At 35.4% G+C, this 72,089-nt stretch overlaps 2 protein-coding genes across 3 annotated transcripts; one reads left to right on the top strand and one right to left on the bottom strand.

Moving 5' to 3' along the window:
• The first annotated feature begins 14,328 nt into the window (after positions 1 to 14,328).
• Positions 14,329 to 15,683, top strand: LOC145640061 (uncharacterized). Its single transcript, XM_081691370.1, has 5 exons — positions 14,329 to 14,865; positions 14,969 to 15,157; positions 15,262 to 15,327; positions 15,426 to 15,491; positions 15,585 to 15,683. The coding sequence occupies exons 1-5, from the start codon at positions 14,329 to 14,331 to the stop codon at positions 15,681 to 15,683; spliced, it is 957 nt and encodes a 318-aa protein (XP_081547496.1).
• A 31,795-nt stretch (positions 15,684 to 47,478) lies between these two features.
• On the bottom strand, positions 47,479 to 61,382 carry LOC145638946 (uncharacterized). 2 transcript variants are annotated; one of them, XM_081690024.1, is made up of 8 exons: positions 60,990 to 61,382; positions 56,097 to 56,845; positions 53,821 to 55,163; positions 53,046 to 53,218; positions 52,217 to 52,868; positions 52,031 to 52,112; positions 51,252 to 51,299; positions 47,479 to 48,116 (listed from the first exon to the last, which is right to left on the bottom strand). In XM_081690024.1, exons 1-8 carry the CDS (start codon positions 61,297 to 61,299, stop codon positions 47,913 to 47,915), a joined length of 3,561 nt encoding a protein of 1,186 aa, XP_081546150.1. In that variant the 5' UTR covers positions 61,300 to 61,382; the 3' UTR covers positions 47,479 to 47,912. The 2 variants fall into 2 exon arrangements, with proteins under 2 accessions (XP_081546150.1, XP_081546151.1); XM_081690025.1 differs by having other exon boundaries at positions 51,252 to 51,296.
• Positions 61,383 to 72,089: the final 10,707 nt, after the last annotated feature.

The following is a 72,089-nucleotide window of genomic DNA, read 5'->3' as shown; positions in this document are numbered from 1 at the left end:
CCCTGCAGATGTATTCTTAAAGCTGTCTGGAAAGCTTGAAGTAGAAGCTGACTCTAACAATTGTTGATTCCTCTTACGGGTGATGATCTCCCGGGCATCAACAGTTGATTTTTTGTTTCCCACCGGCTGTTCACTCTAGCGAGTATTGTTGGTATTCCTCTTAGGTAAAAGAATCTTGGACCAATCAATGGTCCCGGATGCCTTCTCCTTTGGATGCGGAGTTGGCTGTCTATCTCTGACTGGCTTCCTCTTCTCCAAAAGAGTCTTCCTAGCTGACTAACCCATGCTTGGGCCAGCCCGGCTCCTGGTGATCAGATCCTTGATTTCACCCTTGAATTTAGTCATGAATTTCTTGAGTTCATCTCGAGTGACGGGAGCAGATCCACCGGCCGTATAAGTTTCCCCTTCCGGCTGACCAGGAGGTCAACTTGTACCCCCCTGGCTTGCACCCCGCTCAAGAGTGTACCTTGGCCGGATGCGCTTTTATCAGAGAGCCATCATTGCCTATATAGGTTTCGACCTGAGGATCATCATCCTCTTGGTCAGTAAAGACTTCTAGTTGGTCTACTGGACGCTCAGGAGGTGGCATAGACTCTTGAACCATCCTTGAGGTACTCTCCCCACAGAAGGCGCCAAATGTTTTGGGTATTTTTGTCCCTCGGGAGAGTTACGTCACAAAGATTTGTCCGACTCGAGCTGCACCTGCAAAACAATGGAGACTCCGGGTGTTGGAGCTCCGCCTCCGACGATCAAGTTAGTAACTTAAAAAAGAATAAATAGTGCGGAAATTTAGGTGGGTATCTGCCTGGATTCCAAGCTTAGAAGTTTCTTTGATGAGAGAGAAAGTAGGTGTAATAAATTATTGATTGCGTCCCCAAAATGGGGAAACATCTCCCTATTTATAGGGTCATTGGTAGGTGTGACCCTATCTAGGTCACTTGACCTAGATTTTAGTGGGTTGTGCCGTATTACGACGCATCTTGGGAAATGGGCCCATAAAAGCAACAGTTTCAGAAGTTATCTGAAGGAGACTCGTGTCATATGGCTATTGAGCCACTTTGGCCAGCCTAAGCTAAACACGTGGCCTTCTCTAATTAGTCCACATGTCTAGGGTATTTTTACCCTGTAGGGAATATTTCAAGCATTACCTCAAACTTGAACCCCACTATGATCATACACTAAAGTATGGTGGCGTCCAAAGGGAAGGAAGATAGAGCAAAAGAGTCACCAACAAGTTTAAGGAACTTGTAAACCGTTCACGAGGTGAAGGTTACACCACTTAACGATCCAGGAGATCGTCAACTTCAATAGGTCTGGAACCATGACTGGAAGTTCGGGGATGAAGGTACAAATCTAACCTAAAAGATATTGAACCTGCCCTAATAATAGGCCTCTACTTTATTCTGATCGTATTCATGTGCGTTTTCTAACTAACATGCAATCAATAGGATTAACCCTAAACCTGTTTAATCTATGTTGGTTGAATATTAATGCACAAATAAATCTATTATTGGTGATCACTTGAATTATAATCAAATTAACCCTAAACAAGATTATTAATTATCTTATTAAGCGTGATTACAAGTATCAATTCCCTTTGAACATGCATAAAAGGCGTGACCAAGCAATAAAGATAATAAATAATAATAATAATAATAACAACAACAACAACAACAACAACAACAACAACAACAACAACAACAACAACAACAACAACAACAACAACAACAACAACAACAACAACAACAACAACAACAACAACAACAACAACAACAATAATAATAACCATAATCATGTTAAAGCATAATAATAGCAACATCCTAGGCATGATACTAGCAAGATTAATAACAAACCCTAGCATGTCGAAAAGAATAAAACACGACCGCAGCGCCAAACACGCGCCTGTCGCCAGACGCTGGGCATGGCGTCAGGCGCTGCAAGACAGTTTTTGCAGATTTTTTAATCATCTTTTTTTATCTAGATGTCAAAATAAGGAATATAATATGTTGTTGGAAAGCTCTTGAAGTCTACTTTCCAACCCAACTAGAATCAGATTAAAATCTTTTGTAGATAAAAAGATATGGCCGAAATAGTGGAACGGTGTCAATTTTGGATAGAGTTTCATATTCCATTCATATCTTTTTCGTTATAGCTCGGATTTAATATTATAATATATCATTGGAAAGATAATTTCAAGATCTATCCAATCATATAAAATTTGGATAAATATTATGAGGCACGAAAATAAAATCTGAATATATTCTACTACGTACAAAACAAGGATTCTAAAAAGGAGTAGTTTTATTCAATTTCAAACTCTTTAAAACATAATTATCAATCCTAACTCCATTAGGATTTAAGAGAACCTTCTAGAATATTCTAGAAGACTATAATCAATCCTAATAGCTTTAGGAATGATAATTAATAATACTCTCTCCTCTAAATCATTGGGTCGTAGGTAAAATCCAGTTTCAGCCCAGTTTAGTATTTTGGCCATAACTTCCACATTATTCATTGGAATTGGGTTTATAATATATCGTTGGAAAGGTCTTTCAAGCCCCATCCAACTACACTATTATTGGACCCTTATCATGGACCAAACTAAACTGGAATACACATTTTCATAGATAAGGTAAGAAAAGAAATATTTTCAAAAACAGAAGAAAAAAAAATAGAGATATTTTAATAAAGATATCCTCATCACTAGACTTTTCACACTTTCACTTTATTTGATAATCGACATGAAAGGTATTCATCACTGGGTTTGGTTTTGGGGAGACACATTTGGGTGTCTACAGAAGCCTCCACTTTGACAGAGTTTGAAGAAACGCAAGTTTCGAAAACAAAAGTTAAAGTATCTATAGTGACGGAGAATGATTCAGAACGTTTTGCGATCCTAAATAACCCTTGTAACGCCGATACCTGCAAAACTAGCGTTAGTTAAAACAGATAAGAGAGTTAAAGAAACGTGTATCTTGCACTGTCAAGCACACGTCTCTGGGGTAACCGATTTGTTGCTGTTACATTACTATTGTTGTGACAACCTTCCACAAGCTAGGGAATGCTATCGATCATTACTGCTACATCTCGAGCCTTTTTCTTGAACCATAGTGACAACCTTCCAAAATAGCAAAATTCGTCGAAGACCGCCTCATTACGAACCGCTCTTCTCAAATCTCGGTGACAACCTCCACGATCTTCGCGAATGTCGTCGAAGACCGCCCATCTCGTGCTATCTTCTCAAACCTTGGTGACAACCTCCACAATTTTAGCGAATGTTGTCAAAGACCGCCCATCTCGTGCTATCTTCTCAAATCTTGGTGACAACCTCCATAATCTTAGCGAATGCCGTCGAAGACCGCCTATCTCGTCCTATCTTCTCAAATCTTGGTGACAACCTCCACAATCTTAGCGAATGCCGTCGAAAACCGCCCATCTCGTGCTATATTCTAAAATCCTCGTGACAGCCTCGACAATCTTAGAGAATGTCGTCGAAGACCACCCATCTTGTGCTATCTTCTCAAATCTAGTGATAACTTCCACAACCATAGCGAAAGCTATCAAAGACCGCTTCATCTAGAATTGTTCTTTTCTCAAATCAAATAATAACCTCCAAAATCATAGTGAAAGCTATCGAAGGTCGCTTCATCCCAAACCGTCCTTCATAAATTCAAGCGAGAGACTTTTTTTAATCTTAAAGCCCCCTTGTTGAAAGCTTCGTCATCTTAAATCTTCAAATCAACCCTTCCATCTTTGGAAAATCATTTTCAATAACCATATCTGCGATTCTTAAAGGCTTCAAATTAATTTGTGAAAATCTTCCATCCTAGGAATTCTTTGTGAACCATTATGTCGGTGCTTTTGAATTGTGAACCTGTATGTCGGTGCTTTTAAATTGTGAACCATTATGTTGGTGCCTTTGCGATGAGCCAATGTTTAGGCACTTTAAGCCAAGTGAGACGATCTTTCGTTAGGTCGATCACTTATTGTGATTGTAATCAAACCGATTACTTAATCATGTCGAATTGCTTGTAGGGGCTAACTGGCGTACCAAGGAACCCGAAATTGCTATAAGAGGTCTGCATAATCCAATATGGGGACTGTGCATTGTGTCGCCGCACCAGCGCCTGCTGGAAGACTCTGGCGCCGCACCTTGCTTCTGTCTCCAGGCGCCAGTCTCATCATTTGGCGCTAGAGTTGGGTCTTCCCTATTTTGCCCTTGTTGTTGCTGTTTGTTGCTCGGTTTCGCTCCGAACTTTGAACTTGGTCGTTTCCTTTCAACCAAATCCGCTCAAATCTTTTGCAAATTAAAGCTCTTCATCTCTAATTTACTAATATATGTAATTTTGCTCAAACTCCTTTCATCTTGGAAGTCTCATGCGGCGTATTCGCGATTTTTTGAAAAAATCCGGGAATGTTCTTGCTTGTTGGGATGCACCTTCATTTATATTTTTGACTATAGGACTTTGCTCATCTCTTTAATTATCTTAGGGTTGACATAAGGCTTAGTGTTACTTGACTCATTGACTTGACACGACTCAAGGTATAAACTTGACTCAATGATGACTCACTCGAGCTTGAATTGACTTGATGTGACTCGTGTGTGCATAGTGTTTGACTCAATGTGATAAAATGACATGACTCAATGTGTACATGACTCGAAAATGCAAAAAAGAAAAAATTTTCCGTCATTTTTGTGGAGGGTACAGACTTTCTCCAGAAAAAGAAAGACGTGAAAAAAAATTGAAGTTTTTGATGGTGCATGTTGAATGAGCTTAATCTGTTAACATTGTCTCCCACAGTAAAAGGATTGTTATATCTTAGACTATCCTAGTTGACTTGATAATGAAAGTATTTAGGTAACTTAGGCACGGAGGCTAAGCACTTCATACTTTGTGATGCAATAATGATTATGATTGATGAGTGATGTTGATATGACAAGGCATGCTTCAACTTTGTGTTAAGATTTCATGACAAAGGGTTCCTAAGGGAAGTATATTTGGTCATGTATCTGCGCAGTGTGTGAAAGTGACACTAAAGTTAGGCCGCAAGGGCTAAATGTGTGGCAAAAATTATTATTTCAAGAAGAGTCAAATAGTGGTGACTCTTAGGCTAGGTAAGCTAATGATGTATGGATCAAGCCCCCAAGTCTAGATCTAAGTAGATAGGGATGAGCATAGGAGATCCCTTGATATGATCATTATGAATGTAAATATGAATGTATTTTTATTACGGCCGCACCTCAATGTGAGGTTGCCTACGTATCCATTAGGAATCAGGCCGAACGTAGCTCTTGTCGAACCTCGCACAAGTATGTGTATACCTCAAAAAGGTCTTTTTTAATTGTTGTAACGTGGTTAGGCCAAAGGTTGAAGAAGAAGGGGATAAAAGGCTTAAGACCCTATATAAGCCCCCAAGGTGTGCAACCTTGCTTTTGAATCTTTGTATTTTTATGCTTGAGTTTTCTCACTTTAAAGCTCTTTCTTCTTTTTTTTTTTTTTCTTTTTTTTTTTTTTTTTTTTTTTTGCTCTCTTTTGTTTTGCTTTTGCTTTTTTTTTTTTTTTATAAGTGTGGGCAATTCCGATCATGCGGTCTATCACTCACTTGGCATTCATGTTTCTCAGGCACGGTACCGAGCACTCGATAAGAAACGCAATCCGAGACGTGTTCTTATCAAATATATTTTCATATCAAAGACATTGGAACACTTGTCCTTTTGTACACTTTTATTTATTTTTTTATTGCTTTTTTTTATTATTTTTTGAAATCACTCAAGCTTTCATATTTAGAATTTGCATAAGTTGCACACTATCCCATCTCAAGGTTAGGTAGATGTGGGTCGAAGAAAGAAAATTCTATCGTTAGACGAGGCTCAAAGTGGTTTATCAAGAAAAGATTGAAAATTTGAAGGGTGAAAGGTAATATGATGTGGCTACAAGGGGTGCCTCAAATCATTGGTATACCTTGTGCTTAGTTTGACATGGATTTTTTTTTTTTTTTTTGAATTTTTGGAAATGCACTTATCATATGCAAGGAAATAAATGATCATATTTCCCTACCTTATAAAAAGTAGAAAGTTGCTCTTATGAATAGTGCACAGACTTTTATACCCTTCAAAATGTAATTTTACCTTTGTACCCCTATTTACCCTTCAAAATGTGTTTTACCTTTGTACCCCTATTTGTAATTTTGTACTCCAACAGTCCAAGTTCAAATTGTTCTTACCCGTCTATATTTCCTTACACATTTGAGCTTTCTCTATATATATATATGGTTGTTTCGGTTTCATCTAGAAGGATAATACTTTTAAATTAGAAATGAACTCATTGATTAATATTGTTATCCTCTATGGTGGATTAGGAATTGGTCGTTTTAGTTTCATCATTGATGATCCTTTCTCTATTTCGTATTGTACCACCACAATTAAGTAATGTTAATATCAACACTGGGAAAAAATAAACGAACAACAATTCTAACATTTGTTCCTTTTCTGCATTATCATTGAAAAACCTAAGCATTATATTCTACTGTAACTCTACGTAGTATTCCAATTAAAAGAATCACCATATACGAATAAAAATAAATAAATATTTTTTTTCAATATACGAGATATTTCACACGTAACATTAAACTTAGGACGACTTCAAAAAAACAAGCCTAAGCAATAGAAATATATTCCTTTTACCGGTCTTTTATTCCTCCATGTGAAGTGCAAATACAAGACAAGTAAAATTAAGTTGCAAAGGCTAGCCATTCCGCGCGCAACGCACGCGTTGGCTGCCCTAGTTATATAAAAAATCAAACTCTATGAAATAAATTTCAGGAGGATGAAGGATGCCTATGCTAGACTTATTGGGGAAAGGGTTTGAAAAAAAGAAGAAGAAAGCATGACATCTTGGTGAGAAGCTTGCCTTGTGCATATGTTTCATCATTACCCTCATTTTTTTTATTTGTCAATCACATGATTCAAACTCGATTCAACATGCATGGATGGAAGAAGGTAGGAAGAATGAAGGTTGTGATATGAAGAAAGCATGTAGAGAATGGAAAGATGATGTAGATGGAGAGATATGAAAAAATTAGGAAAAAAATGTACCCCCCAACTCAAATGACGGAAAAAACCGACTCATGCATGAACCTAAGACATGGTCATGGTGACATGTACACAAAGTGTGTGCTAAGACTAGTGAGTGTAGGTGATATGTTAAGACTCGTGTCATGACCATGTGGCTAGACTATGTGACTAGACTCAAGCAAAGACTAAGTTAAGACTTCATGTATATGCATTAAACTAGATAGGCTGTGGTATTTTAGTCATAACTTTTTATTTGTGACTCTGATTGGGATGAAACCAACGCCAAATTAAAGATAAAACTCGGGGCTACAGATCCATAGGTTTTACGACTCGTAACTTTTTCTATAACTCCAGCTATGACCAAAACAAGTTGACGCTTGTGCAGTATACGGGAATAAAAATCTGGGTTGACTTAAAGGAACATTGACTCGATTTTAAGTTTATTTATTATTCAATTAATTAATTAATTAATTAAGCAAATCCATTTAGTTATTGGTTAGTTTATTAAGACTTATTTACAAACACAAGTCAAACCAAACGGTTAGTTTAGTCACATAATAAGTATGCACAAGTAAGAGATGTACATGTAGTCAAGAAGGCACAATATGATGCAATGAGTTTGCAATCTAATCATGGCTCTAGTTCTATAAAGTTTGGGATATGGGTTAGTCAAAGAGGGTCCATGGTTAATTTTCCGGATGCACCGCGCGGAAGCCTTACCTTTTGAAGGGTTGGCGCGAGAGGATGGGACACCGCGAGTTAAAAACTCGCTTCCATGGTTTGGTGAATTCAACATTCTCGGAGGTACCCTTTGTTGCACAGAGCGTTCAATCAGGTAGATGGAGCATGAATTCTCATAGAGTTATGTCCATATGTAGAACACATATGGGTTTCAGAAAAGTGAGAAAAACTCAATCAGGAAGTAGGATCGAGCAAATAGTGCTAAAAACTGGTCAAAATTAGAACGCATATTTTGGCTCGGTATTGAAAGAACTTGGCGCCAACGAACAGAGGCCGTCGCCGCAATTTGGCTCTGGAGCCGGGCGACAGGAGTGTCGCCTGGCGCCAGAGTCAAATCCTCGGTGACAAACTCTGTTTTCTGACGCTAGTTCCTACATGCCTCAGTAGCTTTCTGTGCTCGATAAAATTTTCCAGTTTCACGCAGCATTATTACAATCCTAGTTGTGAAAGATATTCCTCAAATATCCTACGTGTAAAAATCCTATGCTTTTAACTTATTACGGATGGTCTTTCCAATGAGATCTTTTTTATGCATATGACAATAATGTTAATTAAAATTACGCACATGAAATACTTAGAACTTTTCGAGTCTCATCCACTCATTCTAAATCATTGCCAAAATAAATTTTAGGAATTAAAATAGAAATCCTCCTCAGTTGAGTCGCCAAAAAATATAGGGAATATTTCAAGCATTACCCCAAACTTGGACCCCACTGTGATCATACACAAAAGTACGGTAGCGTCCAAAGGGAAGGAAGCTAGAGCAAAATAGTCGCCAACAAGTTTTAGGAACTTGTAAACCGTTCACGAGGTGAAGGTTACACCACTTAACGATCCAGGAGATCGTCAAATCCAATAGATCTGAAACCAGCATGACTGGAAGTTCGAGGATGAAGGTACAAATCCAACCTAAAAGAGATTGAACCTGCCCTAATAATAGGCCTCTTCTTTATTCTGATCATATTCATGTGCGCTTTCTGACTAACATGCAATCAATAGGATTGACCCTAAACCTATTTAATCTATGTTGGTTGAATATTAATGCACAAATAAATCTATTATTGGCGATCACTTGAATTATAATCAAATTAACCCTAAACAAGATTATTAATTATCTTATTAAGCGTGATTACAAGTACCAAATCCTTTTAAACATGCGTAAAAGGTGTGATCAAGAAATAACAATGATAAATAACAAGCAACATAACAATAATAATAATAATAATAATAATAATAATAATAATAATAATAATAATAATAATAATAATAATAATAATAATAATAATAATAATAATAATAATAATAATAATAATAATAATAATAATAATAACAAGATCATGGGTATGATACTAACAAGATTTATAACAAACCCTAGCATGTCACTAAACATTAAAAATCAAAACTTTAGCCCTAACATGATACTAACATAAATATTAGAAAAAGAATAGGAAGCATCATAGAAATCATAATTGTCATATTTGATATTAGAAATTATAGTTATTACCCTAAACATGATACTAGGAAGATCAAAATATCCTAACATGACACTAGGAATCATAATAACAACTTAGACATGAAATCTATATCATAATATCAATAAATCAGTAAAGCACTTACTTGGATGTCTCATATCTCTTTCTAATTACAAAATACACGTGTTAGTAACTTCAAGGAAAATAACAAACAATTAAACTAAACTAAATAATTGAAATAGAGATTTGGGACCAAACCCTCATAAATTAAAACCTTTCACGTCTAGAGCGAAGGCAACTTCGAATTTGGCTAGGTGTTTCTAGATCTTGTGAATGCGGAATTTTAGAAAAGAGAGAGAGAGAGAGAGTAATCAAGAGATTCTTGATGAGAATTGGTGAGAAGAATTGATGATTAAAAACGGAGGTTTTAGGAGGCTATTTATAGAGAAAATCAGCCGAATATGATAAAAAAACGAATCAGAGTTTCGAAGAGAATAAAACACGACCGCAGCGCCAAACACGCGCCTATCGCCAGACGCTGGGATGGTGTAGATAAAAAGATATGGCCAAAATAGTGTAACGGTGTCAGTTTTGGATAGAGTTTCATATTCCATTCATATCTTTTTCGTTATAGCTCGGATTTAATATTATAATATATCATTGGAATGATAATTTCAAGATCTATCCAATCATATAAAATTTGGATAAAAATTATGAGGCACGAAAATAAAATCTGAATATATTCCACTACGTACAAAACAAGGATTCTAAAAAGGAGTAGTTTTATTCAATTTCAAACTCTTTGAAACATAATTATCAATCCTAACTCCATTAGGATTTAAGAGAACCTTCTAGAATATTCTAGAAGACTATAATCAATCCTAATAGCTTTAGAAATGATAATTAATAATACGCCCTCCTCTAGATCATTGGGCCGTAGGTAACATCCGGTTTGAGCCCAGTTTAGTATTTTGGCCATAACTTCCTCATTATTCATTGGAATTGGGTTTATAATATATCGTTGGAAATGTCTTTTCAAGCCCCATCCAACTACACTATTATTGAACCCTTATCATGGACCAAACTAAACTGGAATGCACTTTTTCATAAATAAGGTAAGAAAAGAAATATTTTCAAAAACAGAAAAAAAAAAAGATATTTTAATAAAAATATCCTCATCACTAGACTTTTCACACTTTCGCTTTATTTGATAATCGACATGAAAGGTATTCATCATTGGGTTTGATTTTGGGGAAACACATTTGGGTGTTTACATACCCTAAACAAGAATATTCGTTAATAATTGTTGAACTATAAAATTGTTAAACTCGTACATTGCACAGTAGATAAGGTAGTTAATAAGTTGTGTCAAAGTAAGAAAAAAAATATATAAATTAACAACCTAAAAATAGATTAAACAAAAGAACGCCAACGTTGCCGGAATATCCGGTTTATGTTTCCAACAATCGAATGATGTCTAAAAATATAAAATAAGTAATCGCATTTATAATGCTTGTGGCATTGTTCAAATAATATACATCCAATAAAACGGGATTAAAAGTTGGAATTTGGAATTATATGGCCTGTATTTGACATTACTTAAAATGATCTGTATTTGACATTACTTAGTTCTAAAATCAATATTTGATCTTATAAAAGATCTCAAAACTACACGTATTTGTCTATTAGGTAGATATTATTCTCAAGGCATGTCTCATTTTGTACTATTATGTCCATTATTGATTAATAAGCTTTATATGCTACGTATCGGCTCATATTTTGACTCGCTCCTTCTTACCTAATGTGAATCATGAGGTTGTAGATTCACTACATTGTAGTTGACATTCACTTTTTAAATGATTGGAGTAAACAAATATTTTCTTTTAAAAAAAGTTCCGTACATTTTTTGTAAATTGTTTTAATAAATCAGTTTTTTAACCTTACGTTTGAAGCCCCTATTTTTATAAATAAAAAATAAAAATAAAATCAAAATAAATATTTCTTTTTTTTTATTGAGAAAATATTAAAAATATATATATAACTTCTTCATTTCTCATCAAATTTAGGAGTTTATGCTCTTTGTTCTAAAGTAAATATAGAAATTATAAGTTTATCACACTTACAAAAATTATTAAGCATTGGTTTTGACTCGTGTAGGCCGGGTTTTCATCGAATTAAAGTTTAGTCATGTTCCGAAATCAAACCATATTAGTACCAATTAGAGACATAGCTATTAAAGTAAACTACTTCCTACATTCCTGAACATAAGCAATGATTAATGCATAAATATGACAATGGATAAATGCAAATTTTAACTGGTAAATATATAAAATATAGCCATGTGAGTTATTGTTAGATTAGTTTCAATGTGTATTTTATAATATCAAATTTTTATTAATGTTGTTAATAAATAATTGAAAATTTTGATGGTTAAAGATATACGATATAATTTTTAAATACCGTGATATTTTGGGACGATAAAGTAATTTTCTACCAATTTACTCATGTGTACACTTTAATAAGTTATTTTCTAAATTAAAATGTAGCTATATTATTAATGAAAATGCTATACATAGCCCTCAGGGCAACATATAAGCATTAAATTTACACTTGAAAATTGTAAAAAGTTAAGAAACCATCAAAATGTAAACACTAATTACACTAATTTACACGTGTTTTTGTCATGAATTTTTAATTTTATACAATTTTCAAGAGTGTATTTAATGCTTATATATAGCCCTTAGCTCTATATATAGCATTAGTCATTTGTTTAAATTCCAGTTTAATTACTCTACTATCAAGTACTTTAATTTTTATGAGAATAGTTATTGGGTGTGTTCGGGAAAATATAGTTATGAAGGTAACTTTTAACTGTGTAGATAGCTATTATTTGTCAACAAGTTGTTGGTTGTGAAGATAGATGATTTAGGTATGAGTGTTTGATAAGTAGCGGTTGATTATATGTTTCATATAAAAATTAATATTTTCCCCTCGGGGATATCGATCCTCATACTGGGTAGAGGTATTTGGCATATCTATGTGACTCTTTGACCTAGTTATCACAGCTATTTCTCTAGTTGGATTAAAAAAAATAAAAAAATAAAGGAAATTTCCAAGCTCGGTAGTACTTGAGGGATGAGAAAGTTGTCGGGGCGATCTATCTATCCCAGAGTTCGGGAATTCTTGAAGGTAGTCCAACCAAGAGAGAAAAGGATTGGCTTGAAAGCAAGAGACATTTTTTCTAAGTCCAAATGGAACAAATATGACATGAAGATCGATCCCGTATAGGCCCATCAGCACAGTATGTCAAGAAACCTACCTTTCCTGATGGTTTTAATTTGCAGACAAGCGCTTCAGGATCTTAATTACGGATTTTTTGCTGCCCAAGAGACTTTGATGTGCAACACCGGCCATAGTTGTCTCATTGGCACCCTTTTCTTCAAGTCCGGATTAAATTTTCAACAGCTATTTCAATAACTACCTCTAACTTCAAAAGCTGATACTTCTAACTTTTGGTAAAAGTTACCTCCACCAATAAAAGCTACCCCAATCACTAAATCATCAAACATTCATATTTTTAGTTCACTCAAAAGCTAGCATCGACCACAGTGGCGGAACCAAGGGGGGTTGGCATGGGCCATGGCCTCCCCCTTGATTTTGGTTATTTATTAAACGTTGCAATTATTATTTAAGTTAAATGTGTCATAGCTCAGTTGGTAATAGATTAGTTAGATCTATTTTAGAGGTCTTAGGTTCGAAGCTTGCTGCTAACATTTAGTACTTTTTTGTTAGATATATAGGCCACATTTAAACAATGATTGAAAAGGAGTTGCGATGAATTAATAACTTGTTAAGATTCCTGTCAAAAAATTTGTTTAAATTAAATATGTAATAAATGAATATTGTAATGTAAGGTGTTTTGAAAGTGATAACTTTTATTTTATCTAAAATGGTTTAGATAAATATATGACAAATTAGGGTTAGGAATATACCATATCAAATATTCTTTTTATTTTGAGAGTAACATTACCTTTTAAATACTCGAATTATGGTGACCTTAAATTTTTATTAATATGCATTCCAAATATATAGCACAAACTACAAAGTATGTCCAAAAACTAAATGCTACACGTACTTGACTTTTCAAAGTCAATTTTTTTTCCAAAGAAACAAAGTATGATTTTTTTTTTCCTTCAAATTTCTTTCTTGGTGGTTGCATATGTATCAAATATCAATGTTATTACGCTAATGCTATACGCTCCCTCAATCCACTTTTTCCATTTTAATTCAAGAACTGTCCACTTTCACCTATTCTTCTTACATTGACTATAACTATTAAAAATGATTCTAATAAAGTCAACTAATCAATAAACATATGAAATAAAAAGTAATATTTTGAAGTAAGATCCTAAAGTATTATACAACGTTTAGTAGTCAACCCAATGCGGAAGATATAATTATCAATTAATCACAATAAAGTAATACTAGTAAGTCCTTTTCAATCAACTAACGTTAATTCATTAAATTAGCATCACCTATCTTAATTAGTTATTAGTGATATAGTAAATGCTAAAACAGTGCTAAAAATGCCTCTTAAGGACATTCAAGTGATAATTGGACTACAATCAACATCAATTTATTCACTTAGTCTTATTCCATGAGCTGGTTTGTTCATAGTACTTGACCCCACTAGTGGACTTCTGACTATCAAAATCAATAACCAACGTTGGAATACAAAGGACTGGTTTTGTTAAATAATAATAGTCATTCGACATTTACAATCATCCCTTAACAAATCTAAATTCTCAATATAAGAATTAAACATCTCTAAACTAACAATCATTATGGAATTGCAAATATTAGTATACTAAGCTTACTTAATAATCATCAACATTATATGTTTTACATACGTCTTAACTATAAATATATTCCAAGTTGTTTTCTAATAACACAACAAAAAATTTCTGAAATACTCTTCTACATTTTTTCAATTTTCTCTCCTTTCCTTTTAACCTTTAGAGGAACACGGAACTTGCAGAAATGGGAGGTTTTTTTGATGGGGAATGGGAGTTCTTAAGCAACGTTTTCACATTCGACAAGCCCGGTTTTAGAGCTCATCACCAGTTTCTTAGCCATCACACTGATGAATCCACATTTGTTGCTCCTTTTATTGATAATGAATACTTTCACAGTAACCTGTCAAGTATTTTACCTCATACTAACATTAGTAACTTCCATATTGACAATGCTAGTGATACAACTAGCTATCATTTTAGTTCACAAATTACAACTAATAGTTACGAAAATTGTCATTTTCCTTTGCCAAATGAAGTAATTACTCCATGTATGATGGATCACGGAAACCATGCTGCGATTGCTGCCTCTAATGTTTCGGCTTTTCCTACCTCTCTAGATGTAAATGGTTCAAACGATTCTCCAATAGAAGATAATGAATCATACATTCTTGCCTCAACACTCAATACGAAAGTTCATGAAAAGAGGAAGAAAATTGCACATGAATTATTAGAACCTGAAAATAATGTAGTCCCTAAGAAAAAAGCCAGGGTTTCTAACAATGTAAGTACTAACCAATGTACTTCACATTTTTTTTTTTTTTTAATGTCTTTAAGTATTTATTTATTTCTTCAATTTTTTTTCTCTTCCATTATTCGTTTTATAGAATGGTAAAATGATCAATGAATCAACTGAAAGTAAAGAAGACGACGACAGTAACGTGGGTGTAGAGACTAAGACAGACGAAGAATCGATGGCTTCTCCACAAACTAATGAAGAGGAGATTTTGGCATCAAAAGGAAAGAACAGAGCTAGCAGGGGTACAGCAACTGATCCTCAAAGCCTTTATGAAAGGGTAATAATTGAACACTCACTTCCTCACAAAGTCACAATGAATACAGAACCTAAAGAATGTCATCAATTTTTTTGCTCATATATTTCTGTACTTAATTACTGCAGAAAAGAAGGGAGAAAATAAATGAAAGATTGAAAATCTTACAGAATCTAGTTCCTAATGGAACGAAGGTAATTATAAGTTCACTTTGACATTCTTGCAACTGGAATCTGGAATTTAATCTTAGTCCCTAAATTAGTTACATTGATTCAATTAATTAATGGTGCAGGTTGACATTAGCACAATGCTAGAAGAGGCTGTTCAATATGTAAAATTCTTACAACTTCAAATTCGGGTAAGGTTTTAATGTAGAACGAAAATTTTGAAAGGACAAAATTATTAACTAAAATGGCATGTAAAACTAAACCACTTCTATTGATTTTTGTAGCTGTTGAGCTCAGATGACTTATGGATGTATGCACCTATTGCTTATAATGGAGTTGATATCAGTCTCTACAAGCGGATTTCTCCATTTCTAATTCCATGATTTTGTGGAAATAAGATGAGGAAAAATTTAATTATAGAATGATAAATTTTATTCTCAAAGCTTATACGGGCGTTTGCTATAACAATGCTAGATAGAATGGTTCACATTCATACATATGTACATTTTACTTTAAGACTAATGTGATCTTATAGTGTAATCTAGTTAAGTTTTTTAAGGATTCTATATCCATATCATCTGATTATAGACATTGGCAGATCCAGAATTTCGAGATGGCGGGTCACACAATAATTATTGATCATCACATGTGAAAGAACAAATTTTCTTTTCAAGCTACGCCATATAATACTCCCTCCATTTCAATATGATAGTTCCATATGAAATCAATCACATAAAATAAGAAAACATGAATATTTGGAATCTAACATTAAAGTAAAAAACAATTCATATATAATTTCGCCTTATTTAAATTGTTTGGAACTTCTAGGAAATCGTCAAACATAATTGCATAATTCAAGGGAATAATTTGTTTACTTAGAGTAATGTCATCAATTCACAATCAATTAATTAAACCAATCAGAATTTAATATGTGTAAAATAGGAAATAAAATTTAAGTTAAAAGTGGAATACATTCAATATGAGTAGATTTTTGTAAAACGCCAAAAAATCTATATGGGACTAATAAATTGAAACAAAAGGGAGTAGCTTTTATAGCAATTTTTTATGGCGGTTTTGTCATGACTCCTATTATATAGAAAAGTTACTTAATTATAGTTGTTTTAAGAAAACCGGCATAAAAAGTTAATTATAGTGGTTTTAAGTAAACAGATATAAAAAAACCCTACCCTTCTCCCAAAACCCTACCCTTCTCGCAAAAAAACTTCTCCGGCCATGAGGCTCGTCGGCGGGCGTATGGCTCACCGCCCATGCCACATCGTTAGTGAGCCTCCGATCTACTTTCTTAGGGTGTTTGTTTTGATTTTCGTGTTGGTTTTTTGTCCGGTCGGCCTAGCAACAAGCGCCGTTGCCCCTTTTCGGCCGCCTCTTATCCTCACCTGCCTTGAAGCCGGCATGCCGCCGATCTTCTATTCCGCTTCCCCGCAGTTTCTTTGCTCCACCGCCTCGCCAGCCGTCACGACGTTTTGTATGAGAATGGAGAGGGAGAGTTCTGAGTCCCTCACGTAGGGCCGTTCTCTGCTTCCAGCCGTCGCTGCCGCGGTTCAGGGGTTTGTGGGGTTTGGGCCTCTCGGGCGGGTCTCTGCGGTTCGGGCCTTACTGTCTAGCGGTGTGTGATTTAGGTTGGTAAATCTCGGTGAACTGGTGGTGGTGCTCGGATGGGCTGCGGGATCGGTTGTTATGTTTACGTTCTTAGTTTTCTTTTTTAGGTTTCCTTCTGTTTTTTCTATTAGGGGTGTATGCGGTTTTTGGGTCTCTTTTTTCTTTGTTTGTGTGTTTGGTTTATTCGGGTTTGTTATTTTTTCTTTTGGTGTGGTGCGTTTGTGTGCTATAGGGAGTTGATAAATCACATTTATATAGAGTTTATAGGCACGTTTATGCTAGTTTTATAGTTGCTTTTTGAGTTTTTTGTCGCTTTTTAGGTCGCAATAGCATAAGTTGTCCATTTTGTATTCTATTACGCTTCGTTTGTGTTTTCTTAATGTTTCAGGTAGTTTCTATAGCTATTTGAACGCTTTCGGAGTGGTTTTGGAAGAATCGAACAATGAAAGGATGAAAAGTCGAAGAATTGAGTTTATTAATCGAAGATCTCATGTTCGTGGATGTTGACTCTGAGGACTTTATGCATAAAAAATGAAAATAGCATCCACAATGATCTTTATGCACTTTTCGGAATTGAATTTGAGCTAGAAATGAAGAAAAACGGTAGTTTACAAATTGTCCAAACTGACCTTTGTCTACTCTTTTGATCATAACTTGAGTTCTACATATTGGATTGATACGATTCAAACTGCGTTGGAAACAAGACTTGAAGAGCTTTCCAATGATAGGTCACACGCCCCAAGACTCCTTCTAGAACATGAGTTATAGCCCTTGAAAGACGACCCTGCGAACCAGTGGACCACCAGCGCCCGAAGCTCGGCACTCCCAAGCCACGAGCAGCTACTGGTCTGGCCGATGGATACCCAGCGGCCGCTGGTTTCCGCGCCCAGCAGCAGCAGGTCATCTCCGACTCTCCGAGCCTTGTTTTCCATCATTGCAACAATCCTTGATCGACTACGACTCCTTTAATTGTACATTTGCTATTTTAATTTCTTATCTTTTATTTATTTATTTATTTATCTTTAGATTAGTTTTAGTATAATATAAATACTCCAAGGGATATTATTTTTCCCTTAAACTTTTTTATGCCTTTTATATCTTTTATTATTTTACGTTCGTTTTAGTTTTCTCTCTAGCCCTAGTTTTTCATGGACAACTCCATGGATTCCTCCATGGATTTGCTCTTGAATTTGTTACTTTAATTTATAGAGGTAATTTTATTTCTTTACTTTTAATTATGCTTTCTTTATTATTTCTAGTTTTTATTATTTATTTCATGCTAGAGTAGTTTATTTCTAGGGTTTGGGAATCCATGTTTATACAATGAATCTTGATTAATGTTTTTAATATTTTGATTATTATTTTCTTTAATTGATAGTGTTTTATTGTTAATCTTGCAACCTGACCAATTTTTGATTAATTATTGTTAATAAGAGTATGAATTGAAATATCTTACTTTTAGAGGCTTACCTACAATTACCAATTCTGATTATGTTAGCGACCGTACTAATTGAGAGCGTTAAAACCCGACCGTAGGCTTAGCAATTGCTCTATATAATTGATTGATTGAATTGTTATTGATATTTGATAGATTTAGAGCTATAAACATGGTGAACCATAACCCTAGGTCTTTTTATTAATTGTTTTATTTCTATTGTAATTTAGACTATATTTCTATCCCAATTTCGTGACATAGTTTATATTCTCCATACCTTAAAAGTTAGATTGATAACCATCTCTCTGTGGATTCGACCCTACTTATCCTAGTACATTGTTAGTAGGTTTTGTTAGGAATTTATTTTTGACAGGTGTACGACAACCTATCAGCAGTGCATATCGGTGTGTCGATCTTCTGGTGCAAGATTTGAGCCGGGTTTTTTTGGCTATGGGGCTTTGGTTTGATCTTCTTTTGGTTTGGGCTGAAGGGTTATGCTTCCAAGCCGAAATCCGTGTTTGAATCAGAGATTGTTTTGTCAATGATAAATTGTTTAATAATTGTAGGCGTCGCTCGAAGTGTGCCTACGTTAAAGCATGTGGTGAATATGCTTGGCACTCATAGGAAGTGGGAATTGACATTACGATTAGGGACAACGATTAGGGACAAAGAAAAGTAGGGAGACGCCAACAAGTTTTTAAGGAACTTGTAAACCGTTCACGGATCATAAAAGGCAACCACGGTAAAGGGACAACGATTGACCACGATAGGCAACAACGATTGACCCGTGAAGGTTACACCCTATTCATAATCCATGAGATTACTAACTCCATATGGTTCGGAACCACGAAAGGAGGATCAGGGATGATGGTACGAAGTGAGTCATGGAGTCACATTCGCCCGTATTGGCCTCTACTCGATTCTTATAGTGAAAAGTGATTCCTGCGATCTCAAAGGCATACAAACAAAATATTCAATTTGCTCCAAACTATTATTAAGCTAAATTGGTTTAATATTAATGCAACACATAATTCTAAAATATCGTGATCACTTGAATTAAATAACAACATTAAAAGGAACCTAAACCGGTTGTCCAAATTATCTTATAAGGCGTGATTTTCAATTACATATTCCCTTTAAACATGCAATATGGTGATCAATAAAAAATATAATAGAATAAACAATAATATTAGAAGCAATTTAACAATAATAGTGTTAGTCAAATCAAATATAAAATAACCTAATCATGATACTAGCAATATAAAATAAAATAAGAGTAATTAAGTGATTAATTACTCACATTCCGCGTGTTCCTTTAAATTGCTACATCACGAATAAACTGTTAGTAATTTCAATAAAAATATAAATCAAATTGAAACAATTAAATTAAATAAAAATTAGAGTTGATTTGGTCCAAACCCTCAGTCAATTATACCTATCACGCCTTGGTTTAAGTATAGAACTTTGGGTATTGTATGAACTCCTTGGAGTGCTTAATTAGGGGAATTATTTTAAGAGAATAGGGTGGCTAGTATTTAGGCTAAAGAGGGAGAAGAGAATTATTTTGTGATCATTATTTTGTGATCAAGCTTGTTGATCCTTGAAAAAGGGGAGATATGACCTCTATTTATAGAGAAAAAAAAAGGGTCGAAAAAACAAGATAAGATCCGAATTAAATCGAAATAAAACTCAATAGGCTGCAATTTTTGCGGTTTTTGTTTTTATCATATCTTTTGATCCAGAAATCGGAATAAGATGAATAAGATATCGTTGGAAAGCTATTGAAGTTTACTTTCTAACCCAATTAGAATCAGATTAAGATATTTTATATAATAAAAGAAATGGCCGAAATAGTGAGACGATGTCAGTTTTGGATAGAGTTTGACATTTTATTCATATCTTTTCCGTTATAGCTCGGAATTGATATTATAATATATCATTGGAAAGATAATTTCAAGAGATATCCAACCATATAAAATTTGGATAAAAACTATGAGGAACAAAAATAATATCTGTCTATCTTTGAATGTCTTTCAATTCGGATAAAATTAGGACTTTAAAAAAAAGGAGTTCTATTCAATTTCAAACTCTTTAACCTTATCTTTTCAAAAAGGATAATTAGGATCTTTTAGATAAAATAGAAACTTCTAATTAATCCTAATTGTTTTAGGAATGAGATTAAATAATTTGGACCCTCCACATGATCATTGGGTCGTAGGTAAGGTGGGCTTAGGTTCGGTTTGGGCTCAGTTTAATATTTTGGCCATAACTAATTCGTTATAACTCAGATTTGGGCTTATAATATATCGTTGGAAAGCTCTTTTAAAGCCCCATCCAAATATTCAACAATTGGACCCATATTATGGACCAAAATAAACGGAAATAAATATTTTTATAAAAAGGACACGAAATGAATGATTTTAATGGACACGAAATGAATTATTTTGAGTTTAAAGGCACGTAAAGAGGAAAATAAGTTATGGTTTGGGGAAATGGACTAGGAATTGGGTTGGTTTATGAAATGGAAATATGGATTTAAGCACTTCAAGATTAAATACTCAACTCGACCAATAATGGCGGTGAAAGTTTGTTCATCATCGAGTTTGGTTTTGGGGAAACATTTTTAGGTGTCTACAGAAGCCCCCACTTTGACTGAGTTTGTAGAAACGTCAGTTTTGAAAACGATAGTCAAAGTAGTAGATAGGGACAGAGAATGATTTAAGACGTTCTGCGATCCTTAATCACTCTGTATATGCCGATACCTACAGAAAAATGTTAATTCCACAGATAAAAGAGTAAAAGGATAGAATACGTATCTGGCACCAGTGTATCGGTGATAAATGAGTTTGGCACCTTCCTATGCTTGAAGGAATCCACCGGATGACGTTTATTGAAACGCTTTCCATGCCTGAGGAAAGCCGATAAATGAGTTTGGTAGCTTTCTAAGCGTGAAGAAACCTACCGGATGACACTTTCCATGCTTGAGGAAAGTCGACATATGATTTTGGTGTTTTTCTATGCTTGAAGAAATCCACCGATAATGCTTTCCATGCTTGAGGAAAGCCGACAAAGGAATTTGGCGGTTTTCTATGCTTGAAGAAATCCACCGGATAATACTTTCCATGCTTGAGGAAAGTCGACAGATGATGAGATTGCAAGTCTCTGTGTATTGAGAACCTTGCGTCATGAAATGATGGTCGTTCGATTGTCCCCGAACGTGGGCTGTAGATGGTTCGCTTGTCCCCGAACGTGGGTTGTAGATGGTCCGCTTGTCCCCGGACGTGGGTTGTAAATGGTCTGCTTGTCCCCGGACGTGGGCTGTAGATGGTCCGCTTGTCCCCGGACGTGGGCTGTAGATGGTTCGCTTGTCCCCGGACGTGGGTTGTAGTTGGTTTGCTTGTCCCCGAACACGGGCTGTAGATGAGACCTGCAAAAATAAATTTGCCAATGGACTCGTATATATTGTGATTGACTTGACCACTAACTTGACCAAGTTTGACTTGACCAAGTTTGACTTGATGTGACATGACATGTGTATGACTTGTGAGTGTGTGTGTGTATATGTGTGTGTTCAGACACAAGCAAACGAAGATGCAAAAGCAAAAATTTTCTGTCAATTTTTGTCATGAGTGGAGGATACCGACTTTCTCCCGAAAAAGAAAGATGTGAAAACTAAACTTTTATTTTCGAACTTCCCTAAATGAGAAAATTTTGAAAAAGTTTTTTTTTTAAACTTCCCCAAAAGAAAATACGCGAAAAAAGGAAAGAAGTTTTGAACTTCCTCGTTGAGCAAGACAAAATGAATCGCATGGATTGAATTGCTTTTCTTGAAAATAATGTATGCATGATGCATGTCCTTAGGCCAGGAGGCTAAGGACAATTACATCATGTGACACGATAGATGAACTTAAGTCATAGAGCTAAGCATCATATATGGTGTAAAGAAGCGATCTTGAACGTCACTTAGGTCTGGAAGCTAAGCACGTATATAAATGAAGTGATTATTGCATAATGAACGTTGCTTAGGTCAAGGAGCTAAGAACTATATGCTTTGTATTATTGATGAGTGGCATTTATGCCACTCTTTTATCCTTTTTCTCTAAGGATTCTCCCCTCGTTTGCACTTGTTTGGCCCTCTTTCTAAGCATTTTTACTTAGCTTTGCTTTCTCTTTTCTTTCTCCTTTATCCTCCCTTTTCTTAGTCTTCCCGCTTTGTTCTTATTGTGCTTTTCATGCTTATGCTTTGTAGGAACCATCGAGATTTTCAAGAGGAGGAAGCTAAGCTCAAAGGAAGCTAGAGGAAGCATGATTCAGAGGAGGTTCGGCCGAACAACCTGATGGTGTGGCCGAACCAAGGTGTGGCCGAACCTGCTCAGTGGTTCGGCCGAACTTCGAGGCAGGGGCAAGATGAAAATTGGCAGTTTTGCAGGAGTGGCCGAACCACATGAGTTCGACCAGACCAGGATCAGGGAGGTTCGACCAAACCTACCCATGGTTCGGCCGAACCTACCCTTTTGTTCGGTCAGACCTCTCCTTTTATCAGCTGGCTCTGTACGGACTATATAAGTCCCATTTTAGAACGTTTTGAAGAGGAGATTAACTTAGTTTTAATTTGCTACATTTTTTAGCTTAATCTAGAGAGAGAAACTTCATTAGTAGAGAGAGAAAGTGTGGATTTTCATGGATGAACTTAGATATTGAAGGAGGAGCTTGATTGAATCTTTGTAAATCTTCATCTTCAATTAATGAGCAATCTCTTACTCTCTTTCTTTACTTTTGTATTTAGTTTTGTTTGCTTAATTTGATTTTCCTTCTTTGCTTATTGATCATGTTGATGCTTATTGATTTTATGATTGATATTGTCTTCAATATGATTTGTGAGTAGTCACCTAGACAAGGGTGTGGGGATGGTGTAGTTGTTAATTGATTCATGCTTATGATGTTGGGGTTATGTTAATGGTGATTAAAGTCTTTGTATGTTTGATATTCTTTAATCTTCTTGCAAGTGCACATTGTTGGTTGATTAAAGGTGAATCTTTGCTAACAAGAAACGGAAGTTGACTTAGTTAAGGTTCATTGTTATCGATAGTTCATTGATTGCACCTTCTAATATATGGTTCTAGTGTGGAAACATAGAGGCTATGTTAGGAGAAATCGATTAACCCCGGAAGGCGGTTAGATCGAGCTTTACTTCGATATTCTTGCATGCTTAGTTTGCCATTGCTTTGCCTCCGTGTTATTGCATGATCAAGTGACATCTACATCTACCCACTTCCCTTGGTGTTTAGTTAATTTGATCTTTAATCATTCTTAATTCTTAGTTTAATCTCTTAGTTATTCACTTATTACCCCCAGATAGCTTAAGTCTTAAGTAGTGAATGCAGTGTTTATGCATGTCTCCTTGTGGTTCGACCCCTTGCTTGCCTTATACTCGTATTAGGTTTGTTTAGGTTGTATAAATTGTATTTGATCTAGGGATAGACAATTGACGACGCATTTATTCCCTTGTCAATTATTACAAATCATTGATATAGAAATATTGCTCAGCACATTATGCGATGCATGAAACAAAGAACATTGCTCAGGTCAAGAAGCTAAGCAAGTATACAACGTTTCTTCTGATGAATGTTGTCTTGAAAGATGATGAAGCATGCGCGATAGGGATACAAGATTTCATGATAAAGGGTTCCTAAGGGAAAGATGATATGGATATGTATGTGTGAAAGAAGTGTGTGAAAGTGATACTAAGGTTGTTGCAAGGGCTATGGTGATGGAAATAGATGTGAGAAGAGTAAAAAATGATGACTCTTTAGGCTGGGTAGGCTAAATGATGTGGGTTCAAGTCCCCAAGTCTAGCTCTAAATGGGTAGGGGTAAGAATTGGATATTCTTTGACTCGATCATGCATGGATATGAATATGAATGTGGATATGAATGTGAATGTGGCCGCACCTCGATGTGAGGTTGCCTACGTATCCGTTAGGAATCAGGCCGAACATAGCTCTAACCTAACTTTGCACAAGTGTATGTACACCTCAAAGAGGTCTTTCAAGGGTTGTAATGTGGTTAAGCTGATGGTTTAAAGAAGAAAAGGGTAAAAGGCTCAAGACCCGAGAGAAGCCCCCAAGATATGCAATTATGTATTAGACTTTGCAAGCTTTATTTTCAACTTTTTTTTGTTTTGAATTTCTTTTTTTTATTATTATTATTTTGAATCAATGTAGGCAATCTCATATCATGCGGTCCATCACTCACTTAGCATTCATGTTTCTCAAGCACGGTACCAAGCACTCGATGAGAGACGCAATTTGAGACGTGTTCATAGCAAAGTCTTATCAATGTAATTGTTTTATTGTTGCATTTTTTTTTACTTGCTTTTTGAATGTTATACAATTACACATCTTCCAATCCCATGGTTAAGTGAATGTGGGTTAAAGAAATGAAGATCAAACGTTAGACGAGGCTCAAAGTGGTTGATGAAAAAATGGATATGTGATTGAATGATTAATGGGGAATGAATGGGTTGCAAAGGTACCTCAAGTCATTGGTGTACCTTGTGTTTAGTTCGGTAATTTTTTTTTTTTTTTTTTTTTTTTTTTTTTTTTTTTTTTTTTTTTTTTTTTTTTTTTTTTTGCTAATTACATGATCGAATGTAAAAGAAAGAAATGCTCATTGATGAAACATGACATATAGACATAAGGATAAGGAGAACCTATGCTAGACTTATTAGGGGAAAAGGGATGAAACGAAAGAAGAAAAAAAAAATGAAATCTTGTATAGAGACTTGTCTTGTGCTTCGTCTTCATGGTTGCTTATGAATTATTTGTTACCGCCAAGAGGAACAAGAATTTTGTTATTGCTAATGCTTTGATTGGAAGAAAAGAAGGAAGGAATGACGTTCCCCTTATTCTTCCAACTCTTAACTAGTGATTCTTGAACTCGAGTATTATAGAACAAAATGAGCTCACTTAATGCTTTGACTCAATACTCAGATTAAAGGAAGAGTGTATGAAACAATTTTGAAATCTGATGGGAAATACTCCACTCATTCCTATTACGACGGAAAATGACGCATGCATGGTCCTAGTATACGATCATAAACAATATAGTGCATTACTCGAAGACAAAGTGTGTGCAATGACTCAACATGTGTGATTAGGTGAGTATATTAAGACTCATGGTATGATCGCATGGCTAGACATGAAGACGTTGTGAAAAACAAAGGACCCAATGACCAAATAGCACGGAAGACTAAAAGACAAACTAACTTGATTAATTTTGTCAAATTTTAATGTTTATGCTATTTACTAGGTGAAAACGGTCAATTGGCAATTATTATTCATAAGTAAGATCAACCACAATCAAAAACGAAGAACACATGTTAAGGTTAGCATAAAAATTGATCACAAGAAACTAGGAAGAGAACTAGAATTCTAGAAGAGTTATAACTCATGGGTATAAAAAAAATGAATAAATAAAAATAAAAATCTATAATCCTATGTTCTATGAGCTGACAAGGATTAAAGGACTTGGCTAAGACTAGCTTGATGTAATACCCCGAAATTTTGAAAATAAATAATAAATAAATATTTTAATAATTTATTCAATTATTTGAATTAGGAGCCAAAATTAAATTTTTGGCGCAAAATATAAAAAAAAAAAATAAAAAAATAATAATAATTATTTATTTTGGTTTTTAAATCAATAATAATTAATTATTTTGGTTAGTTCATATTTTATGATATACAACTATTTTAGTTAGTTTGATATTATCTAATATATATTTCTTTATCAAATCATTATCTTAAACTATGATTTTCCAAAAAAAAAAAAAAAAAAAAAAAAAAAAAAAAAACAGAAAAATGGCCGTGAGCATGAAGCCTATTTACCATTATCCTATTCTAACTTAAATTTCTTAATTTCTCTTAATTTATCTTTTCTTAATCATATTAGCATTTATCTTACTTCCATCCCTAATCCTTTCCATTGTATTTTCCCACATGAATTAACCTAGACTAAATTTCACTCATATTCATTTAACAAACTTACATTTATCATGTTCCCATGTTAATCTCAATCCTCCTTTAACTCTATCTTACTACCCCTTAAACACTATAAATAGACCCTCAACACTTCACAATTCCTCACACCAAAAATCAGAAATCCTCTTCTCTACTCTCTATCCCATCACCCTTTCTTCTTACTCTATCTAGCTTAAATAAACTCTACAACCCATAACCAAGTTGTTGCCACCGAACAACCACCTCGTCCGCCACCAACGACCACCCAACTATACTAATAACACTATTTTGATAAAAGTTAATATTTAGGTAGTTCATGCACAATAGAATGGTGTTTTTGGTTTTGTGTTATTTTGTTAACCTTATATTAATTAAGGTTATTTTATTTGTGTAGGAGGAGTCTCCCGATCGTGGTCAAGTTTAGTAGTCGTACCTTTTTGTTCTCGTGATCAAGGTACGTATAGGTGGCTAGGTCTTTGATACAATTTTGAATGCGTGTTTTGTATAATGTTTGTTTTAATGATTGTTTGGATAAATGTTGCGTATGAATATTTAAGTTAACAATTTTCATGACAAGTTAAAGTATATAATTTTATGATTTGAAGGTTTGATCTCTAAATGTTGATCGATTTAATAAAAGTTGTTTGATTTATAAATCACTTGGTTTAATTAATTTGTAGCTCATTGTGAGCCTGAGTATTTGATATTTTAATTGTCCCTCTACCCGGGACTGGTTAAGTAAGACCATGAGCTTTGTATGATCTGGTCTTTCCTCGAGTATAGTATAACTTGCTTGGGGGGTGTGCACACTTAGGTGAAAAAATTGGTTTAGAAATATATCAAAAATTGAGAAGTTTATAAATTGGAAATCTATTGGTTTGGAAAGCTTTTATTGATGGATATTACTACCCTTGGAAGGTTTAATTATTTTTGGAAAGTTTTATTTTGGAAAGTGACTCGTGACAGGTTTAAATTTAGATGGTTATTTCGAAAGCATGTTTTCCTAATAAAAGTATTTACATGCCTTGCACTTATACGTACTTAGCGTTTTTGCTAATCTGTTTTCCTTTTTGTTTTGGTTCGCCCTGTTTACCATTTTGGTAAGCAGTCTTGATTTCAGGTGTGAAGTTGTTCGTACGCATACTAGAGTCGGGATTGGGATCACATAGATAGGAATTAATTTTATTTACGTTTGGACAAGTTTTTTTTTTTTAGCTTATTTTGAAACAGTTATTATAATTATTCATACTATTAATAAAAGTTAGTTATTTTTCCGCTGCAGTTTGAGTAATTTAATAAGCCTTACGTTTTCACGTGGCGGTAATACGCCCAAGTCTATCTCTACAGTATTTGTATACGTATAAATATAGTATTTACGTAGAGGGAGATTTGGGGGTGTTACAAAGTGGTATCAGATTTCCGGGTCTACGAAAGATTAAAATTGAAAAATAAAACTTATGGGTAGACTTAAGATGGGCATATAGGATGGATAGAGTTTCGCATTCTTCGAAGTAAAATTATTTTCTATAAAAAACTATTTTCTTATTTGGAAAGGTGATTGAGAAAAGGATGATCGGGTTCTCTTCGGAGACCTATAATGGGTACGACTCTCTGTCTAGGAAAGGCTCGCCTCGATGCTGTAGGTAACTTTCCTGGGAGACGCGGGCTCGACCGTTCAATTTTAAGAATCGAGTACATTATTATTTTCGAAAACAAAAGAATTGAAACTATTTGATTTTGTAAACACCTAATGTGCATTAGTCTAAGTATAATTAGGGTCGTCTAGTTATTTGTGTAATTTTGGTTCCATTGGTAATCATTTTGGATTTATCCTTGAGGAAATTTGAATTGCTTACTTAAATAGTTTGTGTTATCACAGATGATGGAAACTGTTAGAAGACATTTCTTTGATCAAAGGCTAGTAAAATCGGATGCTATATCTGTGCGTGACTTTATAACAGACATTGTTTGGCATGCTACTGATGTAAAAAGACACAGGAATATGAAATTTATGATCGAGGAACCATGGATCATCCTACTGGCCTTAGTTCACTTACCCAACACACCTAAATATAATACACTAATCCGAAAGTATAGAAATTTAATTAAACCAAATGGGTTGTGGAATATTGAAGTCTATATGCATGAAGGAAAATAGCTAGGAACCTTAACCAATTTTAAAGCAGACCTACATTTCGCCGAAGTTGACTGGAGCCGAATTCCAAGACCAATAGTTGCTGAAATTCCTCTTCGGCTTACAGCTCAAGAAGTCCAAAAGTTAAATAATCTAAGCTATGATATGCCACCCTTACCACCTCCACGTTTGCATCTTGACTATATATCATCCGATGACTTAGAAATCCCTCACCCAAATGACTTTGAATCCCCACCTCAGACTACTGAACCCCTTGTCCCAAGAGGTCGAGTATCTAGTCCAAAACACAGTACAAACCGTAACCCTGGCCCCTATGTTACCCCAAACTGCAACTCTAGATATGGCTCGTGCCGTAGCCCAACTTATAGTGAATTTTATCCTACCTTCTTGCTTGAATGTAACCAAATTCCAACCCACATGGCTAAACCTTTAGAACCTGATTCCCCTCAACTTTCCACAGGAAACACAGGTGACGTGGCCAGAAAGATGATCCAGCAAGCTAAGACCAAGAGTAGAACTTCAGAATAATAATTGATTGATTTCTTCCATTAATAGCAAATTGTTTTGTTTTGTAAGCCAACTAGTGGCCCTTATGAATTTGTAGTGACAAAATGAATTCATTATTTTAATAAGCCTATGTGGCTAAATATGGAGTTTCAATCTTTAATAAGAGTTTTATGAAATTTTCTCATATAATAAATGTGTATTATTTGTTATTTTAAGTTATTCAGGATGTCTCTAAGAGCCGGAAATAGTAGACGCACTGGTTCCAAAATGAACTCTACTCTTAGGAAGCTAACTACCATTGCTCAAAGCATGAGCCAACTGGTGAGTCAGGGGAATCATAGCAACGACTTAGATCAATTTGGGGAAGTTTTTAAGAGGGTAGCAGCTACAAAACCACCCACTTACCTTGGGAAGGAGGATCCTGCTAGTTTGGAGAATTGAATAAGGGAATTTGACAAGTTGTTTGATGTCATTAACTGTCCTGAAGAATTGAAGGTTAATAATGCTGTTTATTATTTGAGGGAAGAAGCTGACCTGTGGTGGAGTCAAAATCGGGCTAGGCTATTAGAAACCCCTAACTTTGGGTGGAAAGAATTGAAGAAGGCTATAAGAGACAAGTTTTATCCCGCCTACCTAAAGAAGCAGAAATGCATGGAGTTTACCAATCTGAGGATGGGGAATATGACCATTAATGAATATTATAATAAATTTATTGAGTTGATGAGGTTTGCACCTGAGGTAGTACCCACGGAGGAGTTGAAAGCCCAAAGGTTCGAGCAAGGTTTAACCCTAAGTCTTCAGGGGAAGTTGGGAGGGGTAACCTTTGAAACACTAGATGAAGTTTATGGGAGAGCTGCCCACCTATATGGGATCCGAGGGAGAGAGTTAGAGAACTCATCTGGAGGAAAAAGGAAGTGTGATGGGGGTTCACATGGAGTTGATAAGAGGCCTAGAATTGGGGAAAATTCTGGGGGAAGTGGGCAATTCAACAGGAGGGACAATAGGGGAAACCTTGGGAAGGGAGCTAATGGACAAGGAAATAACAACCATGGGAATGGAAATAACACCAGGCCTAAGAGAAGTTATTTTTGTAAGAGATGTGAGAAAAATCACCCAGGGAAGGATTGTGAGGGAAACCATGTGACTTGTCGTTACTGTCAGAAACTGGGGCATCGGGAGTATGAGTGCTACACTAAGGAGAAGGATGTTAAGATGGGAAAAGTATAGGAGACCAATAACCCACCTAAACCACCCCAGACCAATGGATCAGCTCATAAGAATGGAACCAGTAGCGGTGCAGGAGGGGCCCCTAAGGGTCGTGTGCTCGTGATGAATCGTCGTGAGGCTGAGGCTTCTAATGATGTGGTAATTGGCACTTTCCTTGTTTGTTTATTGAATGATAGAGTCATGTTTGATTCGGGTGCGTCTCATTCTTTTGTTTCAAAATCTCTAGTTCAAAGATTAAAGTTAGAGAGTCCATTATTAGTGTCTCTAGATGTTTCTATTCCAACTGGGGAGGTGAGAAATTGTTCTAAGTTACATAAAGGGGTACCTATCACCATAGCTGGAGTAGAATTTCCTTCAGATTTGATTGAGTTTGATTTGCAAGACTTAGATGTGATTTTAGGAATGGACTGGCTAGGAAAGTATAAGGCTCACATAGATTGTGCTGCTCAGAAAGTGAAATTGTTGGGTCCGGGTAATGTGACAGTGACTTATAGGAAGGAAGGAAAGAGTTCAGGGATCAAAATCATTTCTGCCTTGCAGTTTCGAAATTGTGTCAGGATGGGTTATCCTATATACATGTGTAGTGTTCAGGAAGTGGGAAGGGAGGATGAGAAGAAAGAGAGTATTCTAGTAGTTGAGGAATTTCCAGATGTGTTTCCTGATGAGATACCAGGTATGCCGCCAGTAAGGGATGTTGAGTTCACTATAGAACTACTGCCAGGGACTGGACCTATCTCGAAGGCCCCATATAGGATGGCTCCAGCTGAGATGAAGGAATTAAAAACTCAGTTAGATGACTTGTTGGATAAGGGATATATTCGACCTAGTTCTTCTCCATGGGGTGCTCCAGTGTTGTTTGTGAAAAGAAGGATGGAAGTTTGAGGTTGTGCATAGACTATCGGGAGTTGAATAATGTGACAGTCAAGAATAAGTATCCTTTGCCTAGAATTGATGATTTGTTTGATCAGTTGAAAGGAGCTAGGATATTTTCCAAGATAGATTTGAGGTCAGGGTACCATCAGTTGAGAATTGCAGAGCAGGACATTCCCAAGAGTGCTTTCAGGACACGTTATGGCCATTATGAGTTCACAGTCATGCCATTTGGGTTAACTAATGCACCTGTAGTTTTCATGGATTTGATGAACCGAATCTTTAGTCCATATTTGGATAAGTTTGTGGTGGTTTTCATTGATGATATTTTGATCTACTCCAAGAATAGGGAGGAGCATGAAGATCATTTGAGGAAAGTATTGTAGATCCTGAGGGAGCACCAATTATATGCGAAGCTGTCGAAGTGTGAGTTTTGGTTAGAAAAGGTAGCCTTTTTGGGGCATGTGATTTCTAGGGAAGGAATTTCAGTAGATCCCTCGAAGATCAATGCAGTGAGTGAATGGCCAACACCTAAGAATGTGTCAGATGTTCGAAGTTTCTTGGGATTGGCAGGCTATTATCGAAGATTTGTGAAGGATTTTTCGAGGATTCCGAGGCCCATGACGAATTTAATGAAGAAGGAATGTAAGTTTGTTTGGACCCAGGAGTGTGAGCAAGCGCTCCAGACCTTGAAAGACAAGTTAACCTCAGCACCAGTATTGGCTTTGCCAGATGAAAGTGGGCAATATGAGGTGTATAGTGATGCATCGAAGTTTGGATTGGGTTGTGTTTCAATGCATGATCGGAGGGTCATTGCATATGCTTCGAGACAATTGAAACTGCATGAGGTGAACTATCCAACCCATGACCTGGAGTTAGCTGCGATTGTGTTTGCTTTGAAAATTTGGAGACATTATCTATATAGTGAAACTTGTAAAATGTTCACAGATCATCAGAGTCTAAAGCACATTTACACTCAGCAGTATTTGAACTCGAGACAGAGACGATGGTTGGAATTTATGAAAGATTATAGTGTGAATATCCAATATCATGAGGGGAAAGCTAATGTGGTAGCTGATGCTTTAAGTAGGAAAACCAGTCATTTGATGAATTTGATGATTTTACCAGACCAGTTGTGTGTAGAATTTCAGAAGATGAATTTGGAAGTGGTGGAGCATGGAGAGGTCAGTAAGATGTTAAATGCCTTAGCAGTGAAACCTTCTATTTATGATGATATTAGAGAAAGTCAAATAGGCGACTCGAAGTTGAAGGCAATAAAAGAGAAGATTGAGGGAGGACAGGTTTTGGACTTTACTATCGCAGATGAGGGAAGTATTCGATTTTAAGGGAGATGGTGTGTTCCACAACAATGTGGGGACATCAAACAGAGACTGATGAAGGAGGCCCATAGCTCTCCTTATTCGATGCATCCTGGAGGGGATAAGTTGTATAAGGATATGAAGAAGGTCTTTTGGTGGCCAAACATGAAGAAAGAAGTAGCAGAGTTTGTAGCAAAATGCTTAACATGCCAGAAAGTGAAGATAGAGCATCGAAGGCCACAAGGAATGGTTCAATCCTTGGAAGTACCAAAGTGGAAGTGGGATTTGATCGCCATGGATTTTGTGGGGGCATTACCAAGGACCAGGGCAGGGAATGACACTATTTGGGTCATTATGGATCGATTGACTAAGTCCGCAACCTTTATACCTATGAAAAACACTTGGTCTATGGGTCAGTTGGGAAGGGCATATGTGAAGTTTGTGGTGAAGTATCATGGAGTGCCTACAGATATCATTTCAGATCGTGAGTCAAGATTCTTGTCTAACTTTTGGAAAAGTTTGCAAAAGGCCATGGGAACAAAGCTATTAATGAGTACAGCTTTTCACCCTGCAACTGATGGTCAGACTGAAAGGACCATACAGAACTTGGAGGACATGTTAAGAGCATGTGTATTGGAGTATCAAGGTTCATGGGAAGATCACTTAGACTTGATTGAGTTTTCATATAATAATAGCCATCATGCAAGCATTGGAATGGCCCCGTTTGAGGCTTTGTATGGAAGGAAATGTAGGAGCCCAGTTTGTTGGAGTGACATAAGTGAAACTGTTGTACTTGGGCCTAAAATGATAGAGGAAACTGTTAAGCAAGTAAAGCTGATCCAAGAGAAAATCAAAGCAGCCCAAGACAGACAGAATAGTTATGCCGATGAGAAGCGTAGAGATGTAGAGTTCCAAGTAGGAGAAAAGGTGTTGCTAAAGATATCTCCTATGAAGGTAGTAATGAGATTTGGTAAGAGGGGGAAGTTGAGCCCAAAGTACATTGGGCCATATGAGATTCTTCAGAAGGTTGGGAAAGTAGCATATAAGTTGGACTTACCCAACGAGTTGGAAAGGGTGCACAATGTTTTTCATGTAAGTCAGATTCGCAAGTACATTCCTGATGTTGCACATGTGCTAGAACCAGAGACAATTGAGCTAGATGAGAGTTTGACCTATGAAGAAAGACTAGTGAAAATTTTAGATAGTAAAGTTAGAAGCACCGGAAACAAGGATGTGAAGATTGTCAAGGTTCTATGGTCGAACCATAAGGTTGAGGAAGCTACTTGGGAAGCTGAGGCAGAAATGCGTAAAAAGTACCCGAACCTTTTCATGGTGAGTGGTTAAGTTACGGGGACGCAACTTCCTTTTAAGGGGGGTAGAATGCAATAGAGTTTCGCGCTTTCCTTTTATGTCTTTATTAAGCGAATCTTTTGAATCAAGTCCTTAGATTGTGCATGAACTTACTAAATTTTAACTAACTCAAGCTAATTCAGAATATTAAATCAAGGTATTAAATGTTTCTAAGTTTCGGGACGAAACTTCTTTTAAGGGGGGTAGACTGTAATACCCCGAAATTTTGAAAATAAATAATAAATAAATATTTTAATAATTTATTCAATTATTTGAATTAGGAGCCAAAATTAAATTTTTGGCGCAAAAAAAATAAATAAATAAATAAATAAATATTTATTTTGGTTTTTAAATCAATAATAATTAATTATTTTGGTTAGTTCATATTTTATGATATACAACTATTTTAGTTAGTTTGATATTATCTAATATATATTTCTTTATCAAATCATTATCTTAAACTATGATTATCAAAAAAAAAAAAAAAAAAAAAAAAAAAAAAAAAAAAAGAGAGAAAAATTGCCGTGAGCATGAAGCCTATTTACCATTATCATATTCTAACTTAAATTTCTTAATTTCTCTTAATTTATCTTTTCTTAACCATATTAGCATTTATCTTACTTCCATCCCTAATCCTTTCCATTGTATTTTCCCACATGAATTAACCTAGACTAAATTTCACTCATATTCATTTAACAAACTTACATTTATCATGTTCCCATGTTAATCTCAATCCTCCTTTAACTCTATCTTACTACCCCTTAAACACTATAAATAGACCCTCAACACTTCACAATTCCTCACACCAAAAATCAGAAATCCTCTTCTCTGCTCTCTATCCCATCACCCCTTCTTCTTACTCTATCTAGCTTAAATAAACTCTACAACCCATAACCAAGTTGTTGCCACCGAACAACCACCTTGTCCGCCACCAACGACCACCCAACTATACTAATAACACTATTTTGATAAAAGTTAATATTTAGGTAGTTCATGCACAATAGAATGGTGTTTTTGGTTTTGTGTTATTTTGTTAACCTTATATTAATTAAGGTTATTTTATTTGTGTAGGAGGAGTCTCCCGATCGTGGTCAAGTTTAGTAGTCGTACCTTTTTGTTCTCGTGATCAAGGTACGTATAGGTGGCTAGGTCTTTGATACAATTTTGAATGCGTGTTTTGTATAATGTTTGTTTTAATGATTGTTTGGATAAATGTTGCGTATGAATATTTAAGTTAACAATTTTCATGACAAGTTAAAGTATATAATTTTATGATTTGAAGGTTTGATCTCTAAATGTTAATCGATTTAATAAAAGTTGTTTGATTTATAAATCACTTGGTTTAATTAATTTGTAGCTCATTGTGAGCCTGAGTATTTGATATTTTAATTGTCCCTCTACCCGGGACTGGTTAAGTAAGACCATGAGCTTTGTATGATCTGGTCTTTCCTCGAGTATAGTATAACTTGCTTGGGGGGTGTGCACACTTAGGTGAGAAAATTGGTTTAGAAATATATCAAAAATTGAGAAGTTTATAAATTGGAAATCTATTGGTTTGGAAAGCTTTTATTGATGGATATTACTACCCTTGGAAGGTTTAATTATTTTTGGAAAGTTTTATTTTGGAAAGTGACTCGTGACAGGTTTAAATTTAGATGGTTATTTCGAAAGCATGTTTTCCTAATAAAAGTATTTACATGCCTTGCACTTATACGTACTTAGCGTTTTTGCTAATCTGTTTTCCTTTTTGTTTTGGTTCGCCCTGTTTACCATTTTGGTAAGCAGTCTTGATTTCAGGTGTGAAGTTGTTCGTACGCATACTAGAGTCGGGATTGGGATCACATAGATAGGAATTAATTTTATTTACGTTTGGACAAGTTTTTTTTTTTTTAGCTTATTTTGAAACAGTTATTATAATTATTCATACTATTAATAAAAGTTAGTTATTTTTCCGCTGCAGTTTGAGTAATTTAATAAGCCTTACGTTTTCACGTGGCGGTAATACGCCCAAGTCTATCTCTACAGTATTTGTATACGTATAAATATAGTATTTACGTAGAGGGAGATTTGGGGGTGTTACAAAGTGGTATCAGATTTCCGGGTCTACGAAAGATTAAAATTGAAAAATAAAACTTATGGGTAGACTTAAGATGGGCATATAGGATAGATAGAGTTTCGCATTCTTCGAAGTAAAATTATTTTCTATAAAAAACTATTTTCTTATTTGGAAAGGTGATTGAGAAAAGGATGATCGGGTTCTCTTCGGAGACCTATAATGGGTACGACTCTCTGTCTAGGAAAGGCTCGCCTCGATGCTGTAGGTAACTTTCCTGGGAGACGCGGGCTCGACCGTTCAATTTTAAGAATCGAGTACATTATTATTTTCGAAAACAAAAGAATTGAAACTATTTGATTTTGTAAACACCTAATGTGCATTAGTCTAAGTATAATTAGGGTCGTCTAGTTATTTGTGTAATTTTGGTTCCATTGGTAATCATTTTGGATTTATCCTTGAGGAAATTTGAATTGCTTACTTAAATAGTTTGTGTTATCACAGATGATGGAAACTGTTAGAAGACATTTCTTTGATCAAAGGCTAGTAAAATCGGATGCTATATCTGTGCGTGACTTTATAACAGACATTGTTTGGCATGCTACTGATGTAAAAAGACACAGGAATATGAAATTTATGATCGAGGAACCATGGATCATCCTACTGGCCTTAGTTCACTTACCCAACACACCTAAATATAATACACTAATCCGAAAGTATAGAAATTTAATTAAACCAAATGGGTTGTGGAATATTGAAGTCTATATGCATGAAGGAAAATAGCTAGGAACCTTAACCAATTTTAAAGCAGACCTACATTTCGCCGAAGTTGACTGGAGCCGAATTCCAAGACCAATAGTTGCTGAAATTCCTCTTCGGCTTACAGCTCAAGAAGTCCAAAAGTTAAATAATCTAAGCTATGATATGCCACCCTTACCACCTCCACGTTTGCATCTTGACTATATATCATCCGATGACTTAGAAATCCCTCACCCAAATGACTTTGAATCCCCACCTCAGACTACTGAACCCCTTGTCCCAAGAGGTCGAGTATCTAGTCCAAAACACAGTACAAACCGTAACCCTGGCCCCTATGTTACCCCAAACTGCAACTCTAGATATGGCTCGTGCCGTAGCCCAACTTATAGTGAATTTTATCCTACCTTCTTGCTTGAATGTAACCAAATTCCAACCCACATGGCTAAACCTTTAGAACCTGATTCCCCTCAACTTTCCACAGGAAACACAGGTGACGTGGCCAGAAAGATGATCCAGCAAGCTAAGACCAAGAGTAGAACTTCAGAATAATAATTGATTGATTTCTTCCATTAATAGCAAATTGTTTTGTTTTGTAAGCCAACTAGTGGCCCTTATGAATTTGTAGTGACAAAATGAATTCATTATTTTAATAAGCCTATGTGGCTAAATATGGAGTTTCAATCTTTAATAAGAGTTTTATGAAATTTTCTCATATAATAAATGTGTATTATTTGTTATTTTAAGTTATTCAGGATGTCTCTAAGAGCCGGAAATAGTAGACGCACTGGTTCCAAAATGAACTCTACTCTTAGGAAGCTAACTACCATTGCTCAAAGCATGAGCCAACTGGTGAGTCAGGGGAATCATAGCAACGACTTAGATCAATTTGGGGAAGTTTTTAAGAGGGTAGCAGCTACAAAACCACCCACTTACCTTGGGAAGGAGGATCCTGCTAGTTTGGAGAATTGAATAAGGGAATTTGACAAGTTGTTTGATGTCATTAACTGTCCTGAAGAATTGAAGGTTAATAATGCTGTTTATTATTTGAGGGAAGAAGCTGACCTGTGGTGGAGTCAAAATCGGGCTAGGCTATTAGAAACCCCTAACTTTGGGTGGAAAGAATTGAAGAAGGCTATAAGAGACAAGTTTTATCCCGCCTACCTAAAGAAGCAGAAATGCATGGAGTTTACCAATCTGAGGATGGGGAATATGACCATTAATGAATATTATAATAAATTTATTGAGTTGATGAGGTTTGCACCTGAGGTAGTACCCACGGAGGAGTTGAAAGCCCAAAGGTTCGAGCAAGGTTTAACCCTAAGTCTTCAGGGGAAGTTGGGAGGGGTAACCTTTGAAACACTAGATGAAGTTTATGGGAGAGCTGCCCACCTATATGGGATCCGAGGGAGAGAGTTAGAGAACTCATCTGGAGGAAAAAGGAAGTGTGATGGGGGTTCACATGGAGTTGATAAGAGGCCTAGAATTGGGGAAAATTCTGGGGGAAGTGGGCAATTCAACAGGAGGGACAATAGGGGAAACCTTGGGAAGGGAGCTAATGGACAAGGAAATAACAACCATGGGAATGGAAATAACACCAGGCCTAAGAGAAGTTATTTTTGTAAGAGATGTGAGAAAAATCACCCAGGGAAGGATTGTGAGGGAAACCATGTGACTTGTCGTTACTGTCAGAAACTGGGGCATCGGGAGTATGAGTGCTACACTAAGGAGAAGGATGCTAAGATGGGAAAAGTATAGGAGACCAATAACCCACCTAAACCACCCCAGACCAATGGATCAGCTCATAAGAATGGAACCAGTAGCGGTGCAGGAGGGGCCCCTAAGGGTCGTGTGCTCGTGATGAATCGTCGTGAGGCTGAGGCTTCTAATGATGTGGTAATTGGCACTTTCCTTGTTTGTTTATTGAATGATAGAGTCATGTTTGATTCGGGTGCGTCTCATTCTTTTGTTTCAAAATCTCTAGTTCAAAGATTAAAGTTAGAGAGTCCATTATTAGTGTCTCTAGATGTTTCTATTCCAACTGGGGAGGTGAGAAATTGTTCTAAGTTACATAAAGGGGTACCTATCACCATAGCTGGAGTAGAATTTCCTTCAGATTTGATTGAGTTTGATTTGCAAGACTTAGATGTGATTTTAGGAATGGACTGGCTAGGAAAGTATAAGGCTCACATAGATTGTGCTGCTCAGAAAGTGAAATTGTTGGGTCCGGGTAATGTGACAGTGACTTATAGGAAGGAAGGAAAGAGTTCAGGGATCAAAATCATTTCTGCCTTGCAGTTTCGAAATTGTGTCAGGATGGGTTATCCTATATACATGTGTAGTGTTCAGGAAGTGGGAAGGGAGGATGAGAAGAAAGAGAGTATTCTAGTAGTTGAGGAATTTCCAGATGTGTTTCCTGATGAGATACCAGGTATGCCGCCAGTAAGGGATGTTGAGTTCACTATAGAATTACTGCCAGGGACTGGACCTATCTCGAAGGCCCCATATAGGATGGCTCCAGCTGAGATGAAGGAATTAAAAACTCAGTTAGATGACTTGTTGGATAAGGGATATATTCGACCTAGTTCTTCTCCATGGGGTGCTCCAGTGTTGTTTGTGAAAAGAAGGATGGAAGTTTGAGGTTGTGCATAGACTATCGGGAGTTGAATAATGTGACAGTCAAGAATAAGTATCCTTTGCCTAGAATTGATGATTTGTTTGATCAGTTGAAAGGAGCTAGGATATTTTCCAAGATAGATTTGAGGTCAGGGTACCATCAGTTGAGAATTGCAGAGCAGGACATTCCCAAGAGTGCTTTCAGGACACGTTATGGCCATTATGAGTTCACAGTCATGCCATTTGGGTTAACTAATGCACCTGTAGTTTTCATGGATTTGATGAACCGAATCTTTAGTCCATATTTGGATAAGTTTGTGGTGGTTTTCATTGATGATATTTTGATCTACTCCAAGAATAGGGAGGAGCATGAAGATCATTTGAGGAAAGTATTGTAGATCCTGAGGGAGCACCAATTATATGCGAAGCTGTCGAAGTGTGAGTTTTGGTTAGAAAAGGTAGCCTTTTTGGGGCATGTGATTTCTAGGGAAGGAATTTCAGTAGATCCCTCGAAGATCAATGCAGTGAGTGAATGGCCAACACCTAAGAATGTGTCAGATGTTCGAAGTTTCTTGGGATTGGCAGGCTATTATCGAAGATTTGTGAAGGATTTTTCGAGGATTCCGAGGCCCATGACGAATTTAATGAAGAAGGAATGTAAGTTTGTTTGGACCCAGGAGTGTGAGCAAGCGCTCCAGACCTTGAAAGACAAGTTAACCTCAGCACCAGTATTGGCTTTGCCAGATGAAAGTGGGCAATATGAGGTGTATAGTGATGCATCGAAGTTTGGATTGGGTTGTGTTTCAATGCATGATCGGAGGGTCATTGCATATGCTTCGAGACAATTGAAACTGCATGAGGTGAACTATCCAACCCATGACCTGGAGTTAGCTGCGATTGTGTTTGCTTTGAAAATTTGGAGACATTATCTATATAGTGAAACTTGTAAAATGTTCACAGATCATCAGAGTCTAAAGCACATTTACACTCAGCAGTATTTGAACTCGAGACAGAGACGATGGTTGGAATTTATGAAAGATTATAGTGTGAATATCCAATATCATGAGGGGAAAGCTAATGTGGTAGCTGATGCTTTAAGTAGGAAAACCAGTCATTTGATGAATTTGATGATTTTACCAGACCAGTTGTGTGTAGAATTTCAGAAGATGAATTTGGAAGTGGTGGAGCATGGAGAGGTCAGTAAGATGTTAAATGCCTTAGCAGTGAAACCTTCTATTTATGATGATATTAGAGAAAGTCAAATAGGCGACTCGAAGTTGAAGGCAATAAAAGAGAAGATTGAGGGAGGACAGGTTTTGGACTTTACTATCGCAGATGAGGGAAGTATTCGATTTTAAGGGAGATGGTGTGTTCCACAACAATGTGGGGACATCAAACATAGACTGATGAAGGAGGCCCATAGCTCTCCTTATTCGATGCATCCTGGAGGGGATAAGTTGTATAAGGATATGAAGAAGGTCTTTTGGTGGCCAAACATGAAGAAAGAAGTAGCAGAGTTTGTAGCAAAATGCTTAACATGCCAGAAAGTGAAGATAGAGCATCGAAGGCCACAAGGAATGGTTCAATCCTTGGAAGTACCAAAGTGGAAGTGGGATTTGATCGCCATGGATTTTGTGGGGGCATTACCAAGGACCAGGGCAGGGAATGACACTATTTGGGTCATTATGGATCGATTGACTAAGTCCGCAACCTTTATACCTATGAAAAACACTTGGTCTATGGGTCAGTTGGGAAGGGCATATGTGAAGTTTGTGGTGAAGTATCATGGAGTGCCTACAGATATCATTTCAGATCGTGAGTCAAGATTCTTGTCTAACTTTTGGAAAAGTTTGCAAAAGGCCATGGGAACAAAGCTATTAATGAGTACAGCTTTTCACCCTGCAACTGATGGTCAGACTGAAAGGACCATACAGAACTTGGAGGACATGTTAAGAGCATGTGTATTGGAGTATCAAGGTTCATGGGAAGATCACTTAGACTTGATTGAGTTTTCATATAATAATAGCCATCATGCAAGCATTGGAATGGCCCCGTTTGAGGCTTTGTATGGAAGGAAATGTAGGAGCCCAGTTTGTTGGAGTGACATAAGTGAAACTGTTGTACTTGGGCCTAAAATGATAGAGGAAACTGTTAAGCAAGTAAAGCTGATCCAAGAGAAAATCAAAGCAGCCCAAGACAGACAGAATAGTTATGCCGATGAGAAGCGTAGAGATGTAGAGTTCCAAGTAGGAGAAAAGGTGTTGCTAAAGATATCTCCTATGAAGGTAGTAATGAGATTTGGTAAGAGGGGGAAGTTGAGCCCAAAGTACATTGGGCCATATGAGATTCTTCAGAAGGTTGGGAAAGTAGCATATAAGTTGGACTTACCCAACGAGTTGGAAAGGGTGCACAATGTTTTTCATGTAAGTCAGATTCGCAAGTACATTCCTGATGTTGCACATGTGCTAGAACCAGAGACAATTGAGCTAGATGAGAGTTTGACCTATGAAGAAAGACTAGTGAAAATTTTAGATAGTAAAGTTAGAAGCACCGGAAACAAGGATGTGAAGATTGTCAAGGTTCTATGGTCGAACCATAAGGTTGAGGAAGCTACTTGGGAAGCTGAGGCAGAAATGCGTAAAAAGTACCCGAACCTTTTCATGGTGAGTGGTTAAGTTACGGGGACGCAACTTCCTTTTAAGGGGGGTAGAATGCAATAGAGTTTCGCGCTTTCCTTTTATGTCTTTATTAAGCGAATCTTTTGAATCAAGTCCTTAGATTGTGCATGAACTTACTAAATTTTAACTAACTCAAGCTAATTCAGAATATTAAATCAAGGTATTAAATGTTTCTAAGTTTCGGGACGAAACTTCTTTTAAGGGGGGTAGACTGTAATACCCCGAAATTTTGAAAATAAATAATAAATAAATATTTTAATAATTTATTCAATTATTTGAATTAGGAGCCAAAATTAAATTTTTGGCGCAAAAAAAATAAATAAATAAATAAATAAATATTTATTTTGGTTTTTAAATCAATAATAATTAATTATTTTGGTTAGTTCATATTTTATGATATACAACTATTTTAGTTAGTTTGATATTATCTAATATATATTTCTTTATCAAATCATTATCTTAAACTATGATTTTCACAAAAAAAAAAAAAAAAAAAAAAAAAAAAAAAAAAAAAAAGAGAGAAAAATGGCCGTGAGCATGAAGCCTATTTACCATTATTCTATTCTAACTTAAATTTCTTAATTTCTCTTAATTTATCTTTTCTTAACCATATTAGCATTTATCTTACTTCCATCCCTAATCCTATCCATTGTATTTTCCCACATGAATTAACCTAGACTAAATTTCACTCATATTCATTTAACAAACTTACATTTATCATGTTCCCATGTTAATCTCAATCCTCCTTTAACTCTATCTTACTACCCCTTAAACACTATAAATAGACCCTCAACACTTCACAATTCCTCACACCAAAAATCAGAAATCCTCTTCTCTACTCTCCTTCCCATCACCCCTTCTTCTTACTCTATCTAGCTTAAATAAACTCTACAACCCATAACCAAGTTGTTGCCACCGAACAACCACCTCGTCCGCCACCAACGACCACCCAACTATACTAATAACACTATTTTGATAAAAGTTAATATTTAGGTAGTTCATGCACAATAGAATTGTGTTTTTGGTTTTGTGTTATTTTGTTAACCTTATATTAATTAAGGTTATTTTATTTGTGTAGGAGGAGTCTCCCGATCGTGGTCAAGTTTAGTAGTCGTACCTTTTTGTTCTCGTGATCAAGGTACGTATAGGTGGCTAGGTCTTTGATACAATATTTAATGCGTGTTTTGTATAATGTTTGTTTTAATGATTGTTTGGATAAATGTTGCGTATGAATATTTAAGTTAACAATTTTCATGACAAGTTAAAGTATATAATTTTATGATTTGAAGGTTTGATCTCTAAATGTTGATCGATTTAATAAAAGTTGTTTGATTTATAAATCACTTGGTTTAATTAATTTGTAGCTCATTGTGAGCCTGAGTATTTGATATTTTAATTGTCCCTCTACCCGGGACTGGTTAAGTAAGACCATGAGCTTTGTATGATCTGGTCTTTCCTCGAGTATAGTATAACTTGCTTGGGGGGTGTGCACACTTAGGTGAGAAAATTGGTTTAGAAATATATCAAAAATTGAGAAGTTTATAAATTGGAAATCTATTGGTTTGGAAAGCTTTTATTGATGGATATTACTACCCTTGGAAGGTTTAATTATTTTTGGAAAGTTTTATTTTGGAAAGTGACTCGTGACAGGTTTAAATTTAGATGGTTATTTCGAAAGCATGTTTGCCTAATAAAAGTATTTACATGCCTTGCACTTATACGTACTTAGCGTTTTTGCTAATCTGTTTTCCTTTTTGTTTTGGTTCGCCCTGTTTACCATTTTGGTAAGCAGTCTTGATTTCAGGTGTGAAGTTGTTCGTACGCATACTAGAGTCGGGATTGGGATCACATAGATAGGAATTAATTTTATTTATGTTTGGACAAGTTTTTTTTTTTAGCTTATTTTGAAACAGTTATTATAATTATTCATACTATTAATAAAAGTTAGTTATTTTTCCGCTGCAGTTTGAGTAATTTAATAAGCCTTACGTTTTCACGTGGCGGTAATACGCCCAAGTCTATCTCTACAGTATTTGTATACGTATAAATATAGTATTTACGTAGAGGGAGATTTGGGGGTGTTACACTTGACACAAATTTTTTATTTTTTTTTTAAAAAAAAATACAAAAGGTAACGCTAAAAAGACACCTAAACTGGACAGGCTGTAGTATATCAATTATTACTTTTTATATGTGACTCTGATTAGGACGAAACCAGCTCTAAATGAAAGATAAAACCCGGGGCTACAGATCCATAGGTGGCACGACATGTAACTCTTTCTAGAACTCCATCTATGACCAAAACAAGTTGACACTTGTGCAGTATACGAGAATAAAAATGCGGGTGACTCAAAAATTAAAACAAAATCTATGGCTCGACTCTAATAATAAAAAAAAAATAATAAATAAAAAGGGTTTGATAAGAGAAAAAAAATAATTAAAAAAATTCAATAAAAAAAATGCACATATAAGCATATTGTCACGCATGATGCAATGAAGTTCGCAACCTAAAGTCAAGTTCTATGTTCCACTATGGTCAAGCTTTTGGGTGTCAAATGGTACCATGGTTAAGAGTTTGGACGCGTTACCAAGGCAGCCTTCCTTAAGGGTGTATTCCAACGGGCGGCTCCGCGAGTTCGTGATGAAATCGAACTCGACTTCATGGTTTGGGTGGATTTAAAAACTCGGATGAACCCTTATTGCCATTAGCGTTTTCGGGTTGATAGAGCATAAATCCTCCGGGCTAGCCACATACGTAGAACACGTAATATTGTGGCAAAATAGGTAAGCTAAAATGCATATGCATATGTGACAATGCCAATTAAATCACAGGAATATTTTTTAAGAATCTTTCAAGTCCCATCCACTCATCTCAATTAAATACCGATCACTCAAATCGATAAATAACCAAGAATCCTCCCCAGTGGAGTCGCCAAATTGTAGGCGTCGCTCGAATCGCGCCTACGTTAAAGCATGTGGTGAATATGCTTGGCACTCATAGGAAGTGGGAATTGACATTACGATTAGGGACAACGATTAAGGACAAAGAAAAGTAGGGAGCCGCCAACAAGTTTTTAAGGAACTTGTAAACCGTCCACGGATCATAAAAGGCAACCACGGTAAAGGGACAACGATAGGCAACAACGATTGACCCGTGAAGGTTACACCCCATTCATAATCCATGAGATTACTAACTCCATATGGTTCGGAACCACAAAAGGAGGATCGGGGATGATGGTACGAAGTGAGTCATGGAGTCACATTCGCCCATATTGGCCTCTACTCGATTCTTATAGTGAAAAGTGATTCCTGCGATCTCAAAGGCATACAAACAAAATATTCAATTTGCTCCAAACTATTATTAAGCTAAATTGGTTTAATATTAATGCAACACATAATTCTAAAATATCGAGATCACTTGAATTAAATAACAACATTAAAAGGAACCTAAACCGGTTGTCCAAATTATCTTATTAGGCGTGATTTTCAATTACATATTCCCTTTAAACATGCAATATGGTGATCAATAAAAAATATAATAGAATAAACATTAATATTGGAAGCAGTTTAACAATAATAGCGTTAGTAAAATTAAATATAAAATAACCTAATCATGATACTAGCAATATAAAATAAAATAAGAGTAATTAAGTGATTAATTACTCACATTCCGCGCGTTCCTTTAAATTGCTACATCACGAATAAACTGTTAGTAATTTCAATAAAAATATAAATCAAATTGAAACAATTAAATTAAATAAAAATTAGAGTTGATTTGGTCCAAACCCTCAATCAATTATACCTATCACGCCTTGGTTTAAGTATAGAACTTTGGGTATTGTATGAACTCCTTGGAGTGCTTAATTAGGGGAATTATTTTGAGAGAATAGGGTGGCTAGTATTTAGGCTAAAGAGGGAGAAGAGAATTATTTTGTGATCAAGCTTGTTGATCCTTGAAAAAGGGGAGATATGACCTCTATTTATAGAGAAAAAAGAAGGGTCGAAAAAACAAGATAAGATCCGAATTAAATCGGAATAAAACTCGATAGACTGCAGTTTTTGCGGTTTTTGTTTTTATCATATCTTTTGATCCGGAAATTGGAATAAGATGAATAAGATATCGTTGGAAAGCTCTTGAAGTCTACTTTCTAACCCAATTAGAATCAGATTAAAACATTTTATAGAATAAAATATATGTCCGAAATAGTGAGACAATGTCAGTTTTGGATAGAGTTTGACATTTTATTCATATCTTTTCCGTTATAGCTCGGAATTGATATTATAATATATCATTGGAAAGATAATTTCAAGAGCTATCCAACCATATAAAATTTGGATAAAAACTATGAGGAATGAAAATAATATCTGTCTATCTTTGAATGTCTTTCAATTCGGATAAAATTAGGACTTTAAAAAATAGGAGTTTTATTCAATTTCAAACTCTTTAACCTTATCTTTTCAAAAAGGATAATTAGGATCTTTTAGAAACTTATAGAAACTTCTAATTAATCCTAATTGTTTTAGGAATGGGATTAAATCATTTGGACCCTCCACATGATCATTGGGTCGTAGGTATGGTGGGCTTAGGTTCGGTTTGGGCTCAGTTTAATATTTTGGCCATAACTTATTCGTTATAACTCAGATTTGGGCTTATAATATATCGTTGGAAAGCTCTTTTAAAGCCCCATCCAAATATTCAACAATTGAACCCATATTATGGACAAAAATAAACGGAAATAAACATTTTTATAAAAAGGACACGAAATGAATGATTTTAAAGGACACGAAATGAATTATTTTGGGTTTAAAGGCACGTAAAGAGGAAAATAAGTTATGGTTTGGGGAAATGGACTAGGAATTGGGTTGGTTTATGAAATGGAAATATGGATTTAAGCACTTCAAGATTAAATACTCAACCCGGCCAATAATGGCGGTGAAAGGTTGTTTATCATCGAGTTTGGTTTTGGGGAGACATTTTTAGGTGTCTACAGTAATGTTCGATTACGATTTCTTATGTAAGTGTCGCATGGCTTATTATTAATGAATTTTAATCTTCCCCCTCAAAAAAAAAATTAAACTGATATAAAAAGTTACTTAATTATAGCGGTTTATCTATAACTTAATTATTGGCCATATAATTAAAGCCCTCTTTTCAATATTTTTTGGCCGGAAAAAAAAATAAAAAATAAAATCAATGGCCGAAATCGAGTTAAAAGATCCTTGTTACAACTCTAATCTTGTTAAAAGGACATTTTGTGCCACATCTTTACAACAAAAACACCTGCATATAAAGATTTTTCTGAATTTTTTTTTCTAAAATAATAGTGAGTACTTATCAAATATAAAAGTATTGCAATTTTATAAACACATGTAGGAATAAAGTGTTGTCATTATTACGAAACGGAAAGAATTGTCTACCTATTTTAGCGAAATACCCTCGTAAGACTTTGTCGGGAGTTGGTACTAAGGTTGCCATTCCCTAAGAGGGAAGTCAATCTCGCACCCACATGGCACCACCACTGCTCGGCAGTACTGAGTTTTAATTCTGAATTGTAACCAAGCAAATACATCATTGTAACTCAAAAATCCCATCAATTACAAAGCAACAAGGGAAACTATTTACACTTGCAATACATCCAAGTTGTTAGCTGTGCAAGGTTACATGGTACCTAATGCAGAATTTGTAAAGTTACAAACAAGAATTTACAGACTATACTAACAATCATCTTTTGTGAAGTTGTTGGCCTAAGAATTCACCTCACAAAGTTGAGGGTTCAAATTGCATGTACCATAAAGCAGCCGCAATTGACATGTTTGCTCTGATAACTCTATGTACTTTACTATAACTGAGTATATTTTTGCCGCAAGTTGAGCTTCACTATTTTAACTGAATTTTAGCTCCATGCACTGCATTTGAAACCATATCAGTAAACTTTTTGATTTGCAGGTTGAATGTGATCAGCCTTTCCAGTTTACATATATGCCTCCTGGATTGTCTTTTATATGTCATGCAGATTCCACATTTGCATCTTTTGGTAACACCACGGTGATAAGGGAATCAGAAGGGTTTGACTTCAGGGAAAGCATCGAACAAGCCTCTGGTGAGCATGGAAGGATGAAAAGAAGCCTTGCCCATACAGCTTTTGTGGCTGGGATCTTAATAACTCCAGCACATTCTCTTTGATTTAGATACAAAATAAAGTCCTGAAACTGTAGCAAGAAAAGAATAAGGTAAGCATGCCAACAATCATCATAACCGCTTTTTTCAGGAAGGAGCAAGGGGATACAAGAGCTTGTGAAAATGGAAAAGAATTTTAATATTAAAGAAAAACAATACTTGTAAACATCAAGAAAAAGAAATTTCATGAACACAAGGGGCAAGGGACAAGGGACAAGGGACAAGGGACAGTTGATTGTTGGTGACATATATTATTTGAAACAGCATACCAAGAATATCATAGCTGAAGGTCTGAAGCTATTAGGCAATGTTTAGTTCACCTTATTCAGTCAAAAACCTTAATACTTATTTCAGATTAGATGATTAGATCCCAGAAAAAAAAAGTTCATATCATATTTTATCATTTAATGAGCGATTTTTTATTGTTCAATATCTTTAATTCCAGAATAAAATAAAAAAAAAATATACGAAAATTACATATTCGGATTACAATGTGTATGTAAGGACAAAATTTTAGTTAAATCAAACAATCTAATCAGATTAGTTCAGATAATAATAAATGAGCTCTAATCATAGAAAAGAAAAAAAAAATAATAAAAAAGTTCAATTGAAATTAGAAAAGCTAGAACGAGGTAAATTTACTAGGTTTTAGATGCCATACTCTTGGGTAAACACCTAAAAATTAGATGTCAAGTAGTTGTGACTTGTCAGCCAGACAGCAAATTTGTTTAGTTCACTTAAAAATGGAAAACTTCAACAAACAGCCATGAACGATATCAGCAACATTTATACAGTAAGATAGTAAACTACAATGAGGGGAAAGAACTCTCCTCAGCATTTAATTGTATTTTGCACTCCGTTCATTTTACACTATTATTTCCGCAATACCAAGACATTTTGAGCACTGATATGAGCATATATTTTAGGATATTTTAGGTGACAAGCAGTTGAAATGTTATCAGATCTTCCTTTATTTTGGTTTTATTTGCAACAATTCTACTTTCATGCTTATCAATGCATAGTTTAACCACTAATATCTTCAATTACCAAATTGTAAAATTATACTTCCTCCGTTTCCTATTAATTGACACGCTTCTTTAGTCACATTTGCTAATGCAAAAATTCAACCATCAACATCTTTGATTATCAATAAACAAAAATTATACTCCCTCCGTGTTTTAATAAGTGTTACACTTATTTTTTTGCAAAAAGCTACATTTTAATATTATATTTCTCTCATTGCATAGTCCCCACCCAAATCCATTACTACTTTTTTATTATTTCTTCACTCTCAGATTCATTACTTTTCAATAAATTATTAACTCCACTTTCATAATAATTTTTTAATACTTCTCTTATTTTATTTGAATCAATTAAAAATATGTGTCAATCAAAGTGTAACACTTATTAAAACACAAAGGGAGTAAACAATTGATATTTTGAAAATATATATATCGTGATGAATATAACAAGATCCTGCATGACTATTTTTCTTTATGTTTAAATTACAAAATACGGTCAAAAGAAAGTGTGTGAATAGTGCTAAAGTAAAAACGCGTAAACTTAAAGATTAAAGGAAATATAAATTAATACTATCTCCGATTTTTTTTAATTGCAACTTTGAGGTATTATTTGTGAGATATAAAATATTCCAATGTTGCAACTAAAAAAAAAATCGGAGGTAGTATTTTGGAAAAATGAATCAAGACAAACCTTTAGCAAGATCTCACTTATATGTATTTTTCTTACAAATATGGTAAATAGAATTTTGTGAATAGTGCAAAGGAAAAATTGTTGCAACTGAGGGCATGCCTAGAATTCCATAAATTAATAGGGGGTAATATCTAATGGAGTAGATTCTGCTTGAGTTTTGATTTAGAGAGTAATATTTCATTTTCTAAGGTTTGACAAGTATCCTGGGGTAAAGACAACCACTTCATGGCAATCGACGGACGACGACAACCATCATGTCATTGATAAATTTGAGACTACCACAAGCATCGCCTCACTTGAAAGATCAAAAGCCCTAACCTTCTGTTCGACTATCTCTTCAACCAATGGCTCAATTCATGACACTTGTTCGTAATTCGCCATAATTGATGAGCTATGGTGGCGGCTAGCAGCTTCCATCGGGCGGCAATAATGGCGGCCAACATCTTCAATTGGGCGGAGTGATATGGAGGTGAAGGAGATAGCATGAGCAGGGGAGAAGGAAGGTACAATATAACAGTGGAGAGTTTTTTTTTTTTCAGGGAGGAGGTGGTTACTTATTAACCCCTTTTTTAAGGAAATAGATTACCCCACTAATTAATTACCCTTGATCCATACTAAAAACAATTCCAGAAATTTTACTCGTGTATTTTTTCCCCTCCCATTACACCCATTCCAGGCAGCCCCTGAAAAGAGATGTGGTAGAAGATACTTTGATTTTTTTATTGAAAATGTTGATGTAATAAATGTAGATTATTTTTATCAAATGAAAATAAGTGGGCCCCTAACTTGTTGGTAATGAAAAGAGATGTGTATTTAAATAATTAGTGCCTTTCTCATAAGGTGCTCAAATTAGAATAAACATAGGCGCATAGAGCCTATATGCTTTAGAAACAAATAGGATGATAAAACGTACCACTACTGCATAATAATTGACGGGTGGTAAGTATTTTAGAAGAAAATAATCAAAAGACATAGCACGGAAAAAAGTACCATTACATGCATAATATTACACATAAAGTACTATTAAGACAACTTATACTTTAACGGTACATTAAGCATGCATAATAGTACACAAAAATGTACCACTGTAAAAAAAAAAAAAAAAAAAAAAAAACTATATGCCTAACAAGTCGGTGTTATGCACCTATATGCACTCTCAAATTAATATAGAATGAATGAAAGAGGAAAGTGTTCAATTTATTCTCAGACATGGGAAATATGGCATTCATTTAAGAAGGTTTTGTCTCCTAACATCATCACAAGCCAATTAAGTTCTCCATCACATCACTCTTACAAGTACTATAGATCATAAAATGAGAAATTATAGTCCAATAGACCAAGATAATGGTAAACATCCCCTAACTCCCTAAGACAAAAATAGCTAACGTGAGCTTTTTATTTTTGGTTTTTTTTGTTTGGCGTGAATATATTTCTGGGTACATAAAGTAACTTACTCCTTTATGATCAGCAGCTGAGGATGGTACAAGCACGCATACTTCCTTCTGTCCCATAGCCAAAAAAAAATAAAGCTAGTCAAAATCATGTTTAATACAACTTAACTACACATAAGCCAAATAAAAAAAGATAAAAGTATGATTTTGACGCCAATAATTGCAGCTGTAATAGTGATCACAAGTTATGACCACAACCCTCGCTCTACTTTCTAACAATATAATGGAGTGACAAAAAAGACAATAAGTCAAACCTTAGACGATACATGCTTAGATTACATATTATTATAATGCATAACAATGCTGCTTACCAATTCTGACTTATTAAACCTTAACAAACCCCTGCCTCCCCCCCCCCCCTTCCCTCGCCCAAAAAGAGAGAGAGAGAGAGAGAGAGCAAGTTAAAATTGGTGATTCCCCGTCGTACTAGTGGCTCAAATTTTAAAAAAATTTATCACCATCAACGAATACCAAGACAGTTTTCTCAAAACTTTGTATCACCATCAATAAAATTTTGACACTAATGTAATAATGTATTACTTATTTGATGAAATATTGAGCAATTTGTGATCTTATCATGAGCATTCTTCAGGATAACAACAAAACAAACATACCCCATACACCCTATCTATCCTATCGTGCATACTTTGTGGAAAAAAGAGGGAAGGAGATGCATGATTAGAAATAACAATTTTTCACTCAAGATGAAGTTAACTATAAGTCCAATGCCTATTAGGATTCGATTGCATATCTTTGATTGAAAAAAAAAACAAATGACTCACTCTGGATGATGGGGTGTTGGTAAATGTAGCCTTAACATGGCGAAAATCTGTGCGTTTTGTCATGTCCAATTTTGCTGGCCACCTAAGAAAACAAAATACCTGTCATTGATCACTAACAAATATAGGAGAATTCCATAGTTTGCCCTTTTTTTTTTAAGAAAAAGAAAAGGAAAGAAAAGTCCTTACCCAGCAGGCTCTGAAACAGAAATTGAATATTTACAAAGATCTGAATCAACCCTATGTGCATAAATATTACAATAATGAACTCCACTCTTTGATAATGTACCCTGCCACTGGATCTGCATGCCACCTACTGAACTTATCATGTCATTAGGCTGGGTAGCAGGTAGGGGTGGGTCCACAAAAGGCGGCGGAGGAGGTGGCGGAGGTGAACAGGGAGGAGGAGGGACAATAGGTGGAGGAGGAAACTGAGGTGATATATCAGGTTGAGGTGGCGGCATTGTGGACAAAAGAGGAGGTATAATTGGGGGAACCATTTGACTAAATGCCTGAATACCGTTTCCTGATATTTGTGACAAAGGAGTCACTGAAGCTTGAGCAAAAGGAGGAATGGGATTACTATGTACATTAGTAGGTACAACATTTGCATGAATTGGATTAAGAGACATGTGGTAGCTCAAACTGTGTGCATCCCAGGAACTGGAGGGTGGTGGATAAACAGGTTGCATGTAAGGTGGAGTTTGAAAAGGCTGAGGTGGAGCATTAATAGGGCCTTGGGTTGCTATAGGTGTAGAAGCAACAGTTCCTCCTGCAGTTTGCACTTCAGGCTCTGGTTTCCTGTATAACCACATCTGTCCTGACATACCCGGCGCATAACCTGTAAGATCAAACATATTAGTGTGAATGACTCATCTAAATAGAGTCCACTGATTCAGAAAACCAGTGTATGGAGAGCAAATTTTCTAGCAAAATCACATGTAAAAATAATTGACGATTGCTAACATGACAAGCTCCTGCATTCCTAGATATGTCACACAATTAAAAGAGCACAAACCTTGGCTGCTCCCTAATACTCTTGTATCTATGCAACCAGAAGCAGCATTATTTGGCTGAGAGACTAGTCCGCCTTGCAGATATCCCTGCTTCTCATAGCTTGTTTTAGGTGATGGATATTCAGGAGGAATGCCTTCAGAATTTATCGTAAATGGTAAAGTTGCATTATGCATCCTGTGAAAAAGGTTCTGCGTTAAAAGTTTTATCAAGAACTAATATGAAGCAAATTAGTTTCAAACACTAGCCTTGGCACTGGAAGTAATTCCCAGTCAAAAAGTAGACATATATATCAATATAAATGAGCCCATACATATTCATGATCAATAGTTACAATAAATAAAGGTCACACAATATACAATAATACATGACAAAGTTTACAGAAACTACAAAAGCAGAAGGTGGGGAAAGAAGGTGCATAGAGACATTTAATGGGGAAGCAGCTTGAGTTAGAGCACGACATTAGAGCTAAGGCCAAAACAAAGATTTTATACTGCCCATTGTAAAAATATACTAACAATTAAATTTTAAGTTAAAATTGAAAAGGATCTAAAAAGAATCAACATGACTATGTTTTTTCATATTTATACTTCACAAATGTTAGTCAAAAATCAAAACATGTCAACTAAATTGGAACGAAAGAAGTAAAATCCTATGGGGTATAGACTAAATCTGAAGGACTACTTAAATGTAAGTTTCTTTTCTTATTGGGGGAAGGGGGTGGGGGTGGGGGTGGGGGTGGGGGGGGGGGGGGGGGGGGAACATGGCAGGGGAGAAACCTGTGAGTTGGGCTTCCAGCTGTTTGACCATGAGGGGAACCAAGAACGGTGTTGCACATCCCAAAGGCACTGCTGACAGGAGGACCCACATTCCAAAAGTTAAGATGGGATCTGGACATATCAGCTCCTGCACCAGCGCCTTTAAAACTGTTTGTCCCTCTCCGAATCAGCCTAACACATTCCATCGCATTAGCTGCTTCTTCAGGAGTCTCAAACTCCAAAAGCAATGCAGCTTCACTGGTCAATTCAGTAATCAAACGAGGACCTTTACCACTTATCTTCATTGTTTCACGCATAAGCTCATCCTTCACCCACTGGTTCATCAAATTGGCCACATACACATGGCAGCTGGAGCCAATGGCAACACCATTGACTGCGCCTCTTGTTCCCAACCCACTATCAATGAATTTGACACGAACTGGATACCCCCAGGGAGAATATCTACGCATGAAATCTCGGGCCTTAATGGCATCAAATAGGCTTCTATACTCAACAAGTGCAAACCTTTTGACTGGATAAATTGAGAAGTTTTCTACAGGACCAAATTTCTCAAGTTCATATCTTACTGCAGCCTCAGAAGTGTCAGAGGACAAAGAACCTAGCAAGAGCTGTCTTGAAGCAGAAAACACATCCATTGCTTGAGGGTCCCCATCTGAAAACCAAATAATTTGGTTCAATGCAGATGGGAAAGGGGCACCTGTTTTGCTTCCGAAAACAGAATTAACTGAATGACCACTAGAGAATCTCGAGGCATTTATGTTCAAAGCATGATTTTTCTCAAGTTGAGCTGTCTGACTTTGCTGTTCAAAAGGATCTATCTTAATTTGAGATGAATTTTGGGACATGGGGGAGAGTAACTGGTCACCAAGTTGGTCTTTAGCCATGGGAATCCAGCCACGGCATACATCTTGCTCCTTCCCACCAAATTCCATGCACTTGGAGCCTCCACTATCATGGTTAGAGCTCGTATTTGAGTGGTGGTTACTTTCAAGAGATATCATAGAGCCATGTCGCCTCAAAAACTGCCCTGAACTTTTATTTGCCAACTCATCCTTGAATGAATTATCATGAATTTGCAAAGAATCTTTTCTAGGTGCTTCACGAAGGACCCTGTGTTGATTAGAGATCCCTTGGACCATATAATGCCTGCTAACATATTTGGATGAATCTGAACCTTCTTCATCACTATCTTCTATAGCTTCATGGACTTGTTCATTAAAAGATTCAAAAATTCCCTGAAACGCGTTGGTGACCTGAGAGACAGCTTCAGAGGATGCAGATTTCTGCAGCCTTTGGTACCTAGAAAATATCCACTTCTTTAAGGAAGGATCTTTGTGAAGAACCTGGAACAGAAGATAATTTTTTTTTCAAAACTAAAGGAAAAAGCTGGTATTGCTCAATTTAGTATAATGACACATAACCAGAATGGAACCAGGAAATCCAACAAACCACCATCACAGCAACTAAAACCACAACAAAATTAAAATAAATAAATAATGAAAAAAAAAAAAAAAAAAAAAAAAAAAAAAAAAAAAAAAGAAAAGCTCAGAGATTACTTAATGTCCTATAATAGAATAGATTAAAAAAAAAAAAAAAAAAGACCCTAGAGGCCCAGATAGTAACCTGATTAGAATCATTGGATTGTGTTCAAATGGCAGTAGGATGACATAAAACAAAATGGCTAAGATGAACTTATGCTATCTTGTTGGTAGCATCTCTCCACTAAGACTAATCTCTTCGTTTGTTTGGCTGTTTGATTCTTCACCTGTTTATATATTAAAATAAAAGAGAATATACAAAGATGAATCATCATTTAAGAATTACATATCCCTCTATAAAATAAAGGAAAGAAAAAAAAAATTGAAGCACTCCAGTCAAAGAGAATAAGACATAAGTAGACAAAAAGAAAAGATCGTCTCACTGTCATCAACAGAAGAAAATGGAAAAGTAAAACGGTAAATCAGCCAAAGAAGGAATCACACGGCTTAAATTACGTTTAACTGAGCTAAGGTCAACAACGATAACACCCGATCAACAACTATTCTGTTATAGGACTGAATTTTAGGGAGGGAGTGACATGTATGTACTCTATGTAGGTAACCTATACAAGTATACAACATAATTTGTTGTCACATGTCGAAATATAGATGCAGTTTAATATTTTTGTTCTTCAGTCAATTTTCCCTGATATGGTGTCCTTGAAATGAGAAGTAATTGTCAATCAGACTAAAGAGGGAGGAAACTAACATTAAGGCTAAGTCAGTTAAAAGCCTTACCACTCCCAGCAAGCAGCTTTTTATGAATCCTTTTCTGTTTCCTTGAAAATCGCCAACAGACTCTGGCCTTTTGCTATTGTCATTCTTTCTTAAAGTGTCTGATTCCTTACAACCTGTGCTAGCTTCAGACTCAGAACTTTCTCCATTCACAGTGGAGACATAACAGTCATCATCAATGCTGAGTGCACAACACAACTGAGTGAGAAAGTATTTTCCTTCTCTACAAAATCTATCTGCAGCATGGGTACTGAAGAGCTCAAAGCAAGCAGAAAGAAAATCTTTAGGACAAAGAAAAAAGATCCTAAGAAGACATAAAGCTCGAAACTTCAATAACTTAAGTAGTGGAGATACATCTTCTTCTAAAATTCTCTGCTTTAGTAGATTAAATATTTCTTCAGAGCCTTGCGTCTTAAGGCATTCTCCATCCATAATCTGAAAAATATCTTTGCCATCAAGTGATGATGAAAAGAAGGTAACAACATTAAGAAACACAGCAGAGCAAATGCCTCGGATAACAGATGATGAAGGTGCCTCGAGTGAGGCTGTACAGCAGATATCAACCAAGCCAGTCACGCAATTCTTAGCAGTCTCAAAGCAAACTCCATCAGCATCCTCCCCTCTGCTTATCACAGGCACACTCCAATTATGCATATTAATTACAACTTGTCCGGCAGCTTCAAGAGCTGTAGGGCAGTATGATCCATACCGAGGGATAAACTCAGATAAAATACGCTTAACACTTGCACAACCTGCAACAAGAGACACAGATGATATATGTATTGAATACCAAGCTTCTTAGTCCAAGTTTAGGACAAAACAGCTTTTCATGGAAAAATATTCACTTTTGACCAGTAACACCAAATCCATTGAAGGATAAGTAGGAAAAATATAAGATTGCATGAGATCGGGTAGAGTATATGTACAATTCCTAGATGCCATCCCCATGGTTTTCATAAATCTTAAGAAACATGCTGTAATTACAGAAATGAGACCAGTCTAAGATGCTATTAATTTGTTATTTAGGTTGTAATCTTGTGAGGCCATTACTTTTTCCAATGACTTAAGGAATTACACAGATTTTGGAGGGGATGTCCAAGGTTTTACATACAAATTTTCATCCCACTCAAAAATAGATTATCTTTTTACACCGGTAATTTATTGCCTGATTTTTTATTTTTTTGGGTTGTCCCAACTCCATAGCCATTGCAAGTTGCCAATTATTATCTAAACCCAATAATTCATTGTAGACCAACTTTCAAACCCTAGAATGTATGCGTGTTTACCAAAATGGTTTATGACCTTGATGAATGAGTTGTATTGATTTGCACCTCTATACCTTTCACAATGCAATTGGAGTGTTTGGTTGCCTAATCCAGTGATTAATATTGATAAATAAATAAATAAATAAAAACCTCTAAGTTCACCCAATTCCCCCATTTTTCCTAAAGTTTCAAGTACTTAATGCTGCAGTTGACTGGTGGGATTCAAGTAGAGATGAAAGACCAAAGCTTCAGAAATTTGCTACTCGGATTTTGAATATGTAGCTCTCTAGTTGTGAGCAAAAACTGAGTACCTTTGAGATAATAAGTTTGCTAATTATGTTAGGGAAATTATAAAATTAAAAATAAAAATAAAAAACCCTACCTCCAATTAATATTATTTGCAACGATTAGACATTTTTTTTTCTCTCAACTTTATGTCAAATCGTTGCAAATAATATGTAAGCATATCAAATTTTAAGCAATAGCTTCTTGTTTAAGTAAGCATATAATAAAATAACAATTTTTAAGTTTTATACAATGTTATTAGAAGGAACATACAAAGAAGAGGAATTGTTTACACCCATTAAAGATGTATGCTGTACAGCCTCAAGCTCAAGCCAAAATAACAAAAAGGAGCTGCTAATATAGGAAATTTACCCAAGCCAAAAAAGAGCAGCTATGAAAGCCTAATACATATTAAGTAGAAACAAAGAAGACAACCAAGCCCATCTCAAAGTGATTTTTTTTTTTTTTTGGGTGATTTATTATATCTGTTATCATTCTATTTTACATTGCAATAATTGATAAATAGACATTATTCATCTTTCTTTCATCTCCTTCATGTGAATGTGAATGTGAAAGTGAATGTTTAGCAACTAAAAATTCGTGATGATTACAACGCAACAGCAACAAAGTAAATTTGTGTTGTTTTGAATGAGGTTAATGATTACAGGAAGTTATAAACAAACTTCGGATGTGGGGACTGTGATGGCAAAGTCAAAAGTCACGGAAACAAGAAGATCAGAACATAAAGAGCATTGATTACTCACAGAAGAAAACTTTGATTTTAATGAAGAATTTATCTAGTTGATTTTATAGATGGTTAATTATTATTCTCAAACTCAATATTTTTCTTGTACTATTAGATTATTTACACTTTAGACTATATGTATATTATCTTAGATTCTTAACTAATGAAACACACTAACATTGATCTGAGCAAAAGGAGAAAATTCAAGTTTATCTTCTTGAATAAACAGGTAGTGTTTATCAAGGGATGTTTTTGTAAATTCATGTGGCACAATGGGGTTATATTTGTAAAATCAATCAGACTATGCCTATTATGTAACGATTTCCGTTTGCTGCCATCATCACCAAAATTTTATGGAAGCGTTCAAGATGTGATGTACATATTAGAAGCTTACAACCATCTTCAATTGTGAATCAATGGTGGAGAGAAATCTCACAAACAAACACAACCACCTACCCTACAGGGTTAACCATTGCTCTCATTTATATAATTTTCTTAGGGGTTTGTCTTCGAATTCCGAAATATAGCTGGTATTTGGATATTATTTGTATTCATAATTTGTCCAATGGTGAATGATTGATTATGAGACTGTATAAATAAAATTGAAATTCTATCTAAACGAATGGGGGATAAGAAAAAAATTCATTTTTCTACTTTAACTGAAATGTTTATGGAGTAAGGGTTGAATTCATTGAGTATTCAACTTTGTCTCAGTCCCCTAATGAAGCGCCTTTTAAGCTCGGTGTCCTCCACTAATTTAGAACTCTGATTTATCCATTGAAGCAACTTATAAGCTTTCGGTCGCCATGGAAGGGGAGGAGAGAGAAAGTAGCAATTACAATTTCTCCCTTAAAGCAACTTATGGGCTTTCGGTCGCCATGGGAGGGGATGGGAGAGAAAATTATATTAGAGAGGAAGCGGTAGATTGGTAGCCATGGAAGGGGATGAGAGAGAAAATTGATATTAGAGAGGAAGCGGTAGATTGGTAGCCATGGGAGGGGAGGAGAGTGAAAGTTGAGAGGACGAATGTTTGACAGAAAATTCACGAGCAAAGTTAACATTTTTTTTATTTTTCTAATATTTTGTATTTTTTAATTCCTTTTTAATGAGTTGGCACAAAAGCAAATGGATATAGTTACAAGTTCGCCATTGAGATAAACATTTTATGTTTATCTAGGAGATAAATGGGGGCTGCCTCGAGCAAAAGTGTGTATTCTTACAATAATTTTTACTCAAAACAATGTGTATTAGTCACATTTTATCAACATGATGGCTCATTTCTACCGACTTGATCTTACCCCGCCTCACCACTCCCAAATGGTATCGCAATCCTAACCACCTCAGTGTCAAATACAGTACATATCTATTTCATAACTGGACACACAATTTTCCGTATGGTGCGACTTCCACCATAGTATCAAATATCAACATCTAAACTACATACAGCTTAAAGTCCCCTAATTCTCCGACTGAGAAATAGATTTACTATTTAAATAATTCAGAAATTAAGTTTTGAAAAATTCAGCTGACTGATTGACCAATTGCTATCCATCGTGAAATTGCATTTGCGCATACTCAAGGTTGATTGTACACTACTTTAGCAATCCACTACTATTAGAGCATCCCGATTACATTACTTCCATACCTCTCATAATATCCCATCTAGGCATTGATAGATTCCCAGATTGATTCCTTACCAAATATCTTATTGATAAATATATAAATAAACTTATGGTTTCATGTAGGCTTGAATCATGCCACATCACCGGGCAACAAGAAGTTTTTTTTCCCCTCTCCAATACTAATCTAAGGAAAATCATTCAAAAACACAGAATAATAGTTCATGTTCGGTGACAATCTCCACAAATCAAACTTTGATCAATTAATATATTTATGTTTGGGATTTTGGGAAGTTGACTAGCATCTTTATTGAAATTAGGTCCATATCCTTAAGACTTTAATTGCAAGTTACATAAATGGTGTATAGAAGGATTAATAGTTACAACCTTTCACCAACGAAAATGAAGGAAAAGCCCTGTTGCATCCTAAATCCAAGGAACATAGCCAACACATCCATGCCATTAAAAGCAACAAGCAATTTAACAATACATTGGGTTTCAACAAGTAAATTCTCAAGCTATATATACCTTGCTCAACCATGAATCACAAAAATTACATGTACATCCAGAAATACATACAAATTAATGGAATCTTAACCACAAACGACTTGATGATTCGGGGTAGTCTATACAGATATCAACGAAAGGTCTAAATATACAAAGCAAATAAAATCATACATGGATTCAGAAAACACTCTAAAGTAAGTGCTTTACTTTTAGAGTGATTTCTATTTTCATCGACCAAGATGTTATATATTACATCACAAATTATACCAATTAAGTCAACATGCAATACAAAACAAAACCCTAGAAAAACCCTAGTAAAGGATCAAATTAAATCCAGTACAAAAAGCTCCAAATTTCCACAAAAAACCAGATTTTTAAATCCAAAATTTCAATTAGTTGGTTAATTTACACGAATTCAGAAAGATTTGCAAAACAAAATTAAAAGAAAATGGGAGGGAGAAAGAGAAAGACGAACCTCTAGAAACAGAAATTAGAGAAAGATAGGCTTGCTCAAGCTCAGGCATATGACGGGGGTCCTTGGCAGAGGAGATACAGCGCTTAATAGTCTTGTAATTTTCGTAGACATTCCGAATTTCTTCCTGATTCCTTCGTCTTCGAAGAATTTCTTCGTGCGACAGTTGAGGCGGAGTTTGAGGTGGTGGTGGGAAATTCTCCTGCGGTGGAGGCGGAGGAGGAGGTGGAGGTGGTGGTGGGGGCTGAGACGGTGGTGGTGGTGGAGTTTCGTAAACTTTCCTCTTCTTTAGAGGTTGCTCCGTCGAAGCCATTCGATCTGCCCGTAGATGGAAGGTACCGGCTGTTTGGATTGAGGGCGAACCGGTTTTATCAAAATGATGATCTTTAGACTATTATCAAGTTGCAAAGTAGTAATTAAATCGCCTTGGTTTTCGCCTAATGTGTTTTTATACTCCCTCTGCATTCAATTATCTGCAACATTTGCCACAAATAGATGCTACCTATTATCTGCAACAAATTGTTTTTCTTTTCATTTTTAGTAAATTTTATACAATAAAATGACCACCTTACCCTTACTTTATTTTTTAAACTTTGTTTAACATCTTATAGTTACACTTACTTACCAACTAATTACCACTTTATCCCAACCCAACCCTGCCTACCACCACCCCAACCACCGGCCCAGACGAAACCAGAGCACCACCCCCACCGCGACTATATCCCATCGCCGCGCCAATCTCCGACCACACCCTAGCTCGCCGCCCCATTCTCCGACCAGACCCCATCGCACCCTAGACCAGACTCCATCGCACCCTAGACTAGACCCCACTACTCCACCACAACCACTAATCAGAGTTCCTGGGTTTTGCGGTGGGTTTCATGGCTAGACTTGGGGTCGTGGGTTGGGCGGCGGTTTCGATTCAAGACCTGGGGTCGTGGGTTGGGCGGTGGTTTAGATTTAAGATTTGGGTTCGTGGGTTGGACGGTCAGTTTCGATTCAAGACCTGGGGTCGAGGGTTTCGTGGTGGGTGTCGGTGGTCTGAGTATGTGGGGTTGGTGCGTGAGTGGGGGTTGCGTGAATGGGAATGCGTGGTGGTTTCGGTGGTCTGAGTTCGGTGGTTTTGCGTCCGTTAGTGGGGGTTGCGTGGTGATTTCAGTGGTCTGAGGTCGGTGGTTCTGCGTGAGTGGTGAGGGTTGTGTGGGTGTCGATCGGTGTTTCGTGGGGTTACGTGGTGGGGGTTGTGTGGGTGTGAGTGTTGGATTAATTATCCCTTTCCTTTCCTCTAAATTTTCAATAATCATGCTTAAGAAATTTTGCCTAGGAGTCCGTAAAAAGTACCATTGTTGCAGATAATTGAAATCGGAGGGAGTATTATTTTTTCTGTCATTGATTAGCTGGCACAAATGAGCCATGTTAATGGCTTGCTAATGGGTTTAGACATCCATTTGTGTCTCCCCAAAACCAAACCCGATGATGAGTACCTTTCGCGTCGAATCATAATCGAATGAGGTGAAAGTGTAGAAAGTCTAGTGTTGTGGATAGTTATTAATTCTTTTCTTTCTCTCTGTTTTTGAAAACCTATTTTAAGAAAACAGTCAATCCAGTTTGGTTTGTTCCATGGCAAGGGTCCAATAATGGTATAGTTGGATGGGGCTTTAAAAGAGATTTTCAACGATATATTATAAGCCCAATTCCGATGAATAGTGAGGAAGTTATGGTCAAATTACTAAACTGGACCCGGTTTGATCTTTATATGCGGCCCAATGATCTAGAGGAGGGCCTAATATTGATTTATTATTCCTAACGCAATTAGAATTGATTTTAGTCTTCTATATTCTTCTAGAAGATTCTTTTCATTCCTAATTCAATTAGCATTGATAAATTAACTTTGGTTGACTTCTTGGAGTTCTGATCAGAATAAAAGAAGTGTTTTTAAGGAAAATACAATTTTGCCCTTCTGTACGACTAAATTTTATCAAAATTAAGAAAACGCCTGAAAACGGCTATTAAAGCCTGGCGCTAGTTATTAGCGCCTGGCGCTAAAGTTGTTTTATTCTCGTCGAAACTCTGATATGTTTTTCTATCCGTCCGACTGATTTTCTCTATAAATAGCCTCCTTAAACCTCCGTTTTCAATCATCAAATATCAATTCTTCTCATCAATTCTCTAATTCTCTCTTTCACCAACTCTCATCAAGAAATTCTTGATTACTCTCTTTCTCTCTTTTCTAAACTAGCCTTATCTCATACAAAATTCCTCATTCACAAGATCTAGAAACACCTAGCCAAGTTCGAAGTTGTTTTCGCCCTAGACGTGAAAGGTTTTAATTTCTGAGGGTTTGATTCCAAATCTCTACTTCAATTATTTAATTTAATTGTTTGATTTATTATTTTCCTTGAAGTTACTAACGTGTGTATTTTGTTATTAGAAAGATATACGAGGCATCCAAGTAAGTGCTTTAATTGTTTATTGATATTATGATATAGAAATCATGTCTAGGTTGTTATTATGATTTCTAATATCATGTTAGGATGCTAGATGTTTTGAATGACAACAATGATTCCTAGTATTGTGTCTAGGGAAAATGTTATAATATCAAATATGTTTATTATGATTTCTGCGATGCTTCCTATATTCTTTCCTAATATTCATGTTAGTATCATGTTATGGCTATATATTTGATTTTTTATGTTTAGTGATATGCTAAGGTTTGTTATTAATCTTGTTAGTATCATGCCTAGGATCTTGCTATTAATATTATGCTTTAACATGATTATTATAATTATGATTATGATTATGATTATTGTTGTGTTGAATTATATAATTTAACGTAATTTGTTAATTAGCGAATTGTTTTATGTAATTTGTTAATTAGCGAATTGTTTTACGTTATTTGTTAATTGACGGATAACTCATATATAATTGATTATGATTATGTTGCTTGATATATATTTATTATTTATTGTTTGATCACACCTTTTATGCATGTTTAAAGGGAATTGGTACTTATAATCACGCTTAATAAGATAATTAATAATCTTGTTTAGAGTTAATATGATTATAATTCAAGTGATCGCCAATAATAGGTTTATTTGTACATTAATATTCAACCAACATAGATTAAACAGGTTTAAGGTTAAACCTATTGATTGCATGTTAGTCAAAAAGCGCACATGAATACGATCAGAATAAAGTAGAAGTCTATTATTAGGTTGGATTTGTACCTTTATCCCCGAACTTCTAGTCATGGTTCCAGACCGATTGAAGTTTACGATCTCCTGAATCGTTAAGGGGTGTAACCTTTACCTCGTGAATGATTTACAAGTTTCCAAAACTTGTTGGCGACTCTTTTGCTCTATCTTGTTTCCCTTTGGACGCCACCATACTTTAGTGTATGATTACAGTGGGGTTCAAGTTTGGGATAATGCTTGAAATATTCCCTACAATGTGTAAAAGTGAATTTCCTCCGTTTTTTTTTCTAACTAGCTTTTTGGCTCGTTCTGCGCACAGACTGTGCATAAGTTAATACGGAGTATTAAATTAAATATCAAACTTCACAAATTATGTATGGGTTTTTCTTCATTTTTCATGTCAAAATCAATTCTTCCTTCTTTGCAATCTTAATTTACATAAACATTTTGGATTCTCTTATATTTTTTTTTAAAGAAACTTAGGTGATGTGAAAAAAAAAGAAAAAAAGAAAGAAAAAAAAACTTTATTGAAAAATTGTATAGATTAGGAGATAGGTCGGGGGAAGATAAGGGGTCAAATAAATTGAATGAATGTGATTTAATTGTAATGTAAGATGGAGGGAGAAGAGTAGAAAGTTAAGAAATTCAATTTGTTGAATTAAATTAGAAGTTGTATAATATAAATAGTTTTTAAGAAATAAAGGGGAAGCTGAAGAAATCCTATGAAAACATAAGAAAAATTAAAACATTAATTAGACTCAAGGAAAAAGAATGTAAAAGGGTATAGGGAAGGAAGACATGTGGCACTTTTGCTCGTGTTGGTTTGTATTTTTAAAGAGGAAGTATATTTCAAGGGTTTAGAGACAAATAGAGAGTGTCTCACAATGACATTTTTGCAAATAAGTGGAAAAAAAAAGTAAAACGGGGTGGTTTTTGGAGGGAAAAGAAAACAACATAGTATAATATAGAATGGTGTGGTCCCAAAAGAAGGATAGTGACATTTGGTAACTTTAGGGGTAATTGAAAAGGTTAGGGGAAAAGTGAAAAGTTTGCTCCAGACTTCCAGCCTTCGTCCTCGAAAATGTCGAAGGTGGAAACTTGAATCCACCATTGGAGGGTGAAAAAAGTGGGAAGGAGGGCCAAAAATTCCCTTTAATTGTCGCTCGCAGTTGATTATGGAGGGTGTTGCAGCGACGGTTTTGTCGTTAGTGACACCGGTGATAACGTTGCAGTGTTCGATTTGGTGAAGCATGGCATGGAGGTGAGGGTGGGAGACCTAATGTAGGCGAGTTCCAGGCTGAAGAGGAACGGTGCCGTGGACGGTTGTATTGATGTTGAATGGTTGTCTATCGGGATTCGGGACAATCTACTGTTGCCATTGATTTTGTTTTATTTTTTGGGGTCCCCTTGTTCTCGTTTATTAGTTAATTAGCAAAGTTTTCAAAAGGGTTCCACTGAAATGCAAAAGGGTTCCATTGTAATGATAAAGGGTTCAATTGTAGTGCTGAATGGTTGTACTGATATGATAAGGGTTTCATTTAACAAAATAAAACATGCTTTGAACTAAAATCGAACCCAAAACCTCCTATACGTAAAGGTAATGCATTTACCATCTCAACCAACTTTTATTTAATTTGTATATTCATTTCACTTATTACGTACATTAGAGGTAATATTATTCATTTATTTTTTACAAGATTAGAATATGAATACATACGAGGGGAAAAAAATAACACATAAGGCAATGAACGAACCACACATTAACTATATAAATACATAATTAAAAAAAAAAAAAAAAAAAACTACACAACTATCAACCCGGAATCCGGGGCATCGCCCGGGGCACACACTAGTTATACATGATAATGCGTCTAATAACTTATACGGAGTATGATAATTTAAAAACTTATTAAAAATGTTTAAAAACTTATATCTATATATCAATAGTGAAGATATTAAAAAAATGTAGACTGATTTAGAATTATTTTTTTTTTATTATTATTAACATAATATGTAATGTTTTTAGTTCACAATATTTTCAAAAAATGTAAACTAAACTTTACTATGAGTATAATTATTAATAGCTATAATAATACTTCTTAGATAATTAGTTGGTAATTGTAGACTAGTTTATTCACATTGCTTACGCACTAGAGCTGGTTATTGGGGTAGGGTAGTCCAATGATAATAGGGTCAAGACTAGATTAATGCATTTTACTGGTACACTTAGTTTGTGTTTTGGTACCCTTGTGGATATCGAATGTACTGAAATTCCACCTTTGTGAGTAACAAGTGACCAAATGAACCCTACCAATGTCCCACTAAGAAAGGGCCGCTGAAATCATCTAGGGTACCATATTACATACGAAAGGTTCCACTAAAATTTCTAGAATACCAACCTAAGATGCATTACCATTGTAATAACCATAAGATCCATTTATATTATCAAGTGTACCATTATATTAAGTATTAAAAGGTTACATTTGATATTGTGTAGGGTACTTTTGAAATAAACCAGGGTACATTTGATATGGCGTAGGGTACTTTTGAAATAAACTAGGATACTCTTTTCTTTTTTATTTTCAGTAATTTAATTGCTTTGATTCATCATGTTTTGTTTAATTGATTTGATTAGTTTAGATTTTATTATGTGTGAGTAGATTTATTCTAGGATTCTTGGGTATCCATAAATAATATGAAAGGATAATTTATTATTGTTGATTGTTAATGCTTGATAAATTTCTTATTGATTGTTTTAATTCTATGCAATTAGATTAGGCCTGGTTTAATTAAATTAGTTATGCAATATTGATTCGAGATTCGAGAGATGAAAATTGATGTTTAGACTTAGATTCAATCGACAAGTTAATTTATAAATGGTTAAGTCAAGATTCGAGAGAGTCGATTTAATACTGGCAGATTAATTCTGTGATTGTAATATGTAGCGAAATCCTTTTATGATCTGACTAATTGATGCATTGATGATTGATTATTGTGTTTTACCCTGGAATTTTTCATTTTTTTTGACACAAACCCTGGAATATTATTTATTTGTGAACTAATTCCCTAGGCTTTTATTTATTGATTTCTCCTTATTTTACTCTTATTAGATTAATTTCATTCACAACAACAATTTGGTTACTTAATAATTTAGATTATTTTAATTGATTAGGAATAGAAAGACTTATTTTCCCGTGGATTTGACCTTTTCTCCCTATCTATTATTACTTCCTTGTGAAGTCAAACCCTTAGTTTGTGTTAATGGTACCCTTGTGGATATCAAATGTATTGAAATTCCACCTTTGTGAGTATCAAATGACCAAATGAACCCCACCAATGTCCTATTAAGAAAGGACCACTGAAATCATCTAGGGTACCATATTACATACGAAAGGTTCCATTGAAATTTCTGAAGTACTGTAGGCGTCGTGCGCGTCAAAGTGCGCCTACGTTAAGCATGTTGTGAATATGCTTGACACTCATAGGAAGTGGGAATTGACATAATACGATTAGGGACAAGGAAAGTAGGGAGACGCCAACAAGTTTTTAAGGAACTTGTAAACCGTTTACGGATCATCAAAGGCAACCACGAATAAGGGACAACGAAGGCAACAACGATTGCCCCGTGAAGGTTACACCCCATTCATAATCCATGAGGTTACTAACTCCATATGGTTTAGAACCACGAAAGGAGGATCGGGGATGATGGTACGAAGTGAGTCATGGAGTCACATTCGCCCGTATTGGCCTCTACTCGATTCTTATAGTGAAAAGTGATTCCTGCGATCTCAAAGGCATGCAGACAAAATATTCTTTTTTTTTTTTTTTTTTTTGACATTCAAACAAAATATTCAATTCACTCCAAACTATTATTATGCTACATTGGTTTAATAATAATGCAACATATAATTCTAAAATATTTGTGATCACTTGATTAAACAACAAGATTAAAAAGGAACCTAAACCGGTTGTCCAAATTATCTTATTAGGCGTGATTTTCAATTACATATTCCCTTTAAACATGCAATATGGTGATAAAAAAAATTTAATAGAATTATCATTAATATTGGAAGCAATTCAACAATAATAGCGTTAGTCAAATCAAATATAAAATAACCTAATCATGATACTAGCAATAAAATAAGAGTAATTAAATTAATTAATTACTCACATTCTGCGCGCTCCTTTAAATTGCCACATCTTGAATAAACGTTAGTAACTTCAATAAAAAATATAAAGCAAATAGAAATTAAATTAAATTAAATAGAAAGTAGAGTTGATTTGGTCCAAACCCTCAGTTATGTGTACCTTTCACATCTTGGTTTAAGGACGGAACCTCGGGTTAAGTATGGACTCCTTGGAGTGCTTAAGGGAAGAATAGTGTAATTAGGAATATAAGTTTAAGGCTTAGAATATGGGAGAGAGAATAGAATAGTTTTTGGTGTAAAAGAGAGGAAGAGAGAATTATTTGATGCCCCGAACTACAGAAATGAGGGTCTTATTTATAGGGAAATTGAGTAGAGGGAACACACGGAATCCTAAAAAGATAAAATCCCTAAAAAATAACACCGCAACACGGCAGAGAACACCGTGACACAATGCCAGGCACTGTCAGTCGGGGGAAGGTGTCGTCAGACGGGAGAAAATCCCGTGACACGGAGGAAAACTGAGTGACGCGGGAAATAATTAGGTTACGGGAAGTGAAAACGCATTTAGGGATTACGTGGAGAAAACACGGAGCAATCTCATGTCACGGCACCAGGCACCGTGACACGTTGAGAATTCCCGTGTCATGGTACCAGGCCCTGTGCCACGTCACTTTGCCCTATGACACGGTGGCTTTGATGCCTGCGCGACGATTCCATTTTTTACGCGTTTTTATAATTGCAATAACTTTTGATTCGTAACTCGGAATAAGACATATAATATATCATTGGAAATCTTATCAAGTCTACTTTCTAACCCTAATTCGAATCAGGTCAAAATAATTTATAGATTTAAGATATGGCCATTTTAGTGGAAGGGTGTCGGTTTTGGGCCGAGTTTAGTGTTTTGCTCATATCTTTTTCGTTATAGCTCGGAATTGGGCTTATGATATATGGTTGGAAAGCTTATTTCAAGGCCTATCCAACAAAATAATAATTGGATCAAAATTATATAGCCATAAAATCAGTTTCTCTCGGTTTTGCGATGTGGACACGAAAAGTGGAAAATAGGTTATGGTTTAGGGAAATGAGCTAGAAATTGGATTGGTTCATAAATATATTGGATAGAACATGGATTTAAGCACTCCAAAGATTAAATACTCAACCCGACCAATAATGGCGGTGAAAGGTGTTCATCAACGGATTTGGTTTTGGGGAGACATCTTTAGGTGTCTACAAGTACCAACCTAAGATGCAATACCATTGTAATAACCACAAGATCCATTTAAATTATCAAGTGTACCATTATATAAGGGTGTTACTAAATGCCATAAGGAAATTACTTAGGGCACGGTATTAAATGACTCATCTACCCTTATAAATTCCATGTTTGACATTATTCAATTTTTCTCACCAATTATACTCCTTCCACCACCATCACCCTAAACACCATCACCACCACCACCCTAAGGTCACCGGAATCACCATCACCCTACACACCATCACCACCACCACCCTAAGGTCGCCAGAATCATCCAATTTTCTCACTATCTATCACACCAAATCAACCACTTATCATACCAAATCAACCGAAAAAAGGAAGGGGCTGACGACAATGGAATCGCGGCGTTTGAAGGGGGTTCGTTTGCCGGAAAATGTGGGGAAAACGCCGGCCAATTCGTCGGTAATTTTTTTAATTTTCGCATAAAATCGCCTAGTCGCGTGCTATATGCGACTCCACCACGATACAATCGCATATAGCATGCGATTACACCGTGGTGGAGTCGCATATAGCGTGCGACTATACCACGGTGCAGCCGCATATATCATGTGACTCTACCATGGTGTAATCGCATGCTATATGCGACTGTACCACGGTATAATCGCATGCTATATGCGACTATGCCATGGTGGAGTCGCATATAGCATGCGACTATGTTTTTTTTTTTTTTTTTTGAATTTGAATTTGAATTTAAATTTCGAATTATGTTTGTAATTTGTTTTTTTTTTTTTTTTTTTTTTTTTTTTTTTTTAATTTTGAATTATCATCCGTAAATTAACTTTAAATTGGTGATAAAATTAGTAATGTAATTTGAATTATGGTAATCTTTTTTTTTTTTTTTAAAATTCAAATTAATAATTTTTTTTTTAAAATTCGAATTAATATTTTTTTTAATTATGGTATTTTTGTTTTTGAATTCGAATTAATATTTTTTTTTGATAATAAAATTTAAATATTATTCATGTTTTTGTTGATCCATGTTTATCTTTATTCCATGATCATCAATGTTTTTGTTTTGAATCAGTTTATCTTTATTCCTAAGATATATATGTATGATTTAAGAGAGTAGTTATTATTATTATTATTATTATTATTATTATTATTATTATTATTATTATTATTATTATTATTTTTATTATTATTATTTTTATTATTATTATTATTATTATTATTATTATTTAATTTTAAAAAGCAGTTTTAATTTAATAAAAAAAAGCAGTTTTTTCTTAAAAAAAAAAAGTTATACTTGAAAGAGTCAAAGACTACGTGGATAATTGCCAACAATTTTTATTTATTTTCTTTTTTTTACAATTGTCAACAAAGTAAACATGGATAATTTTAAAAAAAAAATCCAAATAACTTCTTTTTTTTTGAGGTAACAACCAACTAAACGTGAGTTATGGGGAGTTTTTTTTTTTTTTTTATATTTTTTTTTTTTTTAATTTTTTTATAACTAAAAAACCAAATATCTTTTTTTTTTAAAAAAAATTTATTTTAAGATAAAACCAACTGAAAATATAACTTTATTTATTTAAACTTAATTTTGAATGTCATAAAATTTTTATTTAGCAATAGTAACAAGTAGTTAATAATAATTAATAAATGTAATCATTGTTTTGTTATATGCAAATATAATTGTTGTTACTAATTAGGGAGTAGTATATTTGGTTTAGGCATTGGCTTTTAATTTGTAAATATTTAGGATTATGTTTTTTTTTTTCAAAAAAAAAAAAAAGGATTATGTTATTTAAAAAAAATGATTTGAATAGTATATTGTTTAATAGTAAAATTATTAGTAATAATACTTGAAATAATAATAATTATTGTTAGAATTATGAATATAATAATTTGAAATTTTATTATATAATAATTTGAAATTTTATTATTATATTAAATAGCGACAAGGTGGAAAATTGATTGCGGTGAATGATGTGTTGACTAGCTCGGGGCTGTGACACACTCGAGCCCGAAACATCGATGCCTCTGTTAGGAGAGAAAGGGATGCTGCACGATTGGGAAATTCTGATGTTGATGGTTCTTCTGATGATGTATCTGTTCCTTTTGACGACGAGCTTGATCACGGACGAGCTAGTGAGTCTGAGGAGATGGAGGAGTTTGAGGGTAATTTTGATCAGAGTGGTGGGCATGATGACACGTCAGGTGTAGGGCTAGAGATGGTAGGTTTGTCGCTTCTGACACTGGTAGCACCACTAGTAGACAACTTACTAATAAACGTCAAAGACAAGTTGATGATGATTCTTGGATAGTGAAGGAGGACATGCCTGGTGGGCCCCTTGACGGTAGTGTTATTCCTAGTTTCGGAGGCCATGTTGCTCGTATGATATGGGATGGAAAGGAGAGAAACTTGCTAAGGTGTCAGAATAGGGAAAGAGCATGTTACCAGCTTCAGTCATGGTTTGCCGCGCTTTCATCCGGGCAGGTTGCAGTGGTTGAGGGTACAGGCTTGTCACACTTGCCTCGG

The sequence above is a fragment of the Chenopodium album genome, chromosome 7, assembly GCF_948465745.1.
Source record: "Chenopodium album chromosome 7, dcCheAlbu1.1, whole genome shotgun sequence".
Taxonomy (NCBI): Eukaryota; Viridiplantae; Streptophyta; class Magnoliopsida; order Caryophyllales; family Amaranthaceae; genus Chenopodium; species Chenopodium album.
This window is presented reverse-complemented; position numbering and strand designations above follow the sequence as displayed.

Bases quoted from the DNA above. Each gene is read 5' to 3' on its own strand.
- LOC145640061 (XM_081691370.1), top strand. From the start codon at position 14,329: ATGGGAGGTTTTTTTGATGGGGAATGGGAGTTCTTAAGCAACGTTTTC. The intron at 15,158-15,261 runs GTAATAATTGAA...TAATTACTGCAG, and splicing joins CTCAAAGCCTTTATGAAAGG to AAAAGAAGGGAGAAAATAAA. The intron at 15,492-15,584 runs GTAAGGTTTTAA...TGATTTTTGTAG, and splicing joins TCTTACAACTTCAAATTCGG to CTGTTGAGCTCAGATGACTT.
- LOC145638946 (XM_081690024.1), bottom strand. From the start codon at position 61,299: ATGGCTTCGACGGAGCAACCTCTAAAGAAGAGGAAAGTTTACGAAACT. The intron at 53,219-53,820 runs GTTTCTCCCCTG...CCTTTTTCACAG, and splicing joins GCTGGAAGCCCAACTCACAG to GATGCATAATGCAACTTTAC. The intron at 48,117-51,251 runs GTAAGTTACTTT...TTCTTGCTACAG, and splicing joins CAGCTGCTGATCATAAAGGA to TTTCAGGACTTTATTTTGTA.